At 54.3% G+C, this 69195-nt stretch overlaps 3 protein-coding genes and 1 non-coding gene across 4 annotated transcripts; all 4 read left to right on the forward strand.

Annotated features, from left to right (window-relative positions):
- Positions 1–24755: 24755 nt before the first annotated feature.
- Positions 24756–24858, forward strand: LOC115843827 (U6 spliceosomal RNA). Its single transcript, XR_004035886.1, has one exon. It is a non-coding gene; the product is annotated as a U6 spliceosomal RNA (small nuclear RNA).
- An 8932-nt stretch (positions 24859–33790) lies between these two features.
- LOC115843796 (keratin, type I cytoskeletal 42-like) lies at positions 33791–41242 on the forward strand. The gene is given in 9 exon segments (XM_030840230.2): positions 33791–34065; positions 34068–34379; positions 37194–37276; positions 37398–37554; positions 38703–38861; positions 39422–39547; positions 39753–39973; positions 40961–40995; positions 41119–41242. Coding segments are annotated over 9 exon segments (1263 nt in total). The 5' UTR covers positions 33791–33993; the 3' UTR covers positions 41217–41242.
- A 2126-nt stretch (positions 41243–43368) lies between these two features.
- Positions 43369–47379, forward strand: LOC132593282 (keratin, type I cytoskeletal 17-like). Its single transcript, XM_030840225.2, has 6 exons — positions 43369–43860; positions 44919–45001; positions 45396–45552; positions 46170–46331; positions 46931–47056; positions 47155–47379. The coding sequence occupies exons 1-6, from the start codon at positions 43369–43371 to the stop codon at positions 47377–47379; spliced, it is 1245 nt and encodes a 414-aa protein (XP_030696085.2).
- An 8282-nt stretch (positions 47380–55661) lies between these two features.
- LOC115843797 (keratin, type I cytoskeletal 16-like) lies at positions 55662–57951 on the forward strand. Its single transcript, XM_070044433.1, is given in 8 exon segments — positions 55662–55832; positions 56309–56391; positions 56534–56643; positions 56646–56689; positions 56797–56958; positions 57284–57362; positions 57365–57408; positions 57727–57951. Coding segments are annotated over 8 exon segments (918 nt in total).
- The last annotated feature ends 11244 nt before the right edge of the window (positions 57952–69195 follow it).

The raw sequence follows: 69195 nt of genomic DNA on the forward strand, positions 1-69195 counted from the left end.
CCAAGCCTGGGCTTGGACAAGGACACTGGCCAGGGTGGTGGTGGCCCTCTTCCTGGTGGGCAGCGTGGCCACCTGGAGTGGCTGGGTTTCCAGGAGAAGCCTTGGGGTGATTCTGCCTTTGTAGGGGGTTGGTCATTTCCTTGGTGGGGCTAGTGCCTGGGAGTGCATCCCAATTCTTGGGGTGAGGAGGGGATGTTACTACACTCTCGAGGACTGAGTCTGGGTGGTCACTGCTGCTGTGGACAGGGCAGCTATCACAGCACATAGACTAGGATTTAAAAAACATTTTTGGGGGCTTCCCTGGTGGCGCAGTGGTTGAGAGTCCGCCTGCCGATGCAGGGGATACAGGTTCGTGTCCCGGTCCGGGAAGATACCACGTGCCGCAGAGCGGCTGGGCCCGTGAGCCATGGCCGCTGAGCCTGCGCGTCCGGAGCCTGTGCTCCGCAATGGGAGAGGCCCGCGTACCGCAAAACAAACAAACATTTTTTAGGGCTTCCCTGGTGGCGCAGTGGTTGAGAGTCCGCCTGCCATTGCAGGGGACACGGGTTCGTGCTCCGGTCCAGGAAGATCCCACATGCCGCGGAGTAGCTGGGCCCGTGAGCCGTGGCCGCTGAGCCCGCGCGTCCGGAGCCTGTGCTCCGCAACGGGAGAGGCCACAACAGTGAGAGGCCCGCGTACCGCAAAAAACAAAAACAAAACAAACAAACAAACAAACATTTTTTTGGATCCCTAATTCCTTTCTTTAAACAACCCTCAACCCACACTTTGACAGAAGGGTCAGGGGGGCTGCCAGAGTTCAGTTGTGCTTCAGAGATGAGCGGGACAACGTGTGTGTGTGTGTGTGTGTATGTGTGGGTGTGTGTGAATACGTGCAGGTGAGAGTGTATGTGCAGGCTATAGGCATGTGAGTGTCAGTGTGCGTGTGGATGCATATCTGAGTAAGTGTGAGCATGTATTCGTGGGTGTTTTCCTTTCTCTCTTCCCAGATGCTCCCGAGGATCTGGGAGCTTCCTGCGTTGCAGCCCAAACCCAGGGGAATCATCTCGGTCCCTACAGGAGGCCCTGCTAACAAAATTGGGGTTTTAAGTCAAGGGACCATTTGAGATGCTGTCCTGCTACTTGTGTGTTCTGTGTCCTCAGGCTGTAACCAACTCCAAGCTCGTACTTCTCACCGCAGGACAGGCCAATAAATCAAGAGACCAGTTGTTGGGGCAAAGGATAGCGACTTTACTCAGAAAGCCAGCAGACAGAGAAGGTGGTGGACTAGTGTCCCAAAGAACCGTCTTCCCTGAGTCAGAATTCAGGCTTCTTTTATACTAAAAGGGGAGGGGGTGTGGTTGGTTGCTGCAAACTTCTTGGTGCCAGAATCCTTTTTTTTTTTTAATTAAAACAATTTTTTAAATTGGAGTATAATTGCTTTACAATGTTGTGCTAGTTTCTGCTGTACCATGAAATGAACCAGCTATGCGTATACCTATATTCTCTCCCTCTTAGACCTCCCTTCCACCCCCCCATCCCACCCATCTGGGTTGTCACAGAGCACTGAGCTGAGCTTCCTGTTCTTTATAGCATGTTCCCACTAGCTAGCTATTTTATGCTTGGTAGGGTATATATGCCAATCCTAATCTCCCAATTTGTCCCACCCTCCCCTTGTAGCTGTCTGCATAGATCAGGTTTCGATGTTCCTGTAAACCTTCAACAAGAAAAATGTTATTCTCTGTTCTGCAACTTTTTATTTCTATATGGTTAGAAAAGTGTTATACCTGTAAAGTTCAGAGCCTTAAGAATGGGCTATCCTGTAAATTGCAGGCTATAAGCAACATTCTTAACTTGTAAGAAGAGCAGTAGAATGAAAAGGTTAAAGTAAAAGAAACAGATCCAGTATGGAGGGAGTCACGTTTGTTCTTCCCTATTACAAGACAGCTTGCATAATCTCTCTGAACCTCAGCGTCCTTTCCTGTATGTATCAGGAAAAAATCCACTGGTTTATCTATAACCTGCAGCTCACCTTCTAAGGAGAGCAGCTCCAGTGCCCTGAGGGGCCTTAGTTGGCAGGTGGAGGAGACCGGTGGAGCTAAGATGCTGGGCGAAGGACGAGACCCCCGGGGAGATGCCAAGGGAGGGGTAGGCGTGGCCAGTGAGGCTGGGGGCCATGCAGTCTGTGGGGCCAGGTGGAGAGGGAGGGTCTGGGAGAACCTGGATTTGGTGTCCCACCTGGTGTCCCACCTGACCCATCCTCACTGCTCCTGCTGAATCCTTCGTAAAATACCAGTTGCTCACTGGTGCTTTTGAGGAGAGGATTTTCTTTTGGGGACAGAGTGAGGTTTGGGCTTTTGCTTCAAGACTGGCCTGGGCTTCTGCATGGGGGAAACTGTGACACTTTGGTTACCTTATAGGGAGGCCATGGCCCGTTGTAGAAATATTATTTACTATCTGCTTCCAAGTGATGGGCTTGGCATTAAGCAGTTTATATTTACTGTCTTGTTCAATCCTCCCTAAGCCCCACCAAGTGGGAATGGCTCTTCTCTTACAGACGAGGACACTGAATTTAGAGAGCTGGGATTATTTTCGCAAGATCATAGCTAGTAAGCGGCAGGGCTGCGTTCAAGCCCTGAGCCTGTGCCCTTAACTGTGAGGGTACCCCCGCCCTGGAGGACTGTCTGTGCCTGGCCGTGCCCCCCAACAGATACCCCCAAATCACTGCTGGCTTCTCTTCCCAGGGCGGGGGAGGCACGGAAGCCCCGCCAGGGCAGGGCGGCCTGGCATGGCCCTTGAGTGAACCCACTTCCTTCTGTTCTTTCAGCATCTCTATGCTTCATTTTATTTTCAAAATAATGATATCTCCCCAAGTTGTAAAATAATACATTCTTATTGCATAAAAATTTGAAAAGTAGAAAAGTGACCCCCCAAAAAACACCTGTTAAGTCAGTTACCACCCAGGGATGACCAGGACCCATTTTGGCGTGTTTCTGTCTGTTTATGAATCTGCCCACTGCTTTCAGCGTCCTCCTGCCTTGTGCCTTGCTATGCTGTACACAGCCTTCGGCATGGCTTCAGATCTTCCCCAAAGAATCCATTCTTACTTAAAACGTGAGCGAACGATGTAAGTTTTACCCAGTGACCCTCAACAGAGGGCATTTACACCACCTCCCCTAACTTAGCTCAAAAGTCTTAGCTGCGCAGACCCCTCCTGGTCTTTTTTTTTTTTTTTTGCCGTACGCGGGCCTCTCACTGTTGTGGCCTCTCCCGTTGCGGAGCACAGGCTCCGGACGCGCAGGCTCAGCGGCCATGGCTCACGGGCCCAGCCGCTTCCCGGCATGTGGGATCTTCCCGGACCGGGGCACGAACCCGTGTCCCCTGCGTCGGCAGGCAGACTCTCAACCACTGCGCCACCAGGGATGCCCTACAACCACACTTTTAACGGCTATGAAGTTTTTATTTATCTGAATGTAGCATAAATAATGTAACCAGTTTGCTTTTCTTGGACATCTAAATCGTCTCCAATCCTTTGTTCTCATCAACAGCACTGCATGAACATCCTTGTGGGTAATTCAACTTGCACGCCTTTCAGGATAATTCCTCTAAGTGGATTTTCTGGGTCAACAGAAAAGCATATCTTTAAGGTGTTTGCTAAACTGCCCTCCAGAGACAAACTGGTTCACATTCCCTCTGCAGCAGCCCATGTGAAGGAGGGCCTTTCCCTTCTCTCCCAGCCACTTCTCTGACTCTTTCCTCCCTGGACTCTGTGACGCTCAGCTCTCTGCCAAGGGCTTTACAAATCCTAGTTCATCGTGTTTAGTTGTCACGTCAACCCGACGAGGCAAGGACCTTTTTTAAAAAAATTAATTAATTAATTTTTGGCCACATTGGGTCTTCATTGTTGCGTGCGGGCTTTCTCTAGTTGAGGCGAGCAGGGGCTAGTCTTCGTTGTGGTGCGTGGTCTTCTCATTGCGGTGGCTTCTCGTTTCAGATCATGGGCTCTAGGCACGCGGGCTTCAGTATTTGTGGCATGGGGGCTCAGTAGTTGTGGCTCACGGGCTCTAGAGTGCAGGCTCAGTAGTTGTGGCGCACAGTCTTAGTTGCTCCGCGACATGTGGGATCTTCCCAGACTAGAGCTTGAACCCGTGTCCCCTGCATTGGCAGGCAGACTCTTAACCACTGCGCCACCAGGGAAGTCCTGAGGCAAGAACTTTTATCATCACCATTTTATAGATGGGGAGACAGAGACTCAGAAAGGGTAAGTAGGGACTTACCTACTTATAAATAAATAAATAAATAAATAAATAAATAAATAAATAAATAAATAAAAAAGAAAGGGTAAGTAACCAGCCCAAAGTCACACAGCTGCTAGCAAGCTGTGATTGGATGGTCTGGACTGTATTGGACTGTATGGACTGTATTGACAGGCAGCTCTCCCTTTGCTTTCTCTGCTAGCTCCCCTTCCTTCTCTGGACTCCTGCCAGTTCCCAAACTCCTGCTTCCTGCTGTCTTGGGTCTTACATTCCTCTCTTCTGCAGCAAACTGGCAAACTCGTTCCCCACCAGCTCTATGAAGATGGCTCCTAAGTTTGCACCTCGGTTCAATTCAGCTCCCACAAGTTTCTATTTCCAGGTCTGTCTCTAGCAGGGGTTTCCGATTCACAGTGGCCAAGAGAACCAGAAACATCTCTGGGCAAGCATCCTTGGCTCAGGGCTCTGCTACCTCCTGTAAGTTCCTTTCCCTGTCTGATTCTCAAGCCCTCCTGGGTAAAAGTGGGGAAAAAACACACAGGGTTGGGAAACCGCATAGCAGCTCCTCAGAAAAACTAAACATGGAATCGACATATGATTCACAATTCCACTTCTGTGTATAAACCCAGAAGAATTGAAAGGAGAGACATGAGCAGAGACGTACACCCATGTTCATAGCAGCACTATTCACAGTAGCCAAAAGGTGAAAAACCCTCAAATGTTCACTGATGGATGAATGGATAAACAAGACGAATTCCTATGCAATGGAATATTATTCAGCCTTAATAAGGAATGAAATTTTGACACATGCTACAACACGGATGAACCTTGAAAACACTATGCTAAATGAAGAAAGCCAGATACAAAAGGACAAATATTGGATGATTCCACCTAGAGGAAGTACCAGAATAGGCAAATTTATAGAAATAGAATGATGGTTGCCAGGGCTTGGGGGAAGGGAGAATGGGGAGTTATTGTTTAATGGGTACAGAGTTTCAGTCTGGGATGATGAGAAGTTTCTGGAGGTGGACTGTGATGAGGAAGATGATGTTGGATGATGGTTGTACAACAATGTGAATCGACTTCATGCCACTGAATGATATACTTAAAAATGATTAAAATGGTAAATTTTATGTTACGTGTACTTTCCACAATAAAACACACACACACACAAACGCACACACACACGGTTACCAAGTGGGCTGAATGAAGTTAATTCACTTGATATCCGCCTTATGATGCTTAATAAACACCCCACACTTACCAAGCCCTAGTCTGAGCTCCTAATCTCCCCTCCCCGCCCAAGCTGCTCCTTCCCCATGGAGACAGCATCCTGACTCTTCTCTCCCACCCCACATCCAATGGTTAGGCAAACTTGAGCTCTCTCTGCACAATATATCAGAGCCTGATCACTGCTCAACACTCCTTGGTTCCTGCCCCAGACTGAACCACCATCATCTATGCCTTGGATTGTTGCAATAGCCCCCCAACTTTCACCCCAGCTCCCTGGAGCTGGTCCCCACACGGCAGCCTGAGGAAGCTCCTTAAAATGGAAATCACAACATGACTGCCATCCGCTCAAAAGAAAAAGCCGGTCTTCACATGTTCTACAGGGCGCCTGTATCAGTCCTTATCACCTCTCCCAGCCCATCTCAGCTACTCCACACTCCACCCCCAACTCCAGCCACACCAGCTCCCTTGCTGGGCCTAGAACATGCCGGAAATGCTCCCACTTTGGTATCTGGAAGCTTCTCCCCAGATATTCACGTGGCTTTCTTTCCCAATGTGTTCTAGGGGAAGAAAACATAATTTTCCCTCCACCCTTCTAAGTTATTGGCTGAGAATCCTGTAATAAAAGACAGATTAACAAGAGAAAAACAAACAGATTTATTAACATGTATACCTCATGCATGCGGGAGAGGTACCCAGGAAGAAAAAAGAGCAATTCCAAGGTGGTTTAGAATTCAGGCTTTAAATACATCTTAATAGAAAAAAGGGAAGGCGGGGGGAACATAGGCCTCTTAGGGGAAAGTAAACTAAAAAAAATTTAAAAATTGAAGTATAGCTGATTTGTAGTATCATGCTAGATTCAGGTGTACCGCACAGTGATTCAGTTATCTATAAATATAAATAAATAAGTAAAGTAAGTAGGTAAATAAATAAATAAATTCTTCTTCAGATTCTCTTCCCTTATAGACTATTACAAAATATTGAGTAGAGTTCCCTGTGCTGTACAGTAGGTCCTTGCTGCTTATCTATTTTATATATAGTGACATGTACATGTTAATCCTAACCTCCTCATTTATCCCTCCCCCACACCCCCTTCCCCTTTGGTAACCATAAATTTGTTTTCTATGTCTGTGAGTCTCTTTCTGTTTTGGAAAAAAGTTCACTTGTGTTTGTTTTTTTTTTAAGATTCCCTGCTACCCTTCCTCTCGAGGTTTTGCTTAAATGGCTCCTTTCTTGACCACCCTGTTTTATTTATTTATATTTTTTAAATTAAATTTTACTTTTTTTAAATTGGAGTATAATTGCTTTACAATGTTTTGTTAATTTCTGCTGCACAACGAAGGGAATCAGCCATATGCATAAACACATCCCCTCCCTCTTGGACCCCCCTCCCCCCCCACCCCTTGTTTTAAATTGCAGCTCTCCACCCAGTCCTCCCATACTCCTTTCCCTGCATGACGGCTCCTTTTTTCCCATAGCACCTTCTAGAACACCATGTACTTTACGTATTTATTAGGGCTGTTAATGTCTGTCTCCCCTACTGGAATCAACCACCCTTTACTGATGGATCCCAAACCATTTAGCACAGGGCCTGGTGCATAGTAGGGGCTCAATAAATACTAGTCAAAGGCATGCATGAGTTAAAGTGCTTTCTTTACTATGTAGTCTGCACACATGTGAGCGAGTGTTACTGCTTCCACTTTTATTAATTTATTACTTCTAGTTGCGTGAAGGACGTCTTCACCGAGAGCAACTCGAGCTGAAGTCCTCGTCTCTCCTGGTGGCCCTGGCTTGTCAGCACTCTCAGTAGTACCACCATCAGCGCTGCGTGTTCTTCATCTGTTCTCTTTGCCCAGCAGCCTCTCAGCTGCCCCAAACTTCTCTCCTGTCTGCCCTGTTCACTCCCCTCCTCTGCAGCTCCTATGCTTTTATTCCTGGACAGATCCCTGACAGAGCTGTGCCCCTGCTCAGAGACTTTTGCTGGTTCCTCACTGCATAAGGATTTAAGTACAAACTCAGCTTTGCCCGTTAGGCTCCCAAATGATCTCGCCCTCAATGCCTTACATCTGACCTAGTCTTGGGACAAACTGGATTCCTTAGAACCGATGTTTTCCTGCCTCTGTATCTTTGCTCAGGCTGGTCCCTTCACCTGGAGTGTCTTCTTTCATCTTCTCTTGCCTCCAGTTCTACCTGCCCTTTAACGCCCAGCTTCAACATCACTTTTCTGATGCCTCTCCGTCCGTCTTTTGGAACCTTTTGCAGACCTTCTATTTTGGTATCTGGCTCTGAATTGAGTTTTGGACCATGTCACTTGGAGGCCACCCGGCCAGACTGTAAGCTTTAAATGAACTGTAAAGGAACGGGCTTTTCAAGGCTGTGCCTTGTTCCTTTCTATGTCCCTGCGAGCCGGAGCACACTGTTCAGTTTCGCTCAACCCGTGTTAACTTGGAACATTACAGGACGGACGCAGAGCGGCGGAACAGGCGCACTTCCTGCTAAGGCCACAAGATGGCAGCATAGACCGGGCTTCAGAACAGGTGAGGTTCCCGCCGGTTCCCGCCCCCGCCCCCCTTGTTCCTACTACCTTCCCAGCATCCGAAGCCCTGAAAGGTTACTCGGTTCCCTCGAGGTGTGTGGAAGAGAGTCCTCTCCCTAGGGGTGGGGGCGTTAGGTCTGGGGTGGGCACACCAGTTGGAGGCCTACAGTGAGTGTGTGCGTGTGTTTCCTGTACCGCCCTCTTCCAAGGTCCCTTTTCCAAGAGAGATCCCGGTAGGATGGAAGGAGTACCAGGCAGGGAGGGAGTGGCAGGTTTGGGTCCTGGTTCTGCACTGCGGCCTCGGGCAAGTGTCTTTGTACCAGGAAAGGGCCGATCATAGAGTCCAGCTCGCGGCAAATGCCCACGAAGTCTCCTCCCCCTGCCCCGATTTTCCCGAAGGCGAAATGATGGTTGCACTAATGACCTGACGGTCACCACATTCTCCCCCTTTCTGGGATTCTGTGTGGCCCAGAAGAGGGGCGATGTTGGAGCAGAGAGGGACTTTAATAATTTACTATCATTATTAAAGTCCTTTTCCGCTCCAACATTTGGCAATTGAGACCAACTGAGAGAGCGGGGGCGGGATAGCGGGGATTTAGGAATGCCTGAAATGTGCTTGCCGAGGGCGCAGGGGAGAGGCGAGAGGAAGGACTAAGATGTCTGCGGAGGGTCAGGTACACTCTGGGGCTTCCCTGGGCGACGGGGTGTGTGAGGAAGGGGCGGGGCTATCCCCAGGGGTTCGCGGGGATAGAGTGGAGGAGGGGGCGGGGCGGGGGTAAGGACTGCGTGTCCCCCACCCCCTCCCGCGGCGCGCAATGATGGGTCTGTCCAACAGAGGGCGCCGCGAGCACGCAGGGCTCAGTCTTGAGTTTCCTCCACTACTTTTTTTTTTTTTTTTTTGTGGTACGCGGGCCTCTCACTGTTGTGGCCTCTCCTGTTGCGGAGCACAGGCTCCGGACGCGCAGACCCAGCGGCCATGGCTCACGGGCCTAGCTGCTCCGCGGCATGTGGGATCTTCCCGGACCGGGGCACGAACCAGTGTCCCCTGCATCGGCAGGCGGACTCTCAACCACTGTGCCACCAGGGAAGCCCTTCTCCACTTCTTAATTGAGTGGGTTTGTCTTCCGAGCTTTGGGCCTCTGCACCTTCACCAGGGATGTGATAGGGGCGAGGGTACTGCTGGTTCAGCTGGGGAGCTGTGTCACCGTTCGTAATTGTGCTGTCCTGTGTCCCGAGTGGCAATTGTGGGTTTGCATGTAATCAGCACGGTGATCATTCATTTACTCATTTATTCATTCATCCAGCTAAAATTATTGAGCACCCATGAGGTGGCAAGCACTGTACTGGGAGTGAAGTGGCAAACGAGGAGCGCTCACTGATGACCGACACCTAAGACCCACGTCACAGGTCAGCCCAGGGCCCTGGGAGCACACCGAGGGCAGGGAGTACTTCTTACCTCCATCCCTCGCAAGTGCACCCACTCTGAGGTGAGCAGTGTTATGCCTCTTTCACAGAGGAGAGAATCGAGGTTCACAGAGGTTAGGTAAGAGGCCCAGGGTTACACAGCCATTAAGGGGATGAGCTGGGATTTGCACCTGGAGCCTGGTTCCAGAGCTCCTTCCCGCCTGCCCTGTGAGGCTGCCTTTGTCAGGGAAGAGCCAGTGAGGCTGTGAGGGGGTGAGAGGCTGTCCTGGGGGCAGGGAGGCCACTCCACCTGTGCATGTCCTGAGGAGGACAGGAGCCTGTGGGCAGGGGGAGCTTACAGCTGGCTGCTTCACCCCAGAATGAATAACTTTCCAGCGATCAGAACTGCCCAGTCATGGAATGGGTGAGCCTGAGGAACAGAAGTGCCCTGCCTCTTCCCAGACCTTGCAGGGACTGCCCATTGACCCTGGTGCACCCACCCAGCATTGAAGGCTCTGCCTGGCACAGTCCGCTTCTCCCTCCAGCCTCGTCTTGTGTCCTTGCCCAGCTGCTCTCTGTGTTCCTGCCTCTCAGGCCTTCTTTCAGCAACCTGCTGGGCACACTCACCTCTGGGCCTTTGCACATGCACTCACCCATCTTTGGGCCACTTGAAGCCTTCCCCAAAGTCTTGTGTGCTGCCCTGCTGGTTTAGGCTTCTCTGCTTCCCCTAAATATGGCTCCTCATGCCTTACTGAAATTATCGGGTAATAGCCTTTCCCACTGGACTATCAGATGCACGTGGCAAGGACACAGTCTTGTTATCAGGGCATTGCCTCGTTTGGTGCTCAAGAAAGTTTTCTTGGAAGAATGAATGAATAATGAATGAAGGTAAGAAAGAATGAAAGAAGCATGCAAAGCCCAGTGCATGGTTGGGGGACTTGGGTCAGTTCAAGATCTTTCAAGTCCCTTCCAATCATCCTCTGGCCGCAGCTCTTGCTCCCCCCACCCCCGCAGGAAGTGGAGACTGAGAGCCACAGTCAACACCTGACGTTTTTAAGCATCTAGGCATCCCGCTAGGCACTGTCACAGGTACTCTCACCCATCAAATAAGCAGGAACGAGGTGAAACGTTTTCAGTGGACACTAGCTTGAAGGCTTCAATCTCTGCCTGAATAGTTTGCCGGTTGGCCTCGGTCACTGCTACATCTATCTGCACGGGCCCCGCCGTCCCTCGGACCCCATCCGCCTGGTCCCCTGGCTGCACGTCCGAAGAACGCCACCAGGTGGCGGCAGACGCCAAGAGTCGGGGCTCGGCTCGCGCCGTCCAACCTCCGACCGCCGGCAGGGGACGCTGCTGCTCTGCCGGGTGCTCGGAGGAGGTGGGTCGGGTTTGCCAGCAGGGCTAGGGAGGCGGGATCAGCCCTGCCTGGAGTTGGGGGCAGGTCCGAACCTCAGCAACGGAGGAAGGCTGCGTAGCGCCCTCATTCTTCCTCATTCGTACAGTGCGGTCTTAACCTCTACTTTGTAGGCTTAAGAGGCAAACTGTTTTGTAAAGGGCCAGATGGTAAATATTTTAGGTTTTGGTGACATTTGGTCTCTGTCACAACTACTCAATTCTGTCCTTGGAGTGTGAAACAACCCATGGACAAATGGGCGTGGCCGTGTTCCAATACATCTTTACTATTGGACGTCAAAATTTGAATTTTGTACAATTTTCTCGTGTCATGGAATGTTGTTCTTTTACTTTAAAAAAAATGACTTAAATATGTAATAACTATTTTTAGTTCTTGGGAAGGGATCAGGTGAGCCCTGATCTAGGTTAAGTCCCAAACCAGTGCCTGGCGTACAGTAGGTGCTCAATGAGGGGTCACTGATGTCAGCCACCCGGAAACACTCAGCAGGGGCTCCATGGACCCTGGTCTCCAGCAGCCCTTGGAGGGAGTCAGGACGCTCTCCTCCCAGTTTTGGTCTTGGCTCTCCTCCACCCCTCACAGAAGTGCTCAGTGAGGGAGACTTGTCTCCTCCCCTTCTTCCTGTGGCTGCATTTTCCCACCTCCATGCCTCCACCTGGGCAGTTCTCTCTTTCTAATGAAACCCCTGTCCTTTTCACCTTGCAAGTCCCAATCTCATTTCTCTCTTTGTAAAAATTCAACTTTAATTGAAGTATTCAATTGAAGTTCAATTGAAGTATTCAATTGAAGTATTTAATTCAACTTTAATTGAAGTATTCACCCATTTTAAGTGCAGAGTCCATGAGTTTATTTATTTATTTATTTATTGGCTGTGTAGGGTCTTAGTTGCGGCACGCGGCATCTTCTTTGCAGTGTGTGGGCTTCTCCCTAGTTGTGGTGCGAGGATTTAGTTGCCCTGTGGCATGTGAGATCTTAGTTCCCGGACCAGGGATCAAACCGGCGTTCCCTGCATTGCAAGAGGGATTCTTAAACACTGGACCACCAGGGAGGTCCCAGAGTTCATGAGTTTTGACAAATGCGTGTACCCAAAGGACCACCACCCCAATCAAGATAGAGAACATTTCCTTCACCCCAAAATCTTCCCCATGCCCTTTCCTAGTCAACCTTAGATTTTTTTTTTTTTAATGTCTCCCAATTATCAAGCACTTGCAATGTGCCAGGCTTCACGGAGGCCCTTGACAAGTCCTGTTTCACTGAAGCCTCGGGAACCTGGTGAGGTGGGGGCAGTTGTTATCCATGGGCATCTTTCAGCTCAGGACCCCGAGCTCTGGGTTGGGGAGACACGTGCCCACTGCAAATCAGGACAGGGCTGAGATTTGAGCCTGGCCTGCTGGTTCCTAACGGCTCTTCTACCTGCTTTTCTCCCAGCCCCCTCGTGTTCCCAGGGGCACTGTGCACACACCTCTATACTCCTGGGTGCTTGCAGAGTGGCCTGGGACCAGGAACATCAATATCCCCTGGGAGCTGGCCAGAAATGCAGAGTCTCGGGCCACACCCAGAACTACTGAGTTCCCAAGTCCCCAGGTAATTTCAAGGCTGAGAAGCGCTGTCCTGAGCCCGGCTCTCTACTGGGGAGTGGTGGCTGTGTCTGTGTCCACTTCCCAGATAGACTGTGAGCTCCTGGAAGGCAGGGGCTGAGCCCACCTCAAGGCCTCCATCCTGCAGCCCCCCTGTGACTCAAAGTTGAACCAGTAGGTGAAGGGAAGAGCAGGAGACTGGAGCTTCGGGGTGAAGGTTTGGGGGTGAGGGCTATGTATTCTAGGAACTAGTGGGAGGACTGAGACAGTGCTGGGGGTGGTCTATCCCCTTGGAGTTTGAAGGTCTGCTGTCCCCTTGCTCTGGTCACTCACTGTCCAAGCTGACCCAGGGAGTCTAGTTCATTTGCATATTATTTGCATACAATGAGCATATCTGGTGCCTTTCCTCTTCTTGCAGATTACATGGTGGTGGGGGAGGGGAGCAGACTGGATTTGGGAGGCGGTGGACAGGACACAGAGCCGGGAGTTTTGGGGAGGTCTTGGGCTGCAGACTCAGGCCTGGCTCCTGGCTGATGCCCATCCTGGGAGCTGGTCTGGTGGTAAGCAGTGACCCTCTTTGGGTGAGGAGGGGCACCGGCGAGGTCCTCCAAGCTCCAGATACTTGCTGTGGGAGCAAGGTTGGGGCCTGGGCTGTTTCTCACCTCCCTGCCTTTGTCCCCCAAGTTCCCCTGCCTGGAATGTCCTTTCCCACATCCCTGTCACCATCCTACACATCTGTTCACACAACAGGATTCTCTCCAGCAGTGAGAGAACCTTGCAGATGTAATGTTCAGCAAGAAGACATAAAAGGAGCTTGTGTTATGAGTCCAATTATATAAAGCATGAAAGCAGGTCCTATGAGTCTCTGCTGTTAGATGTAATGGTTCCCCTGGGGGGTGGTTAGCACCTGGAAGGGAGCTCGGGGTGGGGGGGGTGGGGGCTCTGGGAGATGCTCAAGTCACTGTGATCTGGGTGTTGGTTATACGGGTGCTGGTTTCACTTTGTGAAAATTCACCGAGCTGCACAGGGATTACACATGTATTTTTCTTTTTTTCTTTCTTCCTTCCTTCCTTCCTTCCTCTTTCTTTCTTTCTTTCTTTCTTTCTTTCTTTCTTTCTTTCTTTCTTTCTTTCTTTCTTTCTTTCTTTCTTTCTTTCTTTCTTTCTTTCTCTCTCTCTCCCTCCCTCCCTCCCTCCCTCCCTCCCTCCCTCCCTCCCTTTCTTTCTTTCTTTCTTTCTTTCTTTCTTTCTTTCTTTCTTTCTTTCTCCCTTCCTTCCTTCCTTCCTTCCTTCCTTCCTTTCTTTCTTCCTTCCTTCTGATTTATTCAACATTTATTTTGTATTTACTATGTAAGAAGTATGGCGATAATATGAATTATAAAAATTCACTCTCTGGACCAAGCACCTACACTATGTCTGTCCCTCAGATCATTTATATTCAAAATATGTCTGTATTTTAGGAACTAAATTGTAGCATTCTAAATCCTCCCACTTTGCTTTTCACGTCCTTAAAAAAGGAAAGTTTTTGTTAAGATCCATTTGCATTTTCGTATCTTAACAGGTAATTTTAATGTGTAATGGTAGCACGTGGAGGGATCACTTGATGAACTACTGCTCCGTTCGTGCATTTTTCTGTGTACAGACACAAAGTTGCAAAAAGCCCAGACTGAATGCCGGGATGAATCCTGTGCATATGAGCTGCTAGGCGCGCTTCTCTCCCCCTGCCTGCCCTTCACGGCTGATAGGCCCTAGCTGCTCCGTGGGATTTTAGTTTTCTCTTGCCCTCTTCTCCCCCGGGGCTGGGACACCCTGACATCAGGCCGAGGCCTGTTCCTCTGTGTCTCCTGGCCTGGGACCCGGCACCGAGCAGGCGCTGAACATCCCAGCGTGAATGGGGCTCCTCAAGACCCCCGGGCTGGCCCTCGAGGCCCTGGGGCACCAGGCAACACGTGTATGGGGGTAGTTCTCCTTACTCCCCCCCACCGCCCCGCAAAGGCCAGCATTAAAACCCCTGGCTGTGGCCCAGGGTTAGAAGTGGGCTAAGGGATGGGATGGCAGAAAGCACCAGAGGAGAGAGGGGCCCCGGTGTGGGAACCACTGACACTCTGGGCCCTCAGCACCCTGCTCTCTCTAGCCGGGGCCGGCGCCTGCTCTTGCGCTGTGCATTCACCCCTGACCCTAAGGGTGCCTGGCCCCTGCTTAGCCCCCACTTCAGTCTCCAGCAGGGGAGGCTGAGGCTGGCGTCTCTGCACTTGGCTCTGTGCTCAGGCTGCTCTGAACCTGCCCGGCCCTGCTTCTGACTCAGCCCTGCTCACCCTGCCCTGCAAGTTGGGGCCTGCCGGCGGTGCCTGAGTTACAGGGACTTACAAGCAGACACAGATCCCCTCCCCACTGGCTGGAACTTGTCATAGAGGAACTTTGGGCCATGATCTGGCCTCGCTGGCCTCGGTTTCCCTTTTCCGTAGAGTGGGAGAGCAATTCTGCAGCTGTGGGGTCTGAGGAGTGTGGGAGACCTTGGGAGCCGGAAGTGTGGGGTCAAAGGCCTGCTGGGGAGGGGGGATGGCTAGTGAGGGGCCACATGGCCCTTGCCCCTCAGCTGGGTGGGTCTGCACGGCGGGGGCAGGCGAGGGGTGGAGAGGTGTGTGCTGCTTTTCCCAGGGTTCCTCTGGGAGGTGGGTGGAGGTGCCGGGGGAGCATGGGAGAGTCAGGGGCCTTGGCTTTGGCCCGACTTGGTCCTAACTGTCTGCAGGCCTGGTCCTTCTTCTATGGGTCTCAGTTGACTCCTTTGTCGGGGGGCCATTTTGTTCCATAGTCCCTCAGGCCCCCAGAACTCTGAGGCTCTCTCAGGCACATGCTCTGTTTGATCTGCCTGCGGTGTCATTTTGGAATCAGTGTCTACGTTTAAAAGATCAGAGGCCTCGTGATCAAATCCTGAGTCCCAGCTTCCTGAGCGGGCAGAGGTCTGGCCTCTTTGGGATCCTCTCTGCCAGCAGCAAACGGGGACGGCTGCTCCCGGGGGTCTCCATTCCCTGGGGGCCCAGCCCCCTGCACTGTCCACCCCTGGGGGCCCAGCCCCCTGCACTGTCCACACCTGGGGGCCCAGCCCCCTGCACTGTCCACCCCTGGGGGCCCAGCCCCCTGCACTGTCCACCCCTGGGGCCCAGCCCCCTGCACTGTCCACACCTGGGGGCCCAGCCCCGCGGGCATTTGAGTGTAGTCGCTGGCTCCCCTTCCAGCCTGGGGCCGTCCCTGCCCAGGACCCTCTGCTTCCAGCCACGTCAGCCCCGTGGTTGCCCCACCTCCAGCAGCCCAGTGGTCCAGCAGCTGGCGCACTTGCACGAACGAGCCTCTTTTCTCTCTGTTTTGCCAAATTAAGGCTTTGGAGGGCGGGTCTGGGTTAGATGGGCCTTAGCTCATGTGTTTATCCAAAGCAAAGACCTAGGTTTCGGGATTTCCGCGTGGTGTCTAGAGCCTCGGTCAGGGCCCAGAGATGGTGTCTGCTTGTGGGGAGGTGGGTTCCCACCTCCTGGGGCCAGGTCCTTCCCCTCCCCCTGCGATGACCCCCATTCTCAGTGTCTCAGCCTGGTCACAAGGCCCTTGGAGACCAGCTCCCCGACTGCCTGCTGATGTCTTGGCCTCACCTCCACCGTCCCAGCCCCAAATGCCCATGCTCATCGTGTTCTTTGCGGTGCGGCTGACTGTCTGCCTCCCTAAGCCCCTTCCCCTCCTTCCTCTGCCTCAGCTCCCCCTCCCCCTCCCCCAGGCCTGCCCTGCTCTGTCCCCATGGGCTGCTCCGTGGTGCCTGTGGCCTCCTGCACCATGGCTGTGTCCCTGGCACTGGGATGGGGCCTCGGTCCGGCCTCCCAGCCTTGAGCACAGAGTCAGACACACAGTCAGGCCTCAACGCATGTTCTAACAATTGAAGCTGCCTTTTGTCTGAGGGGCTGGGAGCTGGTGAGGCGTCACCGGAGGTCAGGCCGAGGTTCTTTCAGTTGTTGCCTGGTCATTGCTGGGAGAGGGAGAAAGGGTAGCCCTAGCCGTCGGGCGAGGGACAGGGAGGCCCCCTCTCCTCTGACACGATTCCTGGCCACAGCCCTGGGCTCCTGCCCTCAGCCACCCGTTGGCACTCAGCTGTGCCAGCCCCAGGATGGGCAGCGGCCTGCAGAAATCCAGCCGGCCGCGATCCCCTCCGCCTCCCGGCTCAAGCCGACCCAGCTCATGGTGGGCAAACAGAACTAGGGAGGCTTCTCAGGGACCGCCCAGGCCAGCTCCTGACACTTTACAGATGGGGAAACTGAGGTCGAAGAAGGGTGGTGACTTGACCTGGAGTCCTTGGACCCTCTCCCAGGTGGCCTGAGTCCTGGGCGGTGCAAAGTCAGTCCTGGGGGTCGGGACATGGCAGTGCCTGCTGTGTGGGGCCCCCTGCCCCCATCTGAGCAGCAGGGGAGCCAGCCCTTCCCTCGCCCGGTTCCACCTGGCCTGGTGCCTCCCAGAGCTGGCAGAAAGGTAGGGTGGGAGCAAGTCTGAATCAGCCCAGGTGGCTTAGAATCCCAGGCGGCCCTCCCTGCCCGCAGGCCCTGGGAGCGGGCACTGAGCTCACACCCCAAATCCTCTGCCTTCCCTCCCCACCCATGCATTCAGCCTGGGGCCCAAACATGGCAGGGAGCCAGCCCCAGCCTCTCTCCTTGGTAATGGAGGCACAACACCCAACAATACAGACTCGTTGCCCTGCCAAGGTCACACCCGAACCTGGGCCTTTGTGCCTGGTCAGGGAGAAGCCTGGCTGGGGGAGGGGGGAGGCAGGCAGGGTGGGGGGAGAGGGCAGCAGGGTCTCTGGGCCTAGAGACCCTTCCCTCCCTTCTCAAGCTCAGGGGAGCCAGGGCTGTTGTCCCAGCAGCCTTGGGTGGTGTGGCCCCAACCTCAGCCCTTCAGACTTGGTAGTGTGTGGAAGGCAGAGACGGGCCAGGTACATCACAGGGGGAAGTGTGGATCTAAGCAAGAGAGTCCTCCTGGGCCAGCTGGGCTGTGGGAAGGGCTCAGGGAGGGAGGGTATGAGAGGGTCCTTCTGTTCTGGCTGGGGGGCAGCAGGGGAGGGATGGGACATTCACCAGCCCCCAGGTTGGGGCAGGGGCACTGGGAGGCCGGTCCAGCCCCACGTTTGGGGCTGCTTGGGTGGGTGAGCAGAGGGGGTCAGGGCCTGGGGAAGCTGGGATGGCGCTGGAGAGGGGAAGGACAGTTTTTCTGACCTTCACTGGCCTTTGGTTTCTGTGGCCCAGGGCTTGGGATTGTGGGGCGATACAGGCAGATGGGGTGTCTGTCCCTGGGGAGCCCCCGTCAGGGAGGAACATGGCCCCAGACCTTGGGAGCTCCGGGTCTCAGTGGGGAGTCCCAGCCTCTGTCCTGGGGAGTTCGGGAACATCCATATGGGCGACAGAGACAGAGGACAGATGGAGTCACCCAGCTGTGGGGCACAGGGCTCACCGGGCCTCCCTGGTGAATGCCTCTGCCACTTAGGGAGTGATGGAACCCGAGGGTCTTTCTGCTTCTCTTCCCTGGGTTGGGGGTACCACCCCGGAGCTGATGGGCCCTTCCCCAAGTTACCAGGCCTGGTCAGAGCTGTGATCAATTGAAACTGCTGGTCCAATGTTTGCAGGTTAAGCAGAAACTTCTCCCACCACCTCTGCCTGGCTTTGTGGAGAGGAACCATCACTGGCCCCCCTTTATGGATGAGGAAACTGAGACTCAGGGATGTGAGATGCCCGTGCTAGAGGGCTCGGGTCCTAGGGGCCAGACCACTGTGTTTAGAATGCCTTGCTCTCTGATGTTTGGGGGAATCTGATGCAGGCATGCCCTGGGCAGTGCAGGGAAGGGCAAGTCAGATCTGTGTCCCGGCTGTCTCCCAAGTCCTGAGACCCCGTGTGTGCCGTTCCAGTTCTCGGCCCCTCTGTCAGGCCCTGTACCCTGCTTCAGTCCCCGGTGGGCCAGAGGAGAGGGTGGGGCTGGGGAGACTGGATCCTGCTGAGGCTGCATCTTCCACACCCACGGCCCACCCAGGCTGAGTCAGGGCCGGGCAGGAGCCACGGGGGTGGCAGCTTTCCCAGGGCCAGCCCAGGCGGGGTCCACATTCCTCACAAGCTGGGTGCGTCTGGGCTTGGCCAAGCTATGAGTCCTGGGCCCTGCCCAGGCCCCCGCCTGCCCCAGAGGCAGCTCAGCACCTTGACCTTGGCCTTGTAGGGACCCCGCCTGGACCGGGGTGTCTGCTTGCCTTGCACATACCTGCGGGGGGGGGGATCCTGCTGGAGCCCCAGCCCCCCACCATGGCCCGGGCATTGGGGTGCCCACTGCTCAGCCCCTCCTCAGGCCCCCCTTTTGCCTCTGCGCTTGGAGACCTGGACGCTGAGGCTTATGCCGCCCACCTGCGGTTTGGGCCTTGGTCCCGCTCATGGCTCAGCCAGTGCTGGTGGAAGGGTGAAGCGTGTTCCGACAGCTGGGGGGTGACGAGGGCCCCTCCAAGGCCAGGGAGCAGCAGGGGGCTCATCCTGTTTGTAGCGCCCAGTCTCTCAGGGAGGCCTTTGTCCTCAGCAGCTTGGAACCCTGGGTGCCAGGTGCGGTGCCGGGGCGGAGGCTCTGAGGGGGGCCCTGTGTCCACGGGGCTCCAGCTCTGGGGGCTGCCTACAGCTTGCCCCTCCCTGCTTCCTCCGCGTGCCCGCCGGGCTCTCTGCAGGGCAGGGGTCTGCTAGGGATCCACGCAGGGGTTGGTCAAGGCCAGTCCCCACCTCTCCTTTGTGAAACGTTGCCACAGTCCACCTCCCCTCTCCGGGCCTCAGTTTCCTCTCCTGTCAAAGGAGGACAGACCCCCCTACCTACCTGCTGGGTGGGGTGCAGGCTGGGGTCGGGGGGGAATGTGAGGCCCCTGGGCTCTTGGTGGGCGGACTGTGACCTTGAGACTGAGACCTGAGATGGGCTGTGCTGGGCCACCACCCCTTCCCCACGGGGGACCCTCCACCCCAGCTCTGCGGTGTCCCCACCAGCCTCTGTGGGTCAGGCCAGGCCCCTGCCCGGGGGTAGGGGAGGTAACCTCAAATCTGGGCTCTGGGGACCCTGTCCACGGTTCCCCACTTCCTCTGAGGGCTGCTGGTAGAGCTGGCATTTCATTCACTCCAGCGAATGGCTGCCAGACGCCACTTGCCTTCCCGAGTCACCCAGTTCTACGGCCTCAGCAGTTCTGAGTTCAGCCCGCGGGGCCTGGGCTGGTCGCCTCCGTCACGTCTCCGCAGCAGGCAGGGCCGGGCTGTTTCCTGGGCAGGCCCAGGGCTGCTTGGGCTGCAGAAACCACTTCCCAGGCCTTGGTGGCAACCAACGGGCCCTGGCCCCGAGCCCAGAGTGGGCGTGGGAATACTGTCCTGCACAGAAGGTCGGGAAGGGTGACACCGGGGCTGTCGGAGGAGGGGCAGGGGACAAGCTGAAATGTCAACTCAGCATGTCACTTGGAGAGGCAGCAGGCTGAGTGCCGGGCGACCAGGGGGCCTGGGCCAGGGGAGGGGGGAGCAGGTGGGCACAGCCTCTACCCCATCTAGCCCATCACTGAGCACCCCTCAGGCTCCCCCCTCCCTGGCTTCCAACGGCTGAGCCCTAGAGCTGGCGTTCTGCGTGACCCTGTTCCTGCAGACCCTCTAGAGCAGCACTTGGCCCCGGGAGTGGTGCTGTTTGAAGTGTAAGGAAGTGCCTCGGCCTCTGAAAGCCAGCTCTGTGTCCCGGTGTCTTGGGCTAAGGGTGGTTCAGTGTGTGTGTGCATGTGTGTCTGTGTGTGTGCGCACACGTTTGTGTTGGGGGGAGGCAGTTGTCCCAGTGGAGGTGGATTTCTGGACATTCAGACCAGGGTCTCTCTAGCTGGATTCTGAACCCTGAAGGATTCTGGGAGTTAGCACTGAGAACTGGGCCTGGGGCAGGCTGGGAAACCGTGGGAACAGGTGAGAACAGGCTGGAAGGGTGCGGCAGCAGCTGGAACGTGTAGGCTGGAGCAGCTCCACCCTTCCTCATACAGGAATGGGCGCTGGCTGGGGAGCCAGGACCCTGTGCCTCCCCCATGCTGTCCCCAGCTTTGCTCCGCTGGCCTCCCCAGCCCCTGCTCCTTCCCGTGGGGCATCCCCACACCCCCTCACTCCTTGCTGGGCTAGAGCCAGTGGCTCAGCCGGGCCAGGCTGCTTGGGAGAAGCTGGCCACTCTTCCTGAAGATTCCCAGGGTTTTGGTTTGCACGTTTGTTTCTGACCCTCTGCACAGACAGACTCTGTCACTCACTGGGGTCGTGCTCTGATTCGTTAGGGAAGCGCGCAGCTCACCTCTGGGGTGCTCCCTGAACCAGTGGATGGGGTTTCTGGGCTAACTCTCCTCCTGGGATAGGGGCTGAGGGCACCTGCCATTCCCAGAGGTTCTGGACACACTGTTGGCCTCTCCAGAGAGGCTTTGTCCTCGCCTGTCCTTCACGGTTGATCAGGGAACCCTGTGGCCTTCAAGAGAGAGGCTGTGCTCCTTAGCAGAGCATACAGGGCCTTCCACTGCGGGCCCCTGGCCGCCTCTCCAGGCCCAGCTCCCATCTCAGCCTCCCCAGCCAACGCCCCCCATCCGAGGCGTCTCACTTCCCTGAGGGTGCCAGGCCCTGGGGCCTCCCGGCTTTTGCACACGCCAATCTCCTGCCAGGAAGGCTAGTGTCTACCTGTGACCCTTATGTATACAGGTCCCTGCTCAGACACCTGCCCCAGCTGTCCTGCCTCTTGGGCTGCATCGGGGGTCCCTCTTAGGTGCTCCCACGGCCCCACCTGCTCAACCAGCTTGTGACGTCTGGTGCCTCCCCCGGGGACAGAGCCCCCTAAGACCAGGGCCCACTGTCACGTGTGTCCCCTGCCACGTCTCCGGGCTCTCCCTCATGGAGGTCGGGGAGTGAGAGAATGAACTAGTGAATGGGTGCAGGCAGCTTGGGGAATTCCTCTGAGGCCTGCAGACTTGTAAAGGGCTGTCACGTGATCCCGGCCCTGATTCTGCTGCCTCCAGTCCGAGGAAAATCACCCCTCTACCTTGGGATTGGGGCCTCCTGGGCAGATTCCAGAAATCTCTCTGAGAGCAAGGTGGGTGGAAGCTCCCCACCCCCCCACAGGGAGGACTCAAGGTTAATGGGCCAGTGTGCATGGCAATGGCTGCTTTGTGTGAGTGGGTGGGTAAAGGACGAGCCGGGAGAGGCTGTGTGAGTGTGTGTGCACGAGTGTGAAAGTGCCCATGAGTGTGTGAAAGTGTGAGTCTGTGAATGTGAATCAGTGTGAGGCTGTGCACGTCTGTATGCATGTGTGAGGGTGTGGATACAGGTGAGTGTGCATGGGCGTGTGGGTGTGCAAGTCTGTGAGTGTGAATGGGTGTGAGTCTGCGTGAATGTGTGTGAGAGCTGATTGTGAGTGTCTGTGAATGTGTATATACTCTGTGCGAGTGTGTATGGATCTATGAGTGTGTGAGTTCGTGTGCATCTGTGATTATGAACGTGTGAGTGTGACTATGTGAAAGCTGTGGGCGAGTGTGTGAAGGTGGGAGCCTGAGTGTGTGTATGTGAATGTGCCTGAGAGCGTAAGAGTCTACGAATGCGTGTGAGTGTGTGGTATGAAGTTGTATGAGTGGGAGAGTGTGAATGGGAGTGTGTGCATATGTCAGTCTGTGAGCGTGGGGCCATGGGCGTGCGAATGTGCGTGTAAGCTGCGTGTAAAGGTGTGGCTAATCCTGGGGGGTGGTGGCAGGGGACCCAGGGCCGTGGGAGAAGCTCCGTCTCGCCTTCCCCAGGGTGGAGGTCAACCCCAGGGAACCCTCCAGGAGTCTGGGGAGACCCTAGGAGCTGCCAGGCTCATGTTTGCCCCAGAAGTTGACTCAGAGGGGCAAGGGGTCTTTCCCTGTTCTAGAGAGAGCTGAGGTCAACCTTTACTAGAAAGAAAAAAAGTACCACCAAATGGATTCAAAATAATATCTACAAAATATGGGTAGGATTTAAGAATTAAGACAACAAACACCTGTGAACCCACCACCCGATCTTAGAAACGTTGACAGCACCCTCTCCCATCTCACCACGACCCGCAATGGGGATTTTGGGCTGTTATTCCCTTGCTCTCTTTGCAGACCTGAAGCACTTCTCTCCAGGCCCCGTGGGTGAGACACAGGGCTCTTTCTGCCTGTTAAGCTGCCGGCGAGGCCAGGGCGGCTCAGTGCTGCCTCCTGGGGGCGCGGGACGCTGGCTTCCTCCCTCTCCGCGCCGCCGCCGCCCGGGGTAGGAGCCCCACCCAGGTCACTCTGCAGACCCCACAGAGGTGCACGTACTCGCTGTGCACGCACGCGCAAGGCACGCCCAGACACATGCGCACACCAGGCACTCACAGAGCTTTGCACGCAGACGTGATCCATCTATTGTGAAGGGAGCAGGTGCCGTACTCTGCGTGGGGCGCTCCAGCAGGAGCCAGCCCACAGCAGCTGCTGCCCCAGGGGGCTGGAGGCAGGAAGGGGGTGGTCCACATGAAGGGGGTCCTCGGGGACCCTCCCACTCAGGGCTGGGGGAGTCTCGGTAAGAAGTACCTTTGGGGTGAGCCATTTAATAGAAAGGTCTAAGCACGGGGTTGCGGGAGGAGGGCTTTGTGCCAGAGGCAGGGAAAGGTTTTTTGGAGATGGAGAACGAGGGGAGGAGAGGCATAATGCAATACACAGGCCAGCTTCAACAAGGAATTTCATGTCCATTGGCCTGGAATGGACGCAATGGCCCAGCCGGGGCCCCTGGTGCTACGGGGGTCACGGGACTACAGGGAGAGGAGCTGAAGACGGTGAGGAGGAGCCAGGCCCTTGGAGAAGGCGCCGGTGTGAAGCGCAGGTGGAAGATGTCTTGAGTCCCGTGGTCCCTACGCTAGTCGCAGGTGCCACCTCCCGGGACTGCTTGGCAGAGGCGCGCGACCCAGGGCGGCCAGCAGAGGGCGCTCCCGCTACAGATTTGAGGCTCCAGTTGGCGCGGTCTTGAGCCCGGGGTTTAACTAGGATTAGATCATTCTTGGAAAGCGCCCGGGCCTGCAGTCCTGATGGAAGCATTCTGGCTTCCCCCTTGCGGGCTACGGAGCAGAAGGGTGAGAAGAGACGACCACGTGAGGTGGGAGCCCCACCAGTGTCCTCCTTCTCCCTTTCCTCTGTTCCCTGGTCAGATGCTGTCCGGTCAGTGTTTGCACCCCCTGTCTCCAGGTGGCGACCTTGAAATCAACCCAGAAACGCGACTGGCTCTCCTAACCTGCCCTGGAAGCCTTCCTCGAGGCCAGCCAGCTTTTCTAGAACGTTCCCCAGGGAACTAGTCCCAGGGCTCTGCCTCGGGAGTCTCCCCGCTTCCCTCGCTGGCCACTAGGTGGAGGACTTCCTCGCCTGGCGCCCAGGAGGCTTCCCCAGCTGCCACAACCACAAAGCCCGTGGATGCTAGAGTTTTCAGGACCGAATGCAGCCCTTTGTCTTCTGCCACAAAGCGTGACAGGCTTCCACGTGGCCGGTTGGTGGACCCAGCCAAGTCCAGCTGGCTCAGACGAGGTGGCAGCCCCATCAGTCCCTTGGTGGTGGTGTTGGGGGATTATGGAGGAGAAAGTCCCTTCAGTTGTGAGTGCCTCCTTCCACACCCTGGCATCTCCACCCAGGCAGAGGCACCTCGAACTCAGGTCATTCACATATTCATACATTTCTGCAGTTATCAAGCACCATTTGCTATGTCTGTTCCTGGGGACAGAAAGGAGGCAGGGTCCCTGCCTGAGTGGAGGAGGAGACAGGAAATAGGTGTGACCACACAGGGTGGTACGTGCTTTGAGGTCAGTGAATTGATTTCTTCCTCTGAACCCTGCTTTTCTCTCTGGCTTCTCGGACCCAGTCAGTGGCATATTACCTGCCCACCTGCTCAACCCTGAAAATGCAGACTCATCCTGACGCCTCCCCCGCTTAGGTCCATCTCCCTGTCGGCCACTGTGTCCCATCCTTGCCCTCATCATCTCTCTCCCAGACCATCCCTTTAGCTCCGGGGCTGGCCCTTGGCCCCCTTCCGGCTTTCACATCGCCACCAAAGTGAGCGCTTCTTTTATGCCCAGAGGCATAAAAGAAAAAATTAGCAAATGTGACCTAAGGGAAATCGTTTTGTTTGGGGAAAAAAACACTGTAAACAAAGTTGGAAGACCAGTGGTCAGCTGGGAAAAGACATTGCAACCCATGTGGGAAAGGCCTCCTTCTCACGTTGACCAAAAGCTCACACACGTCAGGAGGGACAAGATCCCACAGGAAAAAAAAAAAAAAGGTGTAGACTAGGAACAGCTGGTTCATAAAAAACAAGAAGGGTGCTGGCTTTGGCAGCACACGTACTACAACTGGAACAATAGAAGATTAGCATGGCCCCTGGGCAAGGATGACACCCAAATTCGTGAAGCATTCCATATTAAAAAAAATGATACAAATGAACTTATTTAGAAAACAGAAACAGAGTTTGAAAACACACTTATGGTTACCGAAGGGGAAATGTAGGGGGGAGGGACAATCTAGAGTTGGGGTTAACAGATACACACTTCTATATATAAAGTAGATAATCAACAAGGACTTACTACTGTAAGTAGTAAGCACAGGGAACTCTACTCAATATTCTATAATACCTATATGGGAGAAGAATCTGAAAAAGAATGGATATATGTTTATGTATAACTGAATCACTTTACACCTGAAACTAACACAACATTGTAAATCAACTCTACTCCAATATAAAATAAAAATTAAATTAAAAAAACCAACCAAACAAGAAGGGACTAAAAATTTAGGGAAGGATAGTCAGTCTTACTCATGAATAAAGAAATGGAAACTGAAGCAATAGAGAGGCCTTTTTCAACGATCAAAAAGACAGAAATTGGAAAACAACAACAAACTTCAAAGCTTGGTGAGACCCAGTGCTGACGGGTGTGGTGGGTGGAGGGAGGAGTTATTCTCATTCATAGTGGGTGGGAACGAAAATTTGTAGAACTTTTCAGGAAAACTTAGAGGTGAAGATCCAAGACTGGTACAGGGCCCTGGGGCTGCCTGTGACCTTTTTTTAAAACTGTGGCAATTTCAAATATACACAAAAGTAGAGAGAATGGCAGAACAAACTCCCATATGCCCATCACTCAGTTTCAATAATTGTCAACATGCTGACATTCCTTTTTTTCTCTTTTCAATATATATATATATTTTTTTTTTAAAAAATTATTTATTTATTTTTAGCTGTGTTGAATCTTCGTTTCTGTGCGAGGGCTTTCTCTAGTTGCGGCGAGCGGGGGCCACTCTTCATCGCGGTGCGCGGGCCTCTCACTGTCGCGGCCTCTCCCGTTGCGGAGCACAGGCTCCAGACGCGCAGGCTCAGTAGTTGTGGCTCACGGGCCCAGTTGCTCCGCGGCATGTGGGATCTTCCCAGACCAGGGCTCGAACCCGTGTCCCCTGCATTGGCAGGCAGATTCTCAACCACTGCGCCACCAGGGAAGCCCCTCAATATTTTTTTCATTAAAGTATAGTTGATTTACAATGTTGTGTTAATTTCTGCTGTGCAGCAAAGTGATTCAGTTATATATATTCCTTTTTAAATATTCTTTTCCATTATGGTTCATCACAGGATATTGAACATAGTTCCGTGCGCTCTACAGTAGGACCTTGGTGTTTATCCATTCTGTATATAATAGCTGACATCTGCTAACCCCACACTCCCACTCCACCCCTCCCCCAACCCCCTCCCTCTTGGCAATCACCAGTCTGTTCTCTATGTCCCGTCAACATGGGGCCATTCTTGTTTCTTCTCTCCCCTCCACCATCTTTTGTGGGGGAGATTAGAGTATTTTAAAGCAAAGATATAATTTCAATTCACTCTGAATGAAAATTTGGCAAGAGCTATCAAAAGAGAAAATGGATCTCCCCTTTCACCCAGGAATCCCACGGCTAAAATTTCCCCTAAGGATATATTTGTAAAAGTTCACCAGGCTTATGTTCAGGGAGGTTTATTACACCATTGTTTGTAAAAAGCAAAAAAAGCTGGACACCGTTTTGAGGGGGACAGGAGTGAGTGAATTACAGCTCACGGTCACGATGGATTAAATTAAAGAGAGTGAGGGACTTTCCTGGTGGTGCAGTGGTTAAGAATCCGCCTGTCAATGCAGGGGACACAGGTTTGAGCCCTGATCTGGGAAGATCCCACATGCCGCGGAGCAACTAAGCCCGTGCGCCACAACTACTGAGTCTGCGCTCTAGAGCCCGCGAGCCACAACTACTGAGCCCATGTGCCACAACTACTGAAGCCCGCGTGCCTAGAGTCTGTGCTCTGCAACAAGAGAAGCTACTGCCATGAGAAGCCCGTGCACCGCAACGAAGAGTAGCCTCCGCTCACCACAACTAGAGAATGCCCGCACGGCAACGAAGACCCAACGCAGCCAAAAATAAAAAATAATTTAAATACATTAAATAAATTAAAAAAAAAAAAGAGGGTGAGGTGGCTCTCCAAGAGATATTATTAACTGGGAAACCGAGACATTGAAGAGATCAGTCATCTCTCTTTGTATAATTAAAATCTCTAAACAGACAAACTAAAAACAAAACAGTACAGCAATGCTTGGATGACTGTATTGCTATAGAATAAAGTCCGAACTCTGCAGCACACTTTTCATGGAGGTCTCTCTTTCCAACTTTCATTCTAGCCATTTCTCCCACTAATATGCACTATGAATTGGCCATTAGATTCCCAAAATGGGTTCCAAGGAACAGTAGCTCCACATGCACCCCCTGAAAGTGGATCCGTGGGTGATTAAGTTTGGGAAACGCTTAGCGCTCTGTCTTCTCCTCGTACAGTCACAATGCACATTAGCTTGTTAAGGGCTCTGGGAAGTCTGCAGTCCAACAAACAAAAACTTCTTGACGTGGATGTACGTGCCTTCCCCTGGTCTCCCAGGCTCTGCAGCATGGTTTTCAGCCTTGGCTCTCGTTAGCACCACCCGGGCCCAGCTCTGTGCATCAGGGCTTAGAACCACTACTCTGTAACGTTGCCCTGCCCCTTTCTGAGCTTACGTAGCCCCACTTTCTCCTCTGCTCACCCCACCCCAGCCATACTGGTCCTTCTTCTAGTTCCCTGAAAAGGAGTGTCTTGGTTCAGCTCCAAGGCCTTTGCACTAGTTCCTACTTTGGCCTGGAATGCCCTTCCCTGCACCTGCTCGCTCCTTCCTTAATTCAGTTTTCCCCTTAAATGTCACTTAGAAGAGGCCTTCCTGCGCCGCCCCAGAAGCACTCACATTCCCTTTCATGTTTCCCTGAAGAATGTCTCATTCTCTGGATTGATTACTGTCCATCTTACCCCCTAGAATATCTGCTCCATAAAAGCAAAAATGGTTTCTTTTGTGTTCATCACCATATCCCCAGAGGCTAGGGCAGTGCCCAGTACACAGTAGGTGCTCAATTAATAGTAGCTGAACAAAGGGGTTTCCTTCGAGATCTGCTTTCCTCTTGCTCCCCCTGAAATTGTGATCCAGCTGCAAGTCTCCTGATGGCCCCCAAACACACTGGGCACGTCCGCACTTCTGCCTGGATGAATTCGCACCTCGTCTTCTCTGCCTGGCAAAGCCCTGCCCTGGCTTCGAAACCCAGCTTTCTGGTCCCTCCCTATGAAACTGCCCTCAGCAGCCTGGTCTGAATGAGTCGCTCCTTCCCGCTCCTCCCAGGTGCTTGTACACACACACTTTCATCACCACACAGTAACACGGTGCTTGGACGGACTGTGCATCTGTCTGTCTCTCGCTCACCTGCCTGCACTCATTGAGGGCAGGACTCGCTGACTCAGTGCTGAGTTCTCGGGCACCCAGCCCCGTGACGGCCACACCATGAATGCGATGAATGGGTGCTGAGCGAAGCCCGGCATTGGGCTCTTACTGCCTGCATTTATCCAGCCCGCATTGATCGGGCACTTCCTGTGCACAAAGCACCGAGTTAGACCTTAGAGTGGGTCCAGAGATAAACAGAAAGCCATCTTTTGGCTGTCAAGGATTGTCTTTCTAGAAGGGAAGGAGATCCAAATAATTCTAACACAAGTGAGAGTGGCTAGCACTCACGGGTGCTAGAATGGGCTGGGGGAGTGTATCAATTTCCTATTGCTCTTGGAACAAATGACAACTTTAGGGCCTTAAAGCAACACACGCTTATTACGTTACAGCTCTGGAGGTCCGAGGTCTGAAATGCGTCTTCGGAGGCTAAAGTCAATGTGTCAGCAGGGCTGAGCCCCTTCTGGAGGCTCTAGGGGAGAACCGTTCCTTGTCTTTTCCTGTTTCTAGAGTCCGCTTCCCTGGCTCATGGCTACATCCCTCTGACCTCTGCTTCTGTTGCCACATCTCCTTCTCTGACTCTGACCCTGTTGCCTCCCTCGTTTAAGGACCCTTGTGGTCATATTGGGCTCAACCAGATAATCCAGAATAATCTCCCCATTGCAAAGCCCTCGACTTAGTCACACCTGCAAAGTCCCTTTTGCCATATAAGGGGATAAGGACCTGAGTCTGCCCAGCACGGGGAGGGAAGGGTTCCATCTCACCCCCGGGGGCCTTCTCCTAGCCAGCATTGGAGTCATTGACCCTTCCCCCGAATCTCTAGTGTACACAAGGACTGGGGCCAGCTGCTGTAACAAGCTCTCTCACGTAAGCCCCACAAAGAGTTTGTCATGGAAGCCGGGTAGCCTCATTTTGCAGATGTGGCTAAGAGAAGGGCTATGACTTGTCCACGGCAGGGTCCACATTGACCCAGGCTCTTGCACTCGGCCTTCTGAGCTCTTTTCATGAGGTGCGGAGTCGTGATCACAGATAACATGCTTCACGACGGGGGTCGTGAAGATCAGGGGCTGTGGTTCCTCCCCCACAAAACCTTGCTGGAGAAAGTGTATCACACCTGAAATGTTAACAAGGCCCAGGGCCCGGGTTCTGAGGCAGAGGCAGGGACAAGGGGGCTGTGAAACTGCCAGGTTGGGGCAGCTTCAGGGATGAGGCCGGGTTTAATGGGGGGAGCAGGTGGGGGGCCCGGGGTGGGGCGGAGTATTCCATGGAGCCCAGGCCTTTGCACAGGCGTGCTCCCCTGTTGGTCGGGCACAGAATGATCCCATCCTGTGGTGGGCTGGGCTGTCAAAAAGCCAAGAGCGCCCCTTCCTGCCGGCGCTGTCAGGTGAAGGAAGGAGGCAGGCCATGCTCAGAGCATCCCCAGACTCACACGGGGGAGACACGGCCTCCACCCCCAGCGAGCTCACAGTCTGAGTGGGGAGATACAGCTTCTATCCTAGGAAGCCTCCACTCTGAGGGGAGAGACAAAGCCTCTCTCTCTGGGAGCCCGGGCCACACATGCCCCTGGAGGAAATCACTCAAGAGCATCGAAGAACAGGGACAAATGAGGGTGAATTAATGGAGAGCAACCAGCCTCGCAGGGCATGGAGGGCGAACAGCAGAGTAGGCAGGCGGGGCAGGGCCCAGGGGCCTGGGAGAATGGGGTTTCTGACTCGGTTCCCCCAGGCCCTCAGTGCCCCATCAGCCTGCAGGGCAAAGGAGAGGGGGTGAGCCCCAGGTCCGAAAGGGGGCCCACCTGCCCTCTCTTCCTCCCCCATAACTCCCTGAGGCCAAGGAAGGGGGAAGGGAGGGAGGGGCAGAGGGGAGCAGCTGGTCCTGTTAAGCTGGAGTCTTCTAGCCTTGGGAAGAAGCAAGGGTTCCCTCCCTCGCTGGAAGGCCTGGGCTCCCCTTCCCAGACCTCCTCCTCACACGTTCCTGCTGGTTCTAGGCCCTCCCTTGCCCTCTCCTCCTGTCCTGGGTCCCATGGGGGCCCTTTCTGGGGCGGGGCCCTGGACATCTGATGTGGCTCTGTCCAGGGGGGCGGGCTTTCCCCGGGGGCCGAATCCCGTCTTGGGTCCACCCCAGGCACATGTCTCCTGGAAGCCAGCTACTGGGAGGTGGCCGCGTGTGCTTGTGTGGGGAAGGGAGCAGCTGGGGACCCCAGGAGTTCAGGGGGCACTGCAGGACGTCCCGCCTCTGACTCTGAATCGTGCCTCCTGGGAGGTGGCCGCCAGGACCGCTCCACGCCTCCCGCAAGCCCCGCCCCGCCCCGAGGCGGAGGGTGGGGCCTTCTGTGGAGTCAGCCGTAAATCATTAGTGGGTGGATCTGGGCGGGGCGGCCCTGGGGCCTCAGGACAGAGGCTGAGGAAACCGAATAGAGGAAGAGGGTTCCACCTGAGGGCAGGTGTGGCGGGGTGAGGGTGCCTTTGGCAAGGGGTGAGGAGGCTTCAGGGCTGAGGTAAAGGGAGGAGCACCCGTGAGCTTGGTGACCTATCCTGGGCAAGGTGCCTGCAGGTGAGAGGGACTATGTGTCTGTGAGGAAAGGAGCTGACAGGCCCTAGTGGCAGGGTCTGTGGGTGGGGTCCAGTCTCTGGGGCCCCTGAAGGGTTTGGGGTCCTCTCCTCACCAGCAAAGCCAAGGTCCCAGCTGGGAGCCCACCCCCACATCCGGGCCTCTCACTTTCCTGACCTCACCTGATAGGGACCCTTTCCCTTGGGGGGAGGGTAGAGGTAGCCATGTACTCCCTTCCTGGGCCCCTGTCTCCGCCCCAGTCATGGCCCAGGCTCCCTGCTCCTAAGGACGCAGTGAACACTTACAGAGCACCTGCTGCATACCTGCCGTGCCCTGGGTTCTGGGTGGGGGTGGGCACTGTCCTAGGAAGGTGACAGTTAATGCTCGGTGGGGGGGGCCTGTGTAGGAGCCAAGGTCGACTGGGCCGATGCGGCGAGACCTTTGTCAACATCGATACGCATCTATCGAACATCAAGTGTATACGGGGGCCCCCAGGCCACCCTGCACCTTGCGCCTTCCATCAACCTCATAGGGTGGGTACGGTCCTGGGGACTCTCCCCCCACACCCTATAGTCCTGCTCAAATCTGAGACAGGGTCTGTCCTAGTCAACCCGAGAGCACGCCGGCCGTCCAGCAGCCTCTAGCGAGGAGATCCAGGGCCTGTGGGGCTGGGCAAGGCTGGGGCTGGCTGGGGACACTCACTGGGGGATGCCGGGAGTTGTCCCAGCCGTCTCCCTGGGGCCTCCTCCTCCTGTCCCCTGCCCCCCGTGCTGGACCCCCGGCAGGCTGTGGGGCTGGATCGCCTCCTTTTCCTCTCCTCCTCCTTGTGGGCCGAGCTGCTGACACCCGTGAGGGCTGTGGGCCTGGCGCTGCCCCTCTGGCTGCCGGGGGTGGAGGACAGGCCCGGGCAGGAGAATTCACAGGCGAGAGGACCTTGGCATAGCCCTCCGACCGGCTCCCGCCAGGCCTTCCTCCCCTGGCAGGGGGAGTGGGCGCTGCTGGGGCCCCACGTCAGGCCGGGCTCGGCTGCCAGCGCCCGGCTGCCCTGCCGCTGCGGCACCCTGGGCCTCGGTGTCCGCGTGGCGTCGTTGGCAGGACCTGGCCAGGGCTGTTCTGAGCGGTGCGGGAGGAGTGTCCGGGCTCTTCTTAGGCCCGCCAAGGGTGGCCACGCTTTCCAGAGGGCCAGGGAGGCCTTCCTGGCCCTGACCCTGTCCTTTCACCTGGGGAGAGGGGTTGAGCCAGGCCTGCCCTTCAGCAGCAGGTGAGGCCTCTCTGGGCCGAGGTGCTGCAGGGGCTTCAGAGGTGGCAGAGTCTCCAAAGGCCGGAGGCAAAGGGTCTGGGGGATCAATGGTGTGGAGCTACCGAGGCCCAGACCTTGACACACAGCCTGACATCGGGGGGTGGCAGATGGAAGTGACGGGGGGATGGTGGGACCTTGGTGATTTTGGAGGGAGAGAGGAAGGTTAGTAAACTCTCTGCCCCTTCAAACTGGGCCTCAAGCCTAAGGTCTGAGGGCTTTGGAGGTGGGCTGCGGGCTGGGATGCAGGCTCTGAGAGAGGCAGAGGGTGAGTTGTGCCCTGTGGCCTGGCCCCCTCCCCAGGCCCCTGGCTCTGCTCCACATTCACTTCTCTGGACTGAGTGAGGCCTGTCTGGAGGGAGGAGATCAGTCAGCTTCTGGGGGAGGGGGCTTCCTGGGAGACTGGCTCCAGTGGGAAGGGGGAAGGTCATTCCCTGTGAAGGTGAGTGGGTGGTGCAAGGCTGGCCTCTGACCCATTCAGGTGACCCCAGGTTCTCTTGGTTCCCTTCCCCAAGACTGTCCCGGAGTAGGAGGAAGTCCTCCCTGGTGTCTGGCCTCATGGAAGAGCCCCGGTGTTCTGACCTCGCTGCCTAGCCTTGACCTTGAGCCCCCTCCGTGCTCCCAGGAACCCTGAGAACCCCCAGACTTTACAGGCGGGGTGGGAGCAGGACAAAGTCAGGTTGTCCCCTCTCTCACAGTAGCTCGTGGAGCCCCCACTCTCCAAGCAAGGAGACACCCTTGCGCGTGAGGGCACTCACTTTCTTTCCCCCTGTGTGTGGGCCGAGAGCCCAGGCCACCCACGAGTCTCCCTCCGCCCCTGCCTGGCCCGAAGGCCTCCCGTTCCCTGGAAGCTCCCCATTCAGACAGGCCCGGTGCAGACGCTGGGGTACTGGCAGCACATAAATCATTAGCACGGAAGCAATTAAGGCTGGTAATCTCCTGGCTGGGCATGGACGGGTGCCAGCCGACAGGGTGTGGGATTGTGCTTTGTCCTCGCAGAGGCCACACTTCCCCAGGGCGCGTCTCCGTGGAGGGGTACCCGCTGCACAGGTCCTGCTTCTCCTGCGCTCAGCATCTCCTCTGAGGGCCCCTTGGGAGTGTCTTCCCTCAGGGACTGCGGGGGGTGTGTGTGTGTGTGTGTGTGTGAGGAGGAGTGGTCACCCTAACCCTCTGCTTCCTTCTCCCCCTCAGCCCCAGCTTGACTGATGTCAACCATCTCTCCAGATTCCCTCAAAGACCCTGGGAGGCAGGAATTACCCCCATTTTGCAAATGAGGCAACTGAGGCTCTTGAACTGACTTCCTGAAAGGTTTGGATCCAAAGCTCCCTCAGGTCAGTGGCTGTGACTATTCCCCTCAGATAGGGCAGCCCCCAGGCCAGGGGCTACGTCTCCTCCCACAGACTTGGAATAATCCCAAGAGACCTGGGGGGCTCCCTCAGGGCCACATTGTACGCGGTAGGGGAGGGTGTCCCCCGCATCTCTCCACCCTCTCCCTGGGACCCAAGAATGCTGGGTGGGGGGCCAGACCAGCCCCAGGCTCTGGGCCTGTGGAGCCTTGTTCCAGGCCCTTTCTGGCTCCCAGGGCTGGGTTCTCCGGACTCTCCCCAAGAACGAGCTCAGCCACCTAATTGTGGCTGAGGGTGGAGAATCCCCCTACCCTGGGGTTGCGGCTCCAGTACCACCTTTGTTTCTAACAGACGATGGGCTGCTAAGAAGCCCTTGTGCTCAGGCCAGGCTCGGGATGCCCTCGGTGCGTCCAGCTTGAGCCCTGGGCGCCTGGTACAGAGGCTGGGCTTTTGGCTCTGACTTAAAGAGCCAGGGGCTCAGCTGCCCTTTAGCCTGGCTATAAAGGGCTATAAAGGGCTACCTGGGGCCTCTGTGCAAACCAGACCCTGCGCATGACTTGTGGACACCATGGCCGCCCCCACCACCAGCATCCACCGGCTTTCCACTTCCGGCTCCGTCAAGGGCCTGTGTGTGCCCGGTGGTGGGGGTTTCTCTCGATGTCTTCCATCCGTGTTGGGGGTGCCTGCCGGCCCGCGAGCCTCCTGGGAGCCAGCAGCTCTGGCAACATGTCTGTGTCTTCGTCCCGCTTCTCTGTGGGCACGGGGGGCAGCGAGAAGGAGACCATGCAGAACCTCAGCGACCGCCTGGCCTCCTACCTGGGCAAGGTGTGTGCTCTGGAGGAGTCTAATGCCTACCTGGAGGTGAAGACCCACGACCGGTACAAGAAGCAGGGCTCCGGGCCCGCCCTCGACTACAGCCACTACGTCAAGACCATCGAGGACCTGTGGACCACGGTGGGCGCTCCCTGCCCTCTGTCCTTAGTACCTGCTTCTAACTCACACCATCCCAACTTTGGACCTTTGCCAACATTTCTCCTCCAGCCTAGGTCTCCATCCCTCACCCATTCGTTCATTCACTCACTCTCTCACTTGCTCTGGAACCCAGCCCTGTACCAGTCACTGGTCCCAGGCCTGGAGGACATCCCACGTTGGGAGGCTGTTTGGAGTTCCTCCTTTCTGGGGGAGGGTATTTGGGGTGAGTGATAGCGGAGTGGGCAGGCAAGGCTTCAGAACCTTGACTGAGGGCAGCAGATGGCATTCAGGTATAGAGATCAGTGTGGACAGAGGCATAGGTGTGGGCACGAGTTTGGTGTGGCTGCTGGGAGATGAGGCTCAATGTCTCCTTCTCACTATCCCATTCCCCTTTGAGTTTGCCCCACCCCCCCGCCTGCCTCACCTCCTCCAGGCAGTCCTCCTGGATGCACGGCACTTGCCTTTTATCCTTGGATCTGGGGGTCCCTTCTGCACTTTGAGGTTCAGTCTATGCTCTGTTCATTGGGCTGATTTCACTGAGTCTGACATGTTCTCACAGCTACTTTTATTGTTGGTCCTCCTCACTCCTTCCATGATGGTCACTCTGGGGGTCCCCAAGAGCAGAGGCTGTCTCTGCTTGCAGATGCAGATTGGGGGGTGGTCCCTGAGGAAAGGAGCTGTGTCTTCCCACTCAGACTGGAAGCTTCCAAGGGGAGATATTTCTCTAACTTAGTCTGATGGAGGAGGCAACACACAGACACACACACACACACACACACACACACACACACACACACGCGCGCGTGCGCGCGCGCGCTATGATCTCTGTGAACGTGACCTTGGCATTCTGTAAACACAGCACCTGGGTCTTCTGCGCAACCTTGCCCCTGGAGGGACCTACAGGGGTGCAGCCTCCAGAGGCAGGAGAGAGGTCAAAGAGGTGCAAAAGCTGGGCTCGGGAGAGCCGGACTTGGGGCTGGCTGGCCCGGGTTCAGCCCACTCAGTTTCCTGGTGGAGAACCAGGCCTGCTGCCCGGCGAGGGGCTTTGCCTGCTCCTGCCCGGGACCCAGGCCCGGAAGGGAACTCCTGCAATTGCCCACTGGAAGCAGAGCTACTGGGAGTGCCAGACCAGATACTGGGCTTGATCTGGGCAGCAGGGAACTCAGGGGAGCCCTGGCGAGTCAGTGTTCCTGAGCTTCGGGGTCGGCCAGCTCCTCACCGCCATCCCCCAGTGCACTGCGCACCAGGCCTCCGAGTCACTGCCCCTCGGCGGTTTTTTACCACTGCCCCCTCGCTGGACCCAATCAGCCTCCTAAGCAGGGAGGCGGATGGGGGCCTAGTCTGCAGGTTGCCGATGGGCCTAGTGAGGCCCTGGGGCGGGTTCAGTCAGACTGGCTCTTGGGTTCAGTCTGGAAACGGAGCCTGACTCAGGGTGCCTTTTCAGAACTTAGGGCCACGAGCGGGCTCTGAGGCCCAGGATGAGTTTACTGGGGCTGCCCCCTCTTACAGCTTTATACTTCAGCCCTCAACCTTAAAAAACTCCAGATTCTGCTCAGCTCATCTGCCGCCTCCACCGCGACCTCCTCTCTGCTTCCTCTGGGCAGTGTGGAGGGGCCTCCCCCTCCCCCCAGCCCCATGGCCTTTGACTAGAGCCTCTCTTAGGTATTTCTCCCAACAATAACGACAGCAGCAGTAATAATAACCAACCCTCTGCTCCTTCCAGAGCCTCTCCCTTCCCTGTTGTCTTTTAAACCTCCCAGATGACCCTGTGGGAAAAGAAAACCTTGCCCTAGGTTTGACGTGGGGCCAGCCATAATATTATCAATTATTTAATTAATAGTTTAATTAAACTAATGTTTCCTGGGGGCTGACTCTCGGCCAGGCACTGTACTCAGGGCTGGGGAGTCCAAATTGAAGGAGACAGACATGAGACAGGGCCTTGTTCCTCTGGAGCTCAGAGTCCAGTGGAGGAGAGAAAAAAACACACAAAAAAGTCACAGAAGAATGTTGCACTTGGGAGAAGTACTGTGTAAGAGAGATGGGCCGAGGGGAGGTATGATGGGGAAGAAAGATCCAGACGGGGAATCAAAGAGGGCTTCCTGGAGGAGGTGGCAACTGAACCTACAGGTGAATTTATTTAATTTAATTTAATTAATTAATTTATTATTTATTTATTTTTTTGGCTGTGTTGGGTCTTCGTTGCTGTGTGCCAGCTTTCTCTAGTTGCGGTGAGCTGGGGCTGCTCTTTTGCGGTGCGCGGGCTTCTCATTGTGGTGGCTTCTCTTGTTGCGGAGCACAGGCTCTAGGCGCGTGGGCTTCAGTAATTGTGGCACGTGGGCTCAGTAGTTGTGTCTTGCAGGCTCTAGAGTGCAGGCTCAGTAGTTGTGGCTCACGGGCTTAGCTGCTCTGTGGCATGTGGGATCTTCCTGGACCAGGGCTCGAAACCGTGTCCCTTGCATTGGCAGGCGGATTCTTAACCACTGAGCCACCAGGGAAGCCCTAGAGGTGAATTTAATTGGGGAAAGATGGAGTGAGGTCCAGGCAGCTTGGGCAGTGACCCTCATGGTGGGAGAGGGGTGCATATGGGTATCTTTCCTGGCACTATGGTTACCTGTGCCTGGGTATCATGCCCCCACCCCTTGTGAGCCCCCCAGCAGGGTGCTCAGAGGAGGAGACCACAGGGACCCTCATCTCCCTCACTCTGGCCCACTCTCCAAAGGGCTGCAGGAGGGGTGTTGCAAGGTCTTCCTGTGGCTGCCCAGGGCGCTTGCCCACCAAGCCCACTGTGTCCCTCAGATCCTGGCGGCCACCATCTACAATGCCAACTTGGTGTTGCAGATTGGTAATGCCCGCCTGGCAGCCGATGACTTCCGTACCAAGTGAGTCTGGGCCTTGGGGACAGCTCGGGGGGCTGGTGGGGGTCTGGCTCTCTGTGTACGAGGGTGTCCTAATGGCACTCCGTGGCTCAGGCTTCCCTGCCTCCCCCGCTCCCCCGCTAAGGTATGAGATGGAGCTGAACCTGTGCATGAGCGTGGAGGCCGACATCAACGGCCTCCGCAGGGTGCTGGACGAGCTGACCCTGGCCAGAGCCGACCTGGAGATGCAGATTGAGAACCTCAAGCAGGAGCTGGCCTACCTCCGGAAGAACCACGAGGAGGTGAGGCCAGCTCGGGAATGCAGGAGAAACTTGCCTGAGAACAAGCAAGGCCGGGGCCCCCACATCTTCCTGGGCCGGGGCCACGCTCTCCATCCAGTTCCCATCTCTGGTGGGTTCCTGGCTCTGACCCTGGGAGACTCTCATTGGGCCCTGGTTGAGGTCTGGAGGGCCCTTTCCCCCCAGAGATACTTCTCTGTCCCTCGAGGCACTGCCTACCGTGTGGTGGCAGTTAAGTATGTAATGGGTGAATCAGTCTAAGAACACACAGCCTAATTATTATAGTTAATTGTAATAGTGATAGTCGTAACAACCACAAACACCTGCCCAGCCCATTATGAGTGTTTCACAGCAAATATCTCAGCTGATACCGACAGCCTCACTGGGAGAAAGGAGCAAGTTCTTCTCTTTACGAGTGAAGAAACCGAGGCTCAGAGAGGTTAAGGAATTTGTCCAAGGCTGTACAGGGGTGGGGCTTCCCTCAGGTCTGCCTGAGCCGTATCCACACCCAAGCCTGACTACAGCACTCTGCCACTTCTCCCATCTCCCAGGGACCCCAAGGCTCAACCCAAGGATAGGGATCCAAGACCCTGCAGGGGGACTAGTGAACCTTGTGGCTTCCTTCCCATCCGACTTCTGGGCTGGCCTGAGCTGAGGGAGCCTAATGCCCGAGTAGCAGGAGTCCAGAAAATGTCTCTACTTGGCTTTGAGGCTGGCTATAGGGATTGCATCCCCCAGCAGATTCACCTTTCCTAGTGAGGTCTGACTCCCCCAATACCGACAGGGTGCTGCTTTCCCCATGCCCGTGCTGCGTGGTTGGTGACGGGGGGTGAGGTGGGTGGTCAGGGCTGGAGTGAGGTTGTCCTGGCTCATCCCCCACCATGACTGGGAGTTGCCATCTCTCCTGGCCCAGCACACACCGGGACTGGGCAAAGCCCACCCCGCGAGTGTGTGTTGGGGGAGATTGTTGATATCCACAGCCCTGCATGTTTGAGACGTGATGACATCCACCTCCACCTTCAGGGTGAGGAGCTGTTGGCCTGTCTGTGTCTGTCTGTCCTCTGCACCCATCTCCCCCAGACAGAGAAGGCAGCCCCAGGGACTCTTCCCAGGATGGCCCTGAGTGAGCTCCTGCTTAGCTGTCTGCCCAGGAAGTGAATGCCCTGCGAGGCCAGGTGGGTGGTGAGATCAACGTGGAGATGGACGCCGCCCCCGCTGTGGACCTGGGCCGCATCCTGAATGAGATGCGCGACCAATACGAGAAGATCACGAAGAACCGCACGGACGCCGAGGACTGGCTCTTCAGCAAGGTGGGTGGCCTGCGTGAGCAGGTGTGCACACGTGTGCGTGCACACGCCGTGTGCTGAGCACATGTCGGAAAACTTACAGATCCACAGGCTGTGGATTCCCAGCTGGAAGCACCTTTGGAAACCAGGGGACCAACCCCTCACGTTCAGGGGGACATCGTGAGGCTCAGAGAGGACTTACGCTCACACAACCCCTCACCGTGGCCTGGGGAGCAGATCCAGGTCTCCTGATCCCACTAGGGTTCTCCCAGCCCGGGCATTCGTAGGTAGGTGTGTGTTTGGATGCAGACTCTCGTGCCCCCAGGAAGCATGCACGGAGCAGCTGCAGTGCCCGGACAGTGACAGGCACAAAAAGAGTAAAACCCAGGGCCTGCCCTAGAGTGGTACCTGCAGTCCAGTAAGGAGACAAACGACCCCAGAGCAAGGTGAATGCTACAAGTTCCAGGATGTGCAGGCGGGCTTGGGGCCCTGCAGAGGCTGGGGAGCGGCAGGTCTAGGAGGTCAGGCCCCTGCCCCACCTCTGCAAGCCTCCGCAAGCCCCTAGGGCCCGTCCTGCCTTCCAGATGGAGGAGCTGAACCGCGAGGTGGCCACCAACACCGAGGTCCTGCCGAGCAGCTGGGCAGAGATCACGGAGCCACGCCGCACCGTGCAGAACCTGGAGATCGAGCTGCAGTCCCAGTTCGGCGTGGTAGGGCCTCTGTCCCCTCCTTGTCCTGTACCCGTCACTCCGAGCGGGCCCCGCCTCCTGGACCCCCACTCGGAGAACCAGAGACTGCCTGCCCCGCCTGCCACTGCACACTCTGCCCCACTTACTGCCCCACCCACAAACCCACACACGTGGGGCCCCCTTCTGGGGGCTCGGTCTCCCCAGCCACCTCCACCTTGACCCACAGAAAGCATCGCTGGAGGGCAGCCTGGCAGAGACCGAGGCGCGCTACGGGGCCCAGCTGGCCCAGCTGCAGGGGCTTAGCAGCCGCATCGAGGCCCAGCTGAGCGAGCTCCGCTGCGAGATGGAGCGGCAGAACAAGGAGTACAAGATGCTGCTGGACGTGAAGACACGGCTGGAGCAGGAGATCGCCACCTACCGCCGCCTGCTGGGGGGCCAGGACGCCCAGTGAGTGGAGGGCGCCCTGCACCTGCTCGGTGGTCTGGGTGGCTTCACCCAGGGAGGGCCAGCACCCGCCGAGGCAGGAGGAGGTGTGGAGATTCGCAGGAGGTGAAGCTGAGAACACTGGTTGGGGTCCCACTTGATGGAGTAGGCAGTGGGGAGCCACGGGGGCTTTTGCGCAGAGAGAAGCATGGTCATCAAGACATCTTAGAACATTCACTCCGGCTGCAGAGGGAGAAATGCATCCTAGGGGCGAGGGTGGGGTCAGGGAGACCAGTCAGGAGGCTGGAGCAAGGTCGTCAGGCTAGAGAAGACCTGCCATAAGGCGGGCGAAGGGCAGGGAAGGGGAGGTGTTGCACCAAGAGGATGTGTTATAGCTAAAAACAGCAGGACTGGATGCCTGAACGCGGGGGCGAGCGTGGCTCGCAGGCGGGACTCAACGAACGATTGCGTTAGCACATGAAGTGGTTAATAATGATCCTGGCTTTCTGGTTCCAGTGATTGCGTGGTTGGTGATCCCATTGCCTGGGATGGGTGGCGATCTGGTTTGGAGTTGGGTGGGTGATGGGGCCCTGGTGTAAAGGGGCCGAGGATGTTCTGAAGTCTCCATGCTTAGTCACACATTCCAGCGTTTTGCTCTATGACGATGGCTAAGTCTATCTATAGTCTAGCCACAGTCTCTCCTGCTTTAATTAAGTTTATTTGTTGGGCCCTTCAGGATATGGAGAAACCACTTGCTCAGCTTCTCCTTGTAAATCCCTGGGTGGCCGCAAAGTGCCTCTGGGCCTTCCCCTTTCCTCACTTCTGCCCACTGGGCCTGTGCCCTTTGACCCTGTGGTTGCCATTGTTTGCCGTATACTCCCTGCTGTGATTTCTGTCCGATTTGCTGGGACCTGTCTCCCCTCGGCCGGGGCCTCCCCAGCTGCTCCTCCTCCCTGGGGGCTGGGCTCCCAACCAACACCACTGGGCTGACAGGTCCCCCTTTCCCTGCAGCCTGGCCACCCAGTACTCCTCGCCCACCCGGGAAGGTAAGGGCCTGCCCTGTCCTGCCCAGGGCGGGTAGGGAGAGGCTGAGGACCCTTCTTTGTGGGAGGCTTGGGGAGGGCCTCCAGCCTGAGGTTCCCTGTGCCTCCCTCCTCCTCTGCCCGTAGCCGTGGTGACCACCCGCCAGGTGCGTACCATTATAGAGGAAGTCCAGGACGGCAAGGTGGTCCCCTCCCGCGAGCAGGTCCATCGCTCCCCCCACTGAGGCCCCGTCTACCTGCGACAGCCCAGCCTCCAGGGTCAAGGGGCAGCCATTGCCTGCAGCTCCCAGCACACTACTGCCGTGCCCCAAGTGCCCGTCTGGGCCACCGCCCAAGAGCGGTTGCCTTTCTTTATCTGCTTCCCACAGCCCCTCACCAAGGGGACCTCCTGAGTTTGCCCCAGTGACTGCAATTAAAGCTTTGCTTGAAGTTCAATGCCTCCTGTGGTTCGGTCTGGTCTTTGGCTTGGGCAGTGTGGGCTGAGGGATGGGGGGACAAGGAGAGTCTGCTGAGGGTTTGGGGCTGCTTGACCCCTTCCAACCTGTTCTGCCCACCCCATCCGGGCCTGGGGCTCAAAGGAGGGAGACGGGAGGCTTGAGGGCTGAGGGGTGGGACAGCCCATCAGGTTGGGAAAGTTCCTGAGAATCAGCCCCTGGGTCCCCATTGCCTGTGGCTGGTCCCTGGGAGGGCCCCATAGACTTTCCGGGGAGCCACACCTGTTATGGCCAGCTCCCTGTCTCAGCCTGGGGCGGTACAAGGTCAAGATCGGAGGGAGAGGGGCTGGGCAGGGGGCTTTCTGCAGAGGTGGTCCAGGGTGCTGAAGCGTGCAAGGGGTGGCAGTGGCACGGCCAGTCCAGGAAGCCAGACCGGCTCTGTTGGGCTTGTGGGTGTGTGGGGCGGGGTGGCCCCTCTGCATGTGAGCATGGGTGGGGGGGCGTCCTCCTTGCTTTGGTGGCTTAGCAGCTGCTGGGCTCTCGGGGAATCTCTCTCGGCTGCTGGCAGGGACTGTCTGGGCCTGTCTGGGAAGTGGAAGCCATTGGCAGTCTGAGACATGAGCACATTCCGCCCACTGGGCCTGCTGGGACCCTGGAACTGAGGGTGGTGGGCAGGGCAGGGTGGGGCTGTGGGGCGGGCACCTGGCCCATCCTGAGGGGCCAGGTCAGGGGATTGGGTGGGGCCCCTGGGGGAGACTGCAGGGGAGGGGAGGGGAGGGGGAGGAGGGAGGAGGGGGAGGGGAGGGGGGGAGGAGGGGAGGGGACTGGCCAGGGCCGGGGTCTCAGGAAGCCCCTCTTCTTGGGCAGTGTCCTTTAGTTTTCCAGCTGGCTGGGACCCAAAGGTATATGCCCCCTGCCTGAGGCCTCTTGGGGAATAGGAGGGGTGAGGAGGGTGGAAGGGGTGTGCCCCTCACCCTTCTTCCTCTTGCTTTTACCACGATGCCCCCTCTCAGCCTGCCACTTCCCCAGCCTGCAGCTAAGCTCCCCTTTGCCCACTCCAGCCCAGGACTTCCCACTTGTGAGAGAGAGAGATGGGGAAAGGTCAGAAAAGGACGCTGGGTCTCCAGGGGGTTCCAGGGATGGGGACAGGGTCAGAAAACTGGACAGAGGGAACCACGGCCCCTGCGGTGCTTCCCTGGTGTCAGGGCTCTGCAGAAGGGGGCCAGTGTGTCACAGGCCCCTGGGGAGGCATATAGCTGCTGTGGCAGGGTGCGATGAAGGAAGAAGCCCTGCCAGCCCCGTTCTGAGTTGGGTGGGGCGGTGGGACACTTTGCCTCTACAAGCCCCAGTTTCCTTATCTGTGAATGGGGTGGTAATCTGAGACCTGACCGAGCTACTGTGTGGTGAGGCTGGTGGGTTTGGGTCTAGTTTCCAAGGCAGGATGGGGTACCGGTCCTCGCTGTCTCCCCTGCACCTCGCCCAGGGCCAGCATCGTGTGTGGCGTGGTGTGTGGTGTGGTGTGTGGCTGGGGGCAGCTGCCTGGGAGGGCTCAGTGACGGTCACGTCCTGCTTATTCCTCTTGTCCGTATTAGGTCATGGGAAAGCGTAGCTGAAGGGCCTGCCTGAATTACAGGTGACAGGCCTGAGACCAGGGACACGTACATACACACAAGCAGACGCCCAGCACGGGGGTTTGGAGAAATGATGCAAAGGCCCAACGGTGGGAGGGAAGGGGACCCACAGCCACCTGGGAGCTGGCGGGCAGCCAGCGGTGATGAAAGCCCAGGGGAATGGGAACAGAGGAGCGAACTTGCTGTAATCGTTACGCCCATTTGTTGGGGCCTATAAAGGAGGCAGGCGAGCCCCGGCAGCAACACACGCCTTGGGCCTCTCTCCTCTCGAGCCCTCTCTCCGTGTCTGTCTGCCACCCGCTGCCGCCACCATGACCACCAGCAACCGCCAGTTCTCCTCCTCCAATTCCATCAGGGGCTCCTCTGGCCTGGGGGGCAGCTCGTCCCTCACCTCCCGCCAGCTGTCTGGCAGCCTGGGCAATGCCCTTGGGGGCGGCAGCTACTCTGGCTGCTACAGCTTCGGCTCTGGAGGCGGCTACGGCAGCAGCGACTACGGCAGCGGCGGCTACGGCAGCGGCGGCTACGGCAGCGGCAGCTATGGCAGCGGCGGCTACGGCATCGGCAGCGTTGGCATTGGTGGCAGTGGCTTTGGAGGTGGTGATGCGCTGCTGGGGGCCAGCGAGAAGGCCACCATGCAGAACCTCAACGACCGCCTGGCCTCCTACCTGGAGAAGGTGCGTGCCCTGGAGGAGGCCAACACTGACCTGGAGGTGAAGATCCGTGACTGGTACCAGAAGCAGACCCCAGGGCCGACTTCCGACTACAGCGCCTACTTCAAGACCATCGAGGACCTGAGGAACAAGGTAGGGGCTACGGTGGGAGGGGACCTGGCGGGGCACAGCTTTTCCTCCCCTACCTCCTGCCCTTGAGCAAGGCCTGGAGTCCAGCCTGGGGCTGCCCCAGGGTCTTGGGGAGCTAAGGACAGCTGGGATCCGGCTTGGCTTCTGGGAGCCCATTTGGGGCCACCTTGTGGCCTATGGTCTCTTTTTGGGGGGCAGCGGCCTGGGCTAGGGACAAGCAGGCCTTGTGGAGCTCCTTGGAGCCTCCGTTTCCCATCATGGAGCGTTTTGCCACCTTGTGTGATTGTAGGATGAGACGAGTGGATGCGTGTGGAGGGCTGGGTCCCTGGGGTCTCTGGGTACTCAGGCACCTCTTTCCTCGGAGCAAGAGGGGGATTTAGGGCTACGGTGGGGTCAGGGGTCTGGGTGAGCTCCTGCTAGCACCTGCTAGGAGGAGGAGGTGAGAGAGAGGGGGCGGGACCTCAGGAGGCCACTTGTGTGCCTTATTTGGGGACTTTTCTGGCTTCCCCATCTCTCCTGCTGCGCCCTCAAGACTGGGGCTCAGCAAACCTGGGGCGGGGCCGGGGCTGCCTGCTGGAGCCCGGGGTCAGGACTTAGCAGGGGTCATGACTTCTGATTTGGAACTACTCTTCGGTGAGGGTTCCTTTAGTCTTCCTTTTTGGGGGAGCCTCTCAGGGACACTATATCCCCAGCTGTAAAATGAGGTTTCCCATATCTGTCCTCTTTCCAGGACTTGGGAACAGCTTCTGCCCCGGGGCAAGCTCCCATTCTTTTCTTGCTCTCCTGCATTTCCAGCCTGGCATTCCCAGATGGCTGTCCACTCTGGTTTAAGGCAGAGCCTGGCATGGGGGAGGGGGGCAAGGTTTCAGCCATCAGACTGAGGCTGGCCCCGCCTCTCTTACCAACTGTAATGCAGTAAAGGGGAATGGCTGGGTGGGAAGGGAGCCTTCCTGGAGGAGGCAGCCGCATCCTGGCCCCCAGACAGAGAGACCCGCCTCAGAACCCTGGTCTGTGCTGAGCTACTCCCACCCAGTGACCTGATTACTCTCCCATCTTCCCAGATCCTCATGGCCACCACAGACAATGCCAACGTCCTGCTGCAGATCGACAACACCCGTCTGGCTGCTGATGACTTCCGTACCAAGTGAGCTCTGGCCAGAGGGTGCTGGGGAGGAACTGGGGGCACCCCTCCCTACCCCAGGACTCCTCAGTTGCTGGTGGCAAGGTCCAGGAGCTGGGGGAGGGGAGGTCCCTGCTAAGAGTCCTGCACCTCTTAGCCCAGGATGCAGCAAACGCAGCAGATGCTGAAGGTTGCTGGGCCTAGTCAGGTGATGGAAGAGCGAGAAGGGAGGCGGGAGGAAGAGGGGAGAGAAGCCAGGAAGCAGGGTGGGGGTGGGGCCTTGCCCTGCATGGTCCCAGGCTCCCAGGGCTGCGATGGGCTTCTACTCCACCCCCTCATCGTTCGGAGGCAGGGTGCTGGCCAGAACCTGCACCTGCCAGTCCAAGCATCTTGACGAAGTCTCTGGTTCCCTTCGCAGGTTCGAGACGGAGCAGGCCCTGCGCATGAGCGTGGAGTCCGACATCAATGGCTTGCGCAGGGTGCTGGACGAGCTGACCCTGGCCAGAGCCGACCTGGAGATGCAGATTGAGAACCTCAAGGAGGAGCTGGTCTACCTCCGGAAGAACCACGAGGAGGTGAGGCAGCCGGGGCAGTAGGTCAAAGAGGATGCTGAGTGGGTGGCAGGGCTCTGGGGCTGTGCCAGGTTGAGACTGTGGGAAGAGCACAGGTGTCCAGGCTGGTCGCCTTACAGCGCTGCTCTGTCTGCAGAGCCCTGATCCCCATGCAGGGCAGCCTCCTCCACGTACTACCTTGCTTCCCCGCATCTGGGGAGCCTCCCAGGGGCCCGCAGAGGCCTCTTCTGCCCCTCCTGCCTTCCCTCAGCAGGACAGGAGATAATCGAGGAGGTTGCCCCCTTGTCCCAGCTCAAACCCTCGAATCTGGCCCCTAGGTAGAAGTTTGGAAATTAGACGGGATGTTTTGGGGGCTCAGGCTTAAGAATTAGATTTTATCTTCAGAGAGCCCTCAGTCTCATGGGGGAAACACAGAATCTGTCCTCAGGGAACCCCTAGCCTGATGGTGGAGGCAAAGCCCACATAGAGCAGGTGAATAAAAATCATTCAGAGGGTCAGACAGTAGAGGGCAGGCAGAACAAAGGAGGTGTCCTTGGGAGGGGTCTGGAGAACTTGCGTGGGAAGGGTTGGGAGTGAGAGATCAGGATGCATGCCCACACCCACCATCCCCTCCTCCACAGGAGATGAAAGTCCTGCGAGGCCAGGTGGGTGGTGAGATCAACGTGGAGATGGATGCCGCCCCCGGCGTGGACCTGAGCCGCATCCTGAATGAGATGCGCGAACAGTACGAGAAGATGGCGGAGAAGAACCGCAAGGACGCCGAGGACTGGTTCTTCAGCAAGGTGGGGGCTGCCGCAGGCCAGAGGCCTTCCCCAGGGGATGGGGTGCAAGGCTTGAGTCCCCACAGTAAGCCCAGCGCCTGGCATCTTGGGTACCTTATCCCCGGTGAGCCACATGGACACCGGGGGTCAGGGTCGCCTGTTGCATCCACAGGCCTGGAGCTTGGCTGAAGCTGGGATCTGGTGGTGGGTAGGGAGCCCCCCTCAGGAGCTTGCATCTGTCCCTCAAGAAGTCAGGAACTAGCACCAGGGGCCTGGCTACTGTCCTGACTGGTTCTCAAGTTTCCTATTCCCGTGCTTTACATTTGCAGGAATTAAAGATAAAACTTAACATCCTTTCAAAGGCTTCTGGTTTTGGGGAAGTGGGAAGCTGGTGAGAAGGCACTGCTCCCACAGTCAGGTTTGGGAGGAGGCCTGAGAGGCCCGGGGGAGGTCAGGAAGGTGGCCATGGTGAGGGGGTATTCGGGAGAGTGGGGGAGAGCCCAGGTGCCTGTCTGGGCACAGAGTGGGCCCTGCGCTGAGCGTATGGAGGCCACGGGGGTCACCTGACTTGGAAAAGGGAAGCTGGGCTCATGCTGCCCTGTCCTGTGTCCTGTTTGCAGACAGAGGAACTGAACCGCGAGGTGGCCAGCAGCAGCGAGATGGTGCAGAGCAGCAAGAGCGAGATCTCAGAGCTCCGGCGCACCATGCAGAACCTGGAGATCGAGCTGCAGTCCCATCTCAGCATGGTAGGGGCGCTGCCAGGCCTGGGGGGGGGGAGGTGCCCAGGTCCCTGGAGGGGGCACTGAGAACCCTTCTGACCCCTGCCCCTCCCGCTCTCCTGCAGAAAGCATCTCTGGAGAACAGCCTGGCGGAGACAGAGAACCGCTACTGCCTCCAGCTGTCCCAGATCCAGGGACTGGTCGGCAGTGTGGAGGAGCAACTGGCCCAGCTGCGCTGCGAGATGGGACAGCAGAGCCAGGAGTACCAGATCCTTCTGGACGTGAAGACGCGGCTGGAGCAGGAGATCGCCACCTACCGCCGCCTGCTGGAGGGCGAGGATGCCCAGTGAGAGGGGACCTGGGGCCAGGGCTGGGAGCCTGGGGCAGAGGTGAGGCTGAGACCCACATCTAATCTTCTCTCTCTTTTTTTTTGCAGGCTGACTCCGCACAAGTCCAGAGAACGTAAGCATCTTGGTAGCTGAGGGTGGGGCTGCATGGGGCAGGCGACCCACCTGTACGTTGCTGGGGGAGGGTGTCCAGGAGCTCCAGGAAGTGATGGCTGACCCTTGGCAGGGGTGGGGGAAGGGACCCGGTAGCGCTCAGGGTCCTAATCAAGTGAGCGGGACACTATCTGATCCAATGGGGGAGAGGCAGGGAAATGGCCCTTACCTTGGAGATCCTAGTCTGAGGTGGGAGACATGGTCCCAGCTCTGGGGACTCTCATCTGATGGGGAGGTAGGGACATGGTCTCACGATGTTTGCTCTTGGGACCCTACAGATGAGCAAAAGCAGTCTTGTTCTGGAGTCTCTTGTCTGATAGCAGAAAGGGACTTGGTCCTTGTCCTCCAGATCCCAGTCTGATGGGGAAGAAAAAATCCCAGCCCTGGGGCATCTAGTCTAAGGGTGTGGACCAGGGTCTTGTCTTGGAGATCCGCTTCTGAAGGGAGGGTAATCCAGGCCCTTGAGACTGCAGAGAAATGGAGACAGACCCCAGTCTGTGTAGCATCCAGTCTGTGCAGTCTTCCTCTTGCAGAAGGACATGTGGGTCAGAATCAAACTATCTATTTGGGAGGCAGGATTCACCCAGGGGCACCAGCAAGGAACAGGGTGAGAGGGAGGGAGTGGCAAGGTCGGGGGGACACCTGTGCGGATGTGATGTTGAGGGGCCAGCAGAGGCGTGGACACCAAGTGGCCATGGGGGAGAAAGCCGGCTCCACTCAGGGGGCTGGGGGCTAGGCCAGGACCTCTTGAGCCCCGCCCACCCTGAGTGTCTGTCTCCTGCAGCTGTGACCACCCGCCAGGTGCGCACCATTGTGGAAGAAGTCCAGGATGGCAGGGTCATCTCCTCCCGCGAGCAGGTCCAACAGTCCAACATCTGAGGACTCTGCTCCCCCTGCCAGCCCCTCTGGGGCCTCCCATTGGCTCCGCAGCCCCAGCACCCAGCTTCAGTCCCTTTCCCATCCCCCCTCCCTGACCAATAAATCTCGTTGACTGAGACATGGAATGCTCTCTGGTTGTGGCCACTGACGTGGCCCTAGCGCGGAAGGGGGGAACCGGTGGGGGGGGGGCGAATGGGGGCAGGGGGAGGAGTCCGTGGACACCCACTGTTGTTGACTTGGAGGTCAGGGGTCATCTTAGAGCAGGGTGAAGACTAGGTCTGGGCAGAACTCGAGGGGTGGGGGTTGCTTTTTATCTCCCAAGGGCTGGTGATCCCTGGGAGGGTGGTCCAGGCAGTGCCAGACCCAGGTTGAGGTCAGCGTGTCAGGGGCGGGTGTCTTAGGTGTCCTCTTCTTGGCCTGTAATTGGGTCCATGACCTTGGGCAGTGCCTTCCCCTCACTGAGCCTCATTTTCTCATCCATAAATGGACAAGAAGGTCTCAGGAACCAGAGACGCAGGGCTAAAGCATCCGCTCGGTTGCCCCGCACAGTCCTGTGGGCTGTGTCCTCCTCTAAGAGGGGACAAGGTGGGGAGGGGGCAGGGAGGCAGGCCAGGGCAGAAATCAGGATCCTCCTGAAGGGGGGGATGGAGGACGGAAGGCGGGGAGGCAGGTTGGGTGATTAGGGCCCAGGCTCCTGTGTGAGTCTCGGGAAACCCCTAGGAGGGGTTTGTGGGTCCGGATGCTCCCATGGCCTCAACCCCAGGAATGTGAGCTGAGACCTGTGCTTCCAGAGAAGGCAGGTGTGGGAGAGAGGGTGGGGCCTCTCCCAGGTGTGGGGGAGAGAGGGTGGGGCCTCTCCCAGGGATATGTCTTCAAATGGTGAGCTCAGGATGGGGCGTTCAGGGGAGGTCGTGCCGGGGGGCAGCACTGCCCTCCCTGGCAGTTCGTCCCCTCTTGGTTCCAGCAGGTTGGAGGTCAGGGAGGTGGGAAGCTGCCTCCTGGGGAAGGGGGAGGGGCCGTCCTGCCCCAGCCGCTCCAACACCCTCCAGCCTGGCCCCCGTCACTCCACGGCCAGGCGCTGAGCCAGCAGGAGAGGAGCCCCGGAAGTCTTTCTTTGAGTAAATCTGGAAACCACTGGGCCAGGCGGGTCTGATTTCCTGGTTTTCTTCAAGAAGTGGGGGTGGGTGGAAGGTGTTAACGGGAGGAGGGATGCCCTCACCCGGGTTCACTGACAGGCCCCCTCCAAACACGTGCTCTCGCCCAGTGCCTGGAGACTGAGGGCGCGGCCGGGGCAGGGAGGGGACAGAAGCAGCCAGAGCCCCCAGAGGCCCAGCGTGGTGGAGGCTTGGGACCAGCGGAGGCCCGGGAGAAGCAGGTGGGGCAGGGGCATGAGCACTGTCTATGACGTGGCCAGCGGGGTGTGAGGACTTTGGGCAGGTCACAGGCCCTCTCTGGATCTCAGAAGCCACAGTAAAGGAGGAGTGAGACGAGCCGCAGCTAACGGCCCTTCCGGCCCCGATCCCAGGGAAAGGGAAGACAGTGAATTCCTTTCCATGGCAGGGACGACAGGCAGCAGTCCAGGGCCCGTGTCTGCAGAGGCAAATGCCGGAATCAAAGGAGGCTGGGAGCGTGGGCTCTGCTCCTGCAGCAGCTGGCATCTCTCAGCTGCCTGGGAAGCAATCAGGGTGGGGATGGAGGGCAGGAGGGAGGGAGGCACCGTACCCACCAGGCCCCCACCGTACATCCAGCCACAACCGGGAGAACCAGCCCTGGGCTGAGGATGGCCCGTCTGGGGGTGATCTCATTTCCCTGAACGACAGTCCCAGGAAGAGGGGAGGGTCCAGGAAGAGGTGCCCATTATGTGGATGGGGACCCTGAGGCTCCGGGGAGCAGTGACTCAGCCCCTGTATGGAGCCTGGCATGTCAGGGGTGGAGCAGGGCGTGGGAGGGGAGGCAGCTACGCTGGGAAAGCGGCCACAGCCCCACCCCCTGCCCAACCCCAGGCTCTTAGGCAGGGCCCTCTCTCCCCGCAGACTCTGGGGGTGCACTTTTACTGATGGGGTGAGTGAGGAGGGGTCAGAGTGTGGGGCTGGGAGAGGCAGCCCCGGACTTCACCCTTCTGCGGGGGAAGAAGCCCCTGCACACAAAGCAAGTGGGTGGGTGGTCAGGAGGCCACAATGGGGGAGCAGCCGGATGTCCTGGGAGCTGCACCAGGAGAGCAGTGGCTGCGGTGCCGGGGCTGGAGGTCCACAGGGCAGAGTGCTGGGCCCAGAGAGGGAAAGCCCCGCCCTTTCCAGGAGTGCTCAGCCCAGGCCTGGGCAGGTGGGGGCCGCAGGGAGGAGTGCCTGGGGGTGGAGGCCTGTGGTCCCCTTGGGGATGGTACGGCTTTGTCCAGACACACCACGCTGACCCAGGCTGCTGGGGCATGTGCCTGCGGCTGGACTGGGGGACCCAGCTGTGGGACTCTCCAAGGGACTCACATTCATCCACACCCACCCACCTGCTGCACAAGATGTTTCAGTGAGCCGGTCTGTGCCTCCCCTGGGTGCCGTCTCACCCACACTCGTACGATGGACACGCACACCTGATGCCCAGGCTCGGGCCGGCCACGGGTAGTCAGCCCCTGTGACTCTTCCTCCGCCTCGCCCACACTCTGGAAGGGTGACCTGACGGTGCTTTCTGCGGACAAATGACATGGCAGTAACACTGTCCACGGCACTGCGCCGCTCTGTGCCTGGGTCTGCACTGGGCCCGGGGGAAGCCAGAGACCCAGGCCCTGGTTCGGAGGGACCCTGAGGTACCCCAGTCCAGGAGTGGTAAGCCGGGCACAATGGCAATGCCTGCCCATCCTCCCTCAGCCCTTATGTAGTGTGTTCTCCTGTGCCACCCAGGCTTTGGGGGGCTGAGGGGAACAGAGGGACCAGAGCCAGGACAGTTCAGCCCCCAGGCAGAGTCCAGACTGTCACCCAGCTTAACCCAGCCACAGGCTCCCCTGAGGGCCCCTGGTTGTGCAGACCATGGTGAGGGGCTGCGAGAGGCCCTGCCTTGGAAGGGGGAGAGCCAACACTGTGGCGGAGGACCGCCCAAGGTGGGTAAGGCACTCACAGGCTCACCTCGATCCTGGGACCAGGCATGGGGCCGGAGCCTGCCTGGGGGCCATTTGTTCACTCCCAGAGAGCCTGTCCCCTCCCTGCAGGCCCCCTACCCCCCATTATGGCCTGAACACTCAGTGTTGGGGATGTCTCTACCTCCTCCAGACATTCTGCCCTGAGGGCCTCTCTGTCTCGTTCTTTGCATCTGAGTGTCCAGTGGCACATAGTAGGTGCTTTATAAATACCTGAAGATAAATGCAGTGACAGCCACCAGTCTGTGACAGCTGCTTTATTTATTTCACCTCTCTGTGCCTGCGAAGTGGTGCTGCCATTCCCATTTCCCAGAGAAGGAAACTGAGGCTCAGAGGGGAGGAACGACTTGCCTAGTATCTGGTCCCTGCTGGCCCGACTCCAGCCTGCTCTGTCCTGGCTCATCTGGCTCCTTTCTTTCTCCATCCTGCCCTGAAGCCTGTAACTGTGGCTGCCATCAGTGGCTGGGGACTTTGCAGCGACCTCCCCTCTCCCCTCAGGCTCCCTGGAGTCTCCTTCCCCTCCCTTCCCTCCCACAGCTGCCTCTTGGTCCCCAGCCTGGCTGGACACCAGAATCCCCTGGGAGCTTGTAAAACCTCCCCACCATCAGGCTTGTCCTGGGCAAGGCTGACGAAGGGGTTCAGAGCAGGGCCCGGGAATCTGTATGGGGATTCTCGTGTTCAGTCAGATTTGGGAATCGCTGCAAGTTGAGGTGTGGCATTGGCCAATAATATTTCCTGGCCAGTTCAGGTATGTGATGATGATACCTGGGATGGAGCTGGGCCGAGGAGAGAGGAAGGAGGCCTGGGTGGAGGAAGGAACCCACTGCCTGGAGGGTTGGTGGGAGTCTGTGCTCGGTGCAGACCAGGTCTGGTGATTCTGGATCTTGGCAACCTCGGAGCAGGTGTGCCTCACGGGCACGGAGGAAATGCCAGCTGCATCCTGCGGGCCGAGCATCCCAGGTTTCCTGCTGCACTGTGCTGTCTTTCTGGCCTTAGTTTTCTCTCCAGGGTCACATGATAAGTTCCAAGGTCAGAGACCACGTCAGCATCTCTCTCCTCCCTGCCACACCCCAGATGCTGGACACATGGTGGGTGCTTGGTCTGCGGTGTTGATTGAGTGATCTGATGGGTTGGTTGGCAACTTCCGGCAGCTTCTCAGTCCATGCAGATCCCCGACCTCCAGGGCTGGGCCTGTGTGTAATCCCACCCCCGACTCCTCCAGGAATGGGGGCAGGGGCGGTGATCTGGTGAGAAGGGAGGTGGAGGGTTGGGGGGTGGTGCAGAGAAGAAGGAGCTCCCAGAGACTACTGGGAGAGTCAGTATGGACTTCGGTCAGGGTGCTGGACCTGGGTCTAGTCTCTGCTCCTCTGCTGCTGCTTCTTCTTTTTTTTTTTTTTTAATTTTTTTGCTGCGCCATGCAACATGTGAAATCTTAATTCCCCAACCAGGGATTGAACCTGCACCCCCTGCATTGGAAGCACGGAGTCTTAACCACTGGACCTCCAGGGAAGTCCATCTGCTCCTCTGCTTCTGTCCTGTTTAACATGGAACAAGTCTTTTGTGCTCTCTGGTTGGGGCTTGGTGGTCTTTGCTGACCTTGAAGGCCATTTCCAGTTCCGAAGTTCCCCTGAATCTGTGATTGGACCTGAACTTCAGGCCCATCCTGAAGCCTGGGATGGTGGGGGTTTTGTCTAAGATTCCAGGGTCCCTTTTGCCTATTTTGGGGGTTAGGGGAGGGAATAGCAAGTTCTCTCTCCCAGGCCTGGCCCTGAAGCCATAGGCTGGGTACCAGCTCTGCTCATCCCTCGGGGCCCTGTGCCTCCAGATGAGGGACGTGATGTGGCAGAAACAAAGCCCTGGTTATGCTGAGACAGAATTTCCTGCCCCAAGGTTCAAGGTGGTATCGTCCAGCAGGACCCAGGCTGAGGCAAGCCCTCTTCCGCCTCCTCTCACCTCCACAGAGGCGCTGCAGAGCAAGGACAGTGGCCAGCTCTGTCGGTCACCCCCCAGGGCACCCCAAGGAGGCCTCTTTGCTGGGGTCCAGACCCCCCAGTCCTGCCTTCAGCCCTCAGGCCGATATCATGCCCACCACGGGCAGAGCTCATTCCAGGCACCTCGGGGAGGCAGAGGACGATGGACATGCTTGCCAGGCATTGTGGGAGAGTTGAAGACAGCCCATCTCTGGGGTCAAGTCCCGGCTCTGCAGCTTAAATGCAGTGCCTTTGGGCAAATCCCCCTCTCTCTGGTTCTCCCTCTCTCCTCCTCACCTCACAGGGTTGACTCAAGACAGTGATGTATGTTGGAGGGGCAAAAAGAGAGTGGTTCAGGATGGTGGAAAGGACTTGGGCTGGGCGAGCAGACAGACGGGGGTTCAAGCCCCAGCTCCTCACTGACTGGGGTCTTGGTAAGCCCACTTACCCTTCCAGCCTCCTCATCTGTGAACTGGTGGCAGGAATAAGGCCCCTCACAGAACTGTGTGGCATGTGTAAATACCTGAGCGTGGCAGGTGACCAGAGAGCCACCTTCCCCTGTCTCCTCGACTGAACGAACAAAGTTGCCAAACCCAGCCTGGAAGCTGTGGACTCTCCAGAGAAAACTGTTGGGATCTGAGCCCTGGATACAGTGTGGGGTCTCGGAGTCCTGTGGCGGGGTTCGGGGTCACAGGCAGTACCAGCAGCAGGATGGAGATTCCCTCCCACCACAGTTTACGGTGGGTGCCTGTGATTAGGTGAAGCACTGTGCTGGGCGGGGGAGCTGCTCAAAGGGTGGGAGTGTGGGAGAGAAGAGGAGAGGGCAGGCATGTGGGAGGGGGGCGCCAGAGCATAGAGGTGGGCGAGGAGGGGTGGGTGAGGGGTAGCTGGGCTGGAAGGGAAGGAAGGGGAGGCTGGGGGTCAGGGCTGGCCATTGGGAAGGGGCCAGCAGGGTCCATCATGCATGTTCCTTTGTGGCTGGTGGTGTGCCCTCCCCTTTTACAGATGAGAAAACTGAGGTCCAGAGGCTCATAGACTAAAGGACTACCTATGCCATGCAGCTCGTACAGGGCAGAGCAGGGATTCAACCTTCTATCTGCTTGTTTCATGGTACACACCACTTCTGGAGGTCCTGGGGGCTCAAAGGCAGCCTCTGAAACTGGGATAAGACTCATAGAATTTTTAGAACTGGAAAGGACTCTGAGATTGCCCAGTTCAGGCTTGTCACTTTACTGAGGGCAAACAGAGGCCCAGAGAAGGTAGGTGGCGGGTGGGGGGCACAGGTCACACAGGGAGCAGAGCAGAGCAGGACCATGAACCCAGGTCTCCCGTCCACAGCCAGCCATGTAGGGTCCCCACAGCTGCATCCCGAGACGGCCCCTGGACAGCATCGCTGAGGCCATTCATCCAAGGCTGTCACCGTCGGGCAGGGAGTCCTTCCATGGGCTGACTCACTGCCCAGGGATGCAGTCACCACAAGTTCGCCTGTGTCAGGGCACGGCTGGCCCCTCAGCCTCCAGGAACTAACTCCAGCTAGATTCCCGTTGCCTAGCGTGAGTCACCACCAACTTGAGTTGGTATGTTTTCTCTCAGCTCCACACCCCCCAAAACTGGGTGGGAACTCAGAGAGGCACACAGTGAAGTGAGTTGACCCCGGGCTGAATAATCTGGAGTGGGGAGTTGGATGGGATCTGGAGTGATGAAATCCGGAGCGGTGCCCGGAGTCAGCAGCTGGGAGGGGCCCCCCTTCCTCACGTGCATATAAACGTTCCTGGAGTTTGAGGACCCCTCAGCATCCTCCCAGCCTCCCCGAGCACCTTTCTCTTCTCTCTTCTCACCACGACCACCTGCAGGTACCAGTTCACCTCCTCCAGCTCCATCAGGGCTCCTGTGGTATCAGCGGCGGCTCCAGCTGCGGGTCTTCCGTCCTGGCGGGAGGCTCCTGCCGGACCCCCAGCGCCTACGGGGGCCTGTCCTCCTACCGCTACTCCTCCGGGGGTGTCTGTGGGCTGGGGGGCGGCTATGGAGGCGGCTTCAGCAGCAGCAGGAGCTTCGGTGGGGCCCTGGGTAGCATCTTCGTTGGAGGATATGGTGGTGGTCTTGGCGTCTGCCTCAGTGGTGGCAATGGTGGCCTCCTCTCTGGCAACGAGAAGCTCACTATGCAGAACCTCAATGACCGCCTGGCCTCCTACCTGGAGAAGGTGCGCACCCTGGAGGAGGCCGACACAGAGCTGGAGGTGAAGATCTGAGACCGGTACCAGAATCAGAGGCCCAGACCCGCCTGCGACTACAGCCCCTACTTCAAGACCATCGAGGACCTGCGGAACGAGGTGGTGTGGCCAGGTGTGCGACTCTGGTGGTGGAGTGTTGATAGAGGTCATGGCTGCAGTGGACCCTAGAAAAACGCTTGCTAGCATCTTCATTTTACAAACAGGGAGACTGAGGCCCGCTTTTGAGGAGTGGCCAGGGACTACTCAGAAGTGGTGGCAGAGGGTCCCTTTTTAGCATCAGGGTATCTGAACTGGACCTGGTACCCTGAATCTCTTACTCCCCGCAAGCATTCTTTGGATCAGTTTCTCTCCGAAGTAAGATGGGGCCCAGGATGGGGTGGCGGATACGTGGATGCATCCCCTGCACATGCTAAACTGGGTGGAGAAGGCACCCTAGGCTGTCTGGGGGAGAGTAAAGACTGACCTGCGCGCCAGATAACCCCAAGTATGGTGAGGCTCCTTTCCCCCCTCTTGGCTATTCACCCCTGAGCAGCAGGGCCTTGGCTAACCAGACGTGTCCTTCACCCCCTCTGCAGATATTCGAGGCCACGATAGAGAATACACAGCCCCTTCTGCAGATTGACGATGCCAGGCTAGCAACCGATGACTTTAGGACCAAGTGAGTGGCACTGTGGTGGGCTGAGGACAGAGAGTAGAGGGCAGGGGGTGAGCAGTGGGGTTGTCCAGACAGGAGGACCAGCAGGCCTTGAGCCTCAGAAGCTTCATGATGGACCCTGAGGCCCTGACCTTTGTCTTGCCAGGTATGAGCATGAGCTGGCCCTGTGCCAGGGCATGGAGGCTGACATCAATGGCCCGCGCAGGGTGCTGGACGAGCTGACCCTGGTAAGGACTGACCTGGAGATGCAGATCAAGGCCTGAAGGAGGAGCTGGCCTACCTGAAGAAGAACCACCAGGAGGTAAGGCTGCTGCTGGCAGTGGGAGGCTGATCCAGTGGGGTTGCAGATGCACCTGGGGCCAGGGAAGGGGGCAGCTGAGCTGACCACCTCCCCCCATCTCTTCCTAGGAGATGTTTACCCTGCGGAGTCAGACCAGCGGGGACGTCAGTGTGGAGGTGGATGCTGCCCCCGGTGTGGACCTGAGCCACATCCTGAATGAGATGTGCGACCAGTATGAACAGATAGCAGACAAGAACCGCAGAGATGCCGAGGCCTGGTTCCTGAGCAAGGTGTTATGGGTCCTCAGTCCTGCTGCAGGACTTCCCAGCCTGGGTGCCTCTGGAGTGCCCCACACCTTCTGTTCTTTCCTATCTCAGAAAGAGGAGCTGAGGGGCTTCCCTGGTGGCGCAGTGGTTGAGAGTCCGCCTGCCGATGCGGGGGACACGGGTTCGTGCCCCAGTCTGGGAAGACCCCACATGCCGCGGAGCACTAGGCTAGGCCCGTGAGCCATGGCCGCTGAGCCTGCGCGTCCGGAGCCTGTGCTCCGCAGCGGGAGAGGCCACAGTGGTGAGAGGCCCCGCGTACCGCAAAAAAACAAAAAAAAAAAAAAAAAAGAAAGAGGAGCTGAACAAAGAAGTGGCCTCTAACAGCGAGCTGATGCAGGACAGCCGCAATGAGTTGAATGAGCTCCGAAGGTGCTCCAGGGCCTGGAAGTCAAACTGCAGTCCCAGCTCTGCAGGGTAAGAAGGATCAGGCCCAGCCCAGACTCCAAGTCGCCAGTAATGGCACCGCCCCCTGCAGTGGAGCATCGCCGCAGTACGGTTCCATCTCTCTTTTCCCAGGAGTGGGTTGGAGGGATCACTGTACCCATTATATAGATGGAGAAATGAAGGCCCAGAACAAACGGTGGAATAAGTTTTCTCCATGTTGTCTAGCCAATAAGTAGCCCAGCTGGGGTCAAAAATCCATGCACCTCTCAGGAAACATGCCCAGAGACCTGGGGGGACAGCAGTGACCCCCTTCCGTTGACTCTCTCTTTTGCTCTCTCCCATTCACAGAAAGCATCCCTGGAGAAGAGCCTGGAGGAGACTAAAAACCGCTACTGCCTGCAGCTGTCCCAGATCCAGGGGCTCATCTGCAGCGTGGAGGAGCAGCTGGCCCAGCTGCGCTGCGAGATGGGACAGCAGAAGCACGAGTACCAGATCCTTCTGGACGTGAAGACGCGGCTGGAGCAGGAGATCGCCACCTACCGACCCCTGCTGGAGGGTGAGGACACCCAGTGAGTGGGGACCCCCCCCCCCCCCCGTCCTGCCCCACAGACCCTTCAGCCCCACCCCTGCTGCTCCCAACACACCTAACCGCTCTACCTTTTCTCCCCTACAGCCTCTCCTCCCAGCACCCATCCGGCCAGAACTATGTTTCCTGCGAAGGTAAGGCTCCTGAGAGTCCCGGAGCCGCCTTTGCCCACCCGCCGGCCTCACCACCTGAAGGCCTGGGTCCAGCCCCTGCTCGTCCCAGCTGTCTCCCCTCCCTCTCTGCTGGTGGTGGGTTCATAAAGCTGACTTTCTGGTTGATGCAACAATCCTGTGTGGTCTCCATTCCTGAGCTGATGGGACGGGAATTGGAGGTGCCTCCCAGGAATCTTCTGGGACCTCACAGCCTGAGGGATACAGGAAAAAGCCAGGCTCAGAAGAGCTTGTAGGGTCTTCCCTGAAGACCTGCATGCTCTCGGGGGAGTGGGAGTTGGGACATAGGATGGGAGGGAGCTCGCTCGTGTTGACAGATGCTGCGTGAGGCGTTCTACAGCAGCTCTTTCCTCCGACTCACCTGGCGACTCTGTGAGGGGGCCGTGGTCAGGCTCATCTTGGTGCTTAATGTCACACAGACACGAAGTGGCACAACGGTGGCTCAGGTCTGTCCAGCTGCAAAGTCCATGTCTTTCTTTTATACGGCTCTATCTTTTTAGGTATTTTAACCCAAGACTCCCAAGCTTGAGCTCCTCACTCTACCCCTCGGAGCCTCACCTTTGCACACAATGATTTTAGTGTTGGATGGTGGAGGGAGAGCCTGCTGCCTTGGGGGTGGTATCCACGGTTAGGACTGAATCTTTCTTCTTCCAACCTGCTCCCCCTCGTCACTCCCATCAACTCCCTCCTCTTCCTCGTTCCCCTCAGCCAGTGAATCATGTGCCAGTGAGTCCCCTAGAAATATCTGTCACCCCTGCTTCCTCTTCATCCCCACGACCACCGCCGCCATCAGACTTCCTCACTCCCTAGAACTGGGCCCAACCTACTAATTGGAGTCCCTTGCTGTCCATCTCCCCCACCCTCACTTCTACCTAATGACCTTTCTAACGAGAATGTGGTACAGATCAAGAATAAGGAGGCCGTCAGGACCCCTCTGTTCAACCACCTGTGCTGTTCCCTCTCTCCTGGGATGCTTGGCCTTCCCGTCTCAACCCACTGTGGTGCTTCTCCCCACCCCCTGCCCTGCACCGCATGAATCCACCCTACTTGGCTATTGAGGTGTACCGCACTTCTCACTTGCGGTGGATGCCTTCTATATTTTAAAATTTTGATTAAAAAATCAAAGTTATGGGAATTCCCTGGCGGTCCAGTGGTTAGGACTCGGCGCTTTCACTGCCGGGGCCCGGGTTCAATCCCTGGTTGGGGAACTAAGATCCCGTAAGCCATGCAGCGTGGTCCAAACAAAACAAAACATAAGAAAACAAAACAAAAAAAATCAAAGTTATGTCTGTAGAACATAATTAGATTTTTATGAAAAAGAGCCATTCCCAGGCTGACATCCCCAGGTGTCACACACCTCCATACTTACCTCCCACTTTCAAGTCTTAGTTCTTACTTTTATCATTTGTCTCCTTCTTTCCTTTTTCTTTTTCTTGAATATTATTTTATTTTTTTATATAGCAGGTTCTTGTTAGTTATCCATTTTATACATATTAGTGTGTGTATGTGAATCTCAATGTCCCAATTCATCATCCCTCACCCCCACCGCTTTCCCCCCTTGGTGTCCATACGTTTGTTCTCTGCATCTGTGTCTCAATTTCTGCCCTGCAAACTAGTTCATCAGTACCATTTTTCTAGGTTCCACATACATGCGTTAATATACGATATTTGTTTTTCTCTTTCTGACTTACTTCACTCTGTATGACAGTCTCTAGATTCATCCACGTCTCTACAAATGACCCAATTTCATTCCTTTTTATGGCTGAGTAATATTCCATTGTATATATGTACCACATCTTCTTGACCCATTCGTCTGTCAATGGGCATTTAGGTTGCTTCCATGTCCTGGCTATTGTAAATAGTGCAGCAATGAACATTGGGGTGCATGTGTCTTTTTCAATTATGGTTTTCTCTGGGTATATGCCCAGTAGTGGGATTGCTGGGTCATATGGTAATTCTATTTTTAGTTTTTTAAGGAACCTCCATACTGTTCTCCATAGTGGCTGTATCAGTTTACATTCCCACCAACAGTGCAAGAGGGTTCCCTTTTCTCCACACCCTCTCCAGCATTTGTTGTTTGTAGATTTTCTGATGATGTCCATTCTAGCCGGTTTGAGGTGATACCTCACTGTAGTTTTGATTTGCATTTCTCTAATGATTAGTGATATGGGGCAGCTTTTCATGTGCTTCTTGGCCATCTGTATGTCTTCTTTGGAGAAATGTCTGTTTAGGTCTTCTGCCCGTTTTTGGATTGGGTTGTTTGTTTTTTTAATATTGAGCTGCATGAGCTGTTTATATATTTTGGAGATTAATCCTTTGTTCGTTGATCCATTTGCAAATATTTTCTCCCATTCTGAGGGTTGTCTTTTTGTCTTGTTTATAGTTTCCTTTGCTGTGCAAAAGCTTTTAAGTTTCATTAGGTCCCATTTGTTTATTTTTGTTTTTATTTCCATTACTCTAGGAGGTGGGTCAAAAAAGATCTTGCTGTGATTTATGTCAAAGAGTGTTCTTCCTGTGTTTTCCTCTAAGAGTTTTATAGTGTCCAGTCTTACATTTAGGTCTTTAATCCATTTTGAGTTTATTTTTGTGTATGGTGTTAGGGAGTGTTCTAATTTCATTCTTTTACATGTAGCTGTCCAGTTTTCCCAGCACCACTTATTGAAGAGACTGTCTTTTCTCCATTGTATATCTTTGCCTCCTTTGTCATAGATTAGTTGACCATAGGTGTGTGGGTTTATCTCTGGGCTTTCTATCCTGTTCCATTGATCTATATTTCTGTTTTTGTGCCAGTACCATATTGTCTTGATTACTGTAGCTTTCTAGTATAGTCTGAAGTCAGGGAGTCTGATTCCTTCAGCTCCGTTTTTTTCCCTCAAGACCGCTTTGGCTACTCAGGGTCTTTGTGTCTACATACAAATTTTAAGATTTTTTGTTACAGTTCTGTAAAAAATGCCATTGGTAATTTGATAGGGATTGCATTGAATCTGTAGATTGCTTTGGGTAGTATAGTCATTTTCACAATATTGATTATTCTAATCCAAGAACATGGTATATCTCTCCATCTGTTTTTATCATCCTTAATTTCTTTCATCAGTGTCTTATAGTTTTCTGCATACAGGTCTTTTGTCTCCCTAGGTAGGTTTATTCCTAGGTATTTTATTCTTTTTGTTGCAGTGGTAAATGGGAGTGTTTCCTTAATTTCTCTTTCAGATTTTTCATCATTAGTGTATAGGAATGCAAGAGATTTCTGTGCATTAATTTTGTATCCTGCTACTTTACCAAATTCATTGATTGACTCTAGTAGTTTTCTGGTAACATCTTTAGGATTCTCTATGTATAGTATCATGTCATCTGCAAACAGTGACAGTTTTACTTCTTCTTTTCCAATTTGTATTCATTTTATTTCTTTTTCTTCTCTGATTGCCATGGCTAGGACTTCCAAAACTATGTTGAATAATAATGGTGAGAATGGACATCCTTGTCTTGTTCCTGATCTTAGAGGAAATGCTTTCAGCTTTTCACCATTGAGAATGATGTTTGCTGTGGGTTTGTCCTATGTGGCCTTTATTATGTTGAGGTAGGTTCCCTCTATGCCCACTCTCTGGAGAGTTTTCATCATAAATGGGTGTTGAATTTTGTCAAAAGCTTTTTCTGCATCTATTGAGATGATCATATGGTTTTTATTCTTCAATTTGTTAATATGGTGTATCACATTGATTGATTTGTGTATATTGAAGAATCCTTGCATCCCTGGGATAAATCCCACATGATCATTTTATATGACCCTTTTAATGTGTTGTTGGATTCTGTTTGCTAGTATTTTGTTGAGGATTTTTGCATCTATATTCATCAGTGATATTGGTCTGTAATTTTCTTTTTTTGTAGTACATTTGTCTGGTTTTGTTATCAGGGTGATGGTAGCCTCATAGAATGAGTTTGGGAGAGTTCCTTCCTCTGCAATTTTTTGGAAAAGTTTGAGAAGGATGGGTGTTAGCTCTTCTCTAAATGTTTGATAGAATTCACCTGTGAAGCCATCTGGTCCTGGACTTTTGTTTGTTGGAAGATTTTTAATCACAGTTTCAATTTCATTACTTGTGATTGGTCTGTACATATTTTCTATTTCTTCCTGGTTCAGTCTTGGAAGGTTATACCTTTCCAAGAATTTGTCCATTTCTTCCAGGTTGTCCATTTTATTGGCATAGAGTTGCTTGTAGTAGTCTCTTAGGATGCTTTGTATTTCTGCAGTGTCTGTTGTAACTTCTCTTTTTTCATTTCTAATTTATTGATGCAAGTCCTCTCCCTCTTTTTCTTGATGAGTCTGGCTAATGGTTTATCAATTTTGTTTATCTTCTCAAAGAACCAGCTTTTAGTTTTATTGATCTTTGCTATTGTTTCTATTTCATTTATTTCTGCTCTGATCTTTATGATTTCTTTCCTTCTGCTAACTCTGGGTTTTGTTTGTTCTTCTTTCTCTAGTTCCTATAGGTGTAAGGTTAGATTGTTTATTTGAGATTTTTCTTGTTTCTTGAGGTAGGCTTGTATTGCTATAAACTTCCCTCTTAAAACTGCTTTTGCTGCATCCCATAGGTTTTGGATCTTCATGTTTTCATTGTCATTTGTCTCTAGGTATTTTTTGACTTCTTCTTTGATTTCTTCAGTGATCTCTTGGTTATTTAGTAACGTATTGTTTAGCCTCCATGTGTTTGTGTTTTTTACGTTTCTTCTCCTGTAATTGATTTCTAGTCTCATAGCATTGTGGTCAGAAAAAATGCTTGATATGATTTCAAATTTCTTAAATTTACAAGGCTTGATTTGTGGCCCAAGATGTGATCTATCCTGGAGAATGTTCTGTGCACACTTGAGAAGATGGTGTTATCTGCTGTTTTGGGGTGGAATGTCCTATAAATATCAATTAAATCTATCTGGTCTATTGTGTCATTTAAAGCTTGTGTTTCCTTATTAATTTTCTGTTTGGATGATCTGTCCATTCGTGTAAGTGAGATGTTAAAGTCCCCCACTATTATTGTGTTACTGTGGATTTCCTCTTTTATAGATGTTAGCAGTTGCCTTATGTATTGAGGTGTTCCTATGTTGGGTGCATATCTATTTATAATTGTTATATATTCTTCTAGGATTGATCCCTTCATCATTATGTAGTGTCCTTCCTTGTCTCTTATAACATTCTTTATTTTAAAATCTGTTTTATCTGATATGAGTATTGCTACTCCAGCTTTCTTTTGATTTCCATTTGCACGGAATACCTTTTTCCATCCCCTCACTTTCAGTCTGTATGTGTCCCTACATCTGAAGTAGGTCTCTCGTAGACAGCATATATATGGGTCTTGTTTTTGTATCCATTCAGTGAGCCTGTGTCTTTTGGTTGGAGCATTTAATCCATTCCCATTTAAGGTAATTATCGATATGTATGTTCCTATTACCTTTTTCTTAATTGTTATGGGTTTTTTTTTGTACATCATTTTCTTCTCTTGTGTTTCCCACTTAGAGAAGTTCCTTTAGCATTTGTTGTAGAGCTGGTTTGGTGGTGCTGAATTCTCTTAGCTTTTGCTTGTCTGTAAAGCTTTTGATTTCTCCATCAAATCTGAATGAGATCCTTGCCAGGTAGAGTAATCTTGGTTGTAATTTCTTCCCTTTCATCACTTTAAATATGTCATGCCACCCGCTTCTGGCTCGTAGAGTTTCTGCTGAGAAATCAGCCGTTAACCTTATGGGAGTTCCCTTGTATGTTATTTGTCATTTTTCCCTTTTTGCTTTCAATAATTTTTCTTTGTCTTTAATTTTTGTCAGTTTGATTACTATGTGTCTTGGCATGTTTCTCCTTGGGTTTATCCTGCCTGGGACTCTCTGTGCTTCCTGGACTTGGGTGGCTATTTCCTTTCCCATGTTAGCGAAGTTTTCAACTATAATCTCTTCAAATATTTTCTTGGGTCCTTTCTCTCTCTCTTCTCCCTCTGGAACCCCTTTAATGCAAATGTTGGTGCATTTAATGTTGTCCCAGAGGTATCTTAGGCTGTCTTCATTTCTTTTCATTCTTTTTTCTTTATTCTGTTCTGCAGCAGTGAATTCCACCATTCTGTCTTCCAGGTCACTTATCCGTTCTTCTGCCTCAGTCATTCTGCTATTGATTCTTCTAGCATATTTTTCTTTTCAGTTATTGTATTGTTCATCTCTGTTTGTTTGTTCTTTAATTCTTCTAGGTCTTTGTTAAACATTTCTTGCATCTTCTCGATCTTTGCCTCCATTCTTTTCCCGAGGTCCTGGATCATCTTCACTATCATTATTCTGAATTCTTTTTCTGGAAGGTTGCCTATCTCCACTTCATTTAGTTGTTTTTCTGGGGTTTTATCTTGTTCCTTCACCTGGTACATAGCCCTCTGCCTTTTCATCTTATCTATGTTTCTGTGAATGTGGTGTTTGTTCCACAGGCTGCAGGATTGTAGTTCTTCTTGCTTCTGCTGTCTGCCCTCTGGTGGATGAAGCTGTCTAAGAGGTTTGTGCAAGTTTCCTGTTGGGAGGGACTGGTGGTGGGTAGAGCTGGCTGTTGCTCTGGTGGGGCTTTAATCCGCTTGTCTGCTGATGGGTGGGGCTGGGTTCCCTCCCTGTTGGTTGTTTGACCTGAGGCAACCCAACACTGGAACCTACCGGGGCTCTTTGGTGGGGCTAATGGTGGGGCTAATGGCGGGCTCTGGGAGGGCTCATGCCAAGGAGTACTTCCCAGAACTTCTGCTGCCTGTGTCCTTGTCCTCATGGTGAGACACAGCCAGCCCCCACCTCTGCAGGAGACCCTCCAAGACTAGCAGGTAGATCTGGTTCAGCATCCTATGGGGTCACTGCTCCTTCTGCTGGGTCCCGATGTGCACACTACTTTGTGTGTTCCTCCAGGAGTGGAATCTCTGTTTTCCCCAGTCCTGTCGATGTCCTGCAATCAAATCCCACTAGACTTTAAAGTGTGATTCTCTAGGAATTCCTCCTCCTGTTGCCTGACCCCCAGGTTGGGAAGCCTGACGTGGGGCTCAGAACCTTCACTCCAGTGGGTGGACTTCTGTTGTATAAGTGTTCTCCAGTTTGTGAGTCACGTACCCAGCAGTTATGGGATTTGATTTTACTGTGATTGAGCCCCTCCTACCGTCTCACTGTGGCTTCTCCTTTGTCTTTGGATGTGGGGTATCTTTTTTGGTGAGTTCCAGTGTCTTCCTGTCGATGATTGTTCAGCAGTTATTTGTGATTCTGGTGCTCTTGCGAGAGGGAGTGAGAGCACATCCTTCTACTCTGCCATCTTGAAACAATCGATCTCCTTATTTCTAAATAACAGGCTATGCTATAATTTCTAGATATTTTTTCAGTTTTAGTTTTTTTTTTTTAATTGAAATATAGTTGATTTACAGTGTTGTGTTAGTTTCTGGTGTACAGCAAAGTGATTCAGATATATCTATATCTATCTATCTATCTATATATATACTCTTTTTCATATTCTTTTCCATTATGGTTTATTACAGTATATTTAATATAGTTCCCTGTGCTATACAGTAGGACCTGGTTTTTTATGTAGTTTATATATAATAGTTTGTATCTGCTAATCCCAGACTACTAATTTATTCCTCCCCACCTTTCCCCTTTGGTAACCATAAGTTTGTTTTCTATGTCTGTGAGCCTGTTTCTGTTTTGTAAATAAGTTCATTTGTATCATATTTTAGATTCCACATATAAGTGGTATCATATGATATTTGTCTTTCTCTGTCTGACTACTTCACTTAGTATCATAATCTTGAGGTCCATTCATCTTGCTGCAAATGACATTATTTCATTCTTTTTTAATGGCTGAGTAGTATTCCATTGTATATATATGTATATATCACATGTTCTTTATCCTTTCATCTGTTGATGGACACTTTGGTTGTTTCCATGTCTTGACTATTATAAGTAGTGCTGCTATGAACATTGAAGTGCATGTATCTGTTCGAATTACAGTTTTCATCATTTCTAGCTATATGCCCAGGAGTGGGATTGTTGGATCATGTGGTAACTCTATTTTTAGTTTGTTAAGAAACCTCCATACTGTTGTCCATAGTGGCCGCACCAATTTACATTCCCACCAACATTGTAGCAGGATTCCCTTTTTTCTACACCTTCTCCAGCATTTATTATTTGTAGACTTTTTGATGATGGCCATTCTGACTGTGTGAGGTGATACTTCACTGTAGTTTTGATTTGCATTTCTCTAGTAATTAGTGATGTTGAGCATCTTTTCATGTGCCTATTGGCCATCTGTATGTCTTCTTTGGAGAAACTTCTGTGTAGGTTTTCTGCCCATTTTTTGATTTTTTTTTTTTATTATTGAGTTGTATGAGCTGTATGTATATTTTGGAAATTAAATCCTTGTATGTCGCATCATTTGCAAATATTTTCTCCCATTCCATAGGTTGTCTTTTCATTCGGTTTATAGTTTCCTTTGATGTGCAAAAACTTATAAGTTTGATTAGATCCCATTTGTTTATTTTTGCTTTTATTTCTATTGCCTTGGGAGAGTGACCTAAGAAAACATTGCTACGATTTATGTCAGAGAATGTTTTGCCTATGTTCTCTTCTAGGAGTTTTATGGTGTCACGTCTTATATTTAAATCTTTTTAAAAAAATTATTTGTTTATTTATTTATTTTTGGCCACATCCTGTGTTAGTTGCGGCATGCGGGATCTTTCACTTGATGTACGGGCTCTTTGTTGTGGCACACGGGCTTCTTGGGCTTCTCTCTAGTTGTGGTGTGGGGGCTCCAGAGTGCATGGGCTCTGTAGTTGTGGCGTGCAGGCTCTAGAGCATGTGGACTCTGAACTTGTAGCATGTGGGCTCTCTAGTTGTGGCCTGTGGACTCAGTAGTTGCAATGCGCAGGCTTAGTTGCCCTGCGGTATGTGGGATCTTAGTTTCTTGACCAGGGATTGAGCCCACGTCCCCTGCATTGGAAGGTGGATTCTTAACCACTGGACAACCAGGGAAGTCCTGTCTTTAAGTCTTTTTGAGTTTATTTTTGTGTATGGTGTGAGGGAGTGTTCTAACGTCATTGATTTAAAATGCAGCTGTCCAACTTTCCTAACACCAGTTGCTGAAGAGACTGTCTTTTTCCAATTGTATATTCTTCTCTCCTTTGCTGAAGATTAATTGACTGTAGGTGTGCAGATTTATTTCTGGACTCTCTATTCCGTTCCATTGATCCATATGTCTGTTTTTGTGTCAGTACCATGCTGTTTTGATTACTGTAGCTTTGTAGTATTGTCTGAAGTCTGGGAGGGTTATGCCTCCAGTTTTGTTCTTTTTCCTCAGGATTGCTTTGGAAATTCTGGGTCCCTTATGCCTCCATATAAATTTTAGGATTATTTCCTCCAGTTATGTGAAAAATAACTTCGGTTATTTTTCTCTTTGGTAATTTGATAGGGGTCACATTAAATCTGTAGATTGCTTTGGGTAGTATAGCCATTTTTCAGGTTTAGTTTTTAATCGCTGCTGTATAGGAAGAGAATTTAGCTCTCTATGTGCATTTTCCCTATCCACTTTTTCCTACCCTCTCAATAACTTTTCATTAGTAAATGTTTAATGTTTACATTTTTATGACTATTTAAATATTATTCACAACCAAATCATGTTTTACACTATATTAAATTTCCTCAGAATAAATATCTGTTTTTCAGTTTGTATAAGTTTTCTTTGTACCTATCACTAATTCATTGCCAGAAGTATACATCTCCTCTTAATGTGTTAAACACTGCTTATTCCATCAATTTCATGTTCTTGAAGATGTCCTTCCTGGAGCCCTCTGTCCTCCTGCTCCAGTCTGTTCTGGGTGCTCTCTGGGCCTGCTGTTTACCCGGACATCTCCCTTCACCATTGTCTTGGGCATCTCTTCTTTCTCTATTGCACCCCTTGTTTTCTGGATCCCATGTCTTCTTTTTCCTCCCTCTCCCTCCCTTTATTTGAGTGAAACACATACTCTTATGAAAAGTTTTATAGAGGTTAAAGTTTTTGAACTTTCATTTCTGAAAATATTGTTAGTCTCTTGACTGATAGTTTGGCTGGGTATGGAATTCTAGGTTGGAAATAATTTTTCCTCAGCATTTTGAAGGTATTGTTTCTTCACTGTTTCCTGGCTTCCGGTATTAACACTTGAGAAATCTAATTCTATTTTGATTCTAGATCCTTCATACTATCCCATTCCCACCCTTCCCCCAGCAGGATTTAGGTTCTTCTCTTTCTCTCCAGTGGCTGAAATATCACATATTCTGCCTTGTTGTGGCTGTGTCTTCATCTGTTGGATTAGGCACTTAGCAGAATCTTTCAATGTAGGAACTCATGTTCTTCACCGATAACATTTTGGTGAGTTTCTTTCATATATATATACATATACAAACATAACTACAATCACACCAAATGCAATTTAATGCTGTTTCCACTTTTTTTGGTTACCATTTAAAGTAATGCAACAATGGAACATCTTTCTGCATAACACTTTATTTTCATATATTTTTTGCAGTATTTCTTTAGGCTAGATTCCCAGAAGTATAATTACTAGGTGAGAAGATATGAATATTTTAATGGTCTTAATTTGTATTGCCAAATTGATTTAAAGAGAAGTTGTACCAATTTACATATTTTTCCATCAGGGAATGGGAGTGCCTATTTCAAAACATGCTCAGCAACTTTGAGTATTATCTTTAAAAAATATCTTTTGTGAATTGATTCATCACTTTTAAAGCTGATGTTATGGAATAACTCTGACACAGACATATAGTCCTGGCCTGGGTTGTTAAAAACTCGTGAGCACATGCTCATGAGTTGTTGAGTAATGAGATGTCAGAACAGAGTGTGCAGAACACACTTCACCTGTGTGTGGGGAGCGATTTTTAACAAAACTGTTTGTGCTTGTGTCTTCAGAATGAATACCAGCCAACGGTGGACCCTCAGGAAGCTCCATGAGAAAGTCCTCCATTTGACAGATGGGGAAACTGAGATTTCAACTAATCAAGGAAAAAAAAATTTCTTTGGGTCTCTCAGCTAGT

The sequence above is a fragment of the Globicephala melas genome, chromosome 20 (assembly GCF_963455315.2).
Source record: "Globicephala melas chromosome 20, mGloMel1.2, whole genome shotgun sequence".
Lineage (NCBI taxonomy): Eukaryota > Metazoa > Chordata > Mammalia > Artiodactyla > Delphinidae > Globicephala > Globicephala melas.

What these genes read in the sequence shown, in the direction of transcription:
- LOC132593282 (XM_030840225.2), top strand. Translation starts at nt 43,369, where the DNA reads ATGACCACCAGCAACCGCCAGTTCTCCTCCTCCAATTCCATCAGGGGC. An exon ending in TCCGGAAGAACCACGAGGAG is followed by an intron (nt 45,553 to 46,169) that starts GTGAGGCAGCCG and finishes CCTCCTCCACAG; the next exon opens with GAGATGAAAGTCCTGCGAGG. An exon ending in TGCAGTCCCATCTCAGCATG is followed by an intron (nt 47,057 to 47,154) that starts GTAGGGGCGCTG and finishes GCTCTCCTGCAG; the next exon opens with AAAGCATCTCTGGAGAACAG.